The sequence below is a fragment of the Gossypium arboreum genome, chromosome 11 (assembly GCF_025698485.1).
Source record: "Gossypium arboreum isolate Shixiya-1 chromosome 11, ASM2569848v2, whole genome shotgun sequence".
Taxonomy (NCBI): Eukaryota; Viridiplantae; Streptophyta; class Magnoliopsida; order Malvales; family Malvaceae; genus Gossypium; species Gossypium arboreum.
Window position 1 is genome coordinate 122246895 of NC_069080.1, and position 67969 is coordinate 122314863.

Genomic DNA, 67969 nt, shown 5'->3' on the forward strand with positions numbered 1-67969 from the left:
ACTTCAAGCTAGGTTGTTTTATAGCATATAAACAGTCCTTTTTTTAATCGAATTGTTGTCCCACAAACAACTCTTCATCGCCGACTTCTTCGTCAAGTAGGTGAACCGGTATAATATTTGTATATTCTGGGAGCTCGCGTGCTAGAGCCGCATCAGGATCCACGTCAGTCATGAAAGACCTTAGATTATTTCTTATAACTATACTACGGCTCGTGTTCCAGCCGAATAGGGGTTTGCATTTTCACCCTCCATCGGCCCTTCCTCGTCTATGTCTTCAAGGATGTCATCCAAATCGGAGTCATTGAAATCATCGTTTAGATCATGGTGGGACTGATCATCATTATCAGACCCTTCATCACCATCTTCTATGGTGGCCAACACCTCTAGATGGATCACTAGACGAGGACACGAGTTTGGGATACTATATAAACATCCACCAGTGTTTGGATTTTCGAGAGTTGGCATTGGCCGTCCAAAACCCGACTGATCTTTCCAGGAGACGTTAAGATCAAAATCAATTCCAGAGCACTGGCTTGCTAGAATTACAACTTGAATCAGATCTGGTTCAGCTATCTCCGCGAACAACTCAATCGGGTTAGGATTTTCTATCTCAAATGGGCAATAAATTGCTATCATTGTCCCTAAATTATCATCATCTTCAAACTCTATTTCTGAGAACTTTAGCGAATCAGTTGAAACCAGAAATTTGTAAAACAGTCTCAACATTTGCTTTCCACAACGTCTTGCTATCTTTGTATTGATTTTTCGTTTTAAATCTGACAACGAAACACGTTTGTTGAATCTTATTCCTATTTTTTTTTACTTCAAAATACACAGCCTTTCTCAGTTGTATTTATCATTTCTCCATCGAAATGAACATAAACAAACAAAATTTGGGAATTCATCTTAAAAAAATTTTGCTTTCTTCTCGACAAAAAAAAACTAAAATTTTTAAAGCAAACAAAAAACAAACAAAAACTCAAATGGAAGATAAAATACATATATATATATATATATATATCTGATAAATAATTTTTGGTGCAGGCCTGTCAATGGCCAGCACCAAAATTTTTTTTTTTTAAATACTGAGTTTGGTGCCTGCCATTTACAAGCCAGCTCTAAAAAATTAAATACTGGTACTCTGGTGCCGGCCATTGACAAGCCTTCACCAAAATTTTTTTTTTAAAAACTCGTACTCTGGTGCCGACCATTGACAAGCCAGCACCAAAAAAAAAACTCGTACTCTGGTGTCAGCCATTGACAGGCCAGAACTAATTTTTTTTTTAAAATACTGGTATTTTTGTATACCAGTATGATACGATTTAAAAAAAAAAACTCTGGTGCTGGCCATTGACAGGCCAGAACAAAAAAAAATCAATTTTTTAAAGCCTGACACAATTATCAGGCAATCATGGGTCCAAAATACAAGTTGGTGCAGCATTGATAAGCCAAAACCCCATTCTACTATTTATTTTAGGTTATTCTGGATATTGTTTTTTAACCTGGGTTATTTTTATAAATATCAAAATTTTTTGGGTCAATTTAGTAAAATAGCCATTAGATGCTCATAACTGGAAAACTCTCAACCCTACATGGTTCCATTAGAAGACAAGCATGGAAAAAAAAACAGCATCGATCATATACCTCTAGTTGCCCCTGAAGAAACAGAGATCTCACACCCCCTGCACCTTGTTTTAGTGGTGTCACCAATATGTCTCGAGAACTTTCATAGCCTTTGTATGCATCTCAGTGTTATCATGAGATGGTAAATTCTCAATCTTATCTTGACCCTCTGCATTTCAACCATTTTTGCATAGAGATTCACTTCTCCAATAGTGTCCATATTTTAATCTGTTTCTCCTGCCACAAGAATGTTTTCAAGCCCTTTGAAGATAACTGTAACTATCTTTGGATCGGGGTAGCTGAGAAGATCACACAACGGCTTGATGCAACTTTGAGTTTCGAAGAACCTGAAATATGTGACATGCCCTGATGAGGTAGTTTTTCATTCATAATTTGCCAAGATGTGATTCCCTTACAAACTAATATAGGAATTTGTTTTCATACTTGATCTGATCATGAATCCCACCAGATGTAGCATTTTTCATGGCCCATGCAGCTTCTTTCTTAATATCATATTCAGCATTTTAAAGCAAATGAATCAAAGGAGCAATAATATTAGCTTCAATGACTGTAAAATGCATACCATTACACATCGTTTCATTGTACAAGTCAATGTAAACATTAACATTAGATTAGAAATTGATAAAATTACCAGGTGAAATATCAAGACCAAAAACAAACAACAAAAAAAAGATGCAAGTCCAACTGCTACCTATATCTGCTCCTTATTTTCTGCTATGATATTTGAGATTGTCTAATAAATTTTCTTCTTGATGCTATTTTCAAAAAAAAAAATTGTTTAAGGTTTAAAAGCCACGGCAATGCTTGATGATTTATGATACATTGTGTAGATAAAAGATCATTTTTAACAATCTTCACTCCACTTTAGGAACTAAGAGCGGCCGTAAATGTGGTTTTGGTGAGAAAACTAGTTATTCATAGAAGCAAAGAAAGATCCCTACTAGAGTAAGGTTATTAAAAAAGGGGGAAAAACTAAGTAATACTTGGGTTTGCATATCATCTCCTCTAACAATATTTCCAACTATTCGAAGAGCAGGAATTATCAACGAAGTTGATGGGTGTCTATGAAAGCCAGTGAATTTATTTTGGTCAGAAACGTTGGAAGTGCCTTACAATGCATAGTTTAATACATGATTCGACAAACAACTCACTATCTTAATCAGATTTCAAAGATAAATGAAAATGATTGTGCATTGTAAAGCAATAGTGTTGAACATGAAAAAACCTTGCTAATTTATGTCAAACAAACAACAGTTCCCCAAAAAAAGATGAAAAGAAAGTGGGGCCAAACCTAATCAAAAAGAGGCTGAGGCTTGTCCCCCAGCAAAAACTTTTTAGTGTCCATGTAGCAATCCTGAGCATAGAAAGTTTAGCATGCTCATTCAACTGGGCCAGCAAAGGAAGCAAACCACTATGGCCAAGGACAAGATCACGACATTTAGGAGAATCACCAGCAACATTTCCCAATGCAGAAACAACCTGAACTTCAAAAAAAAAAAAATACATAAGATTATAAAATATTCCATGTCAGCTTTTGCTAAGTAAAACTTAAATTTATGTGACATTCTAGCTCATGAACATTATGACTTGGGGAACCAAGTAACTTGACGAATATTGGAACAGCCTCGTTCTCAATTATCATCTTCGTGTTTTCAGATGTCCTAGAAGCAATATCTGTGACGGCACAAGTTGCCTCGTACTAAATAAATATTAAATTATTAAGAAATATATAAAAATAATTTTAAAAATAATTAATAAAAGGGTAAGTTACACCAATAGTCCCTAAATTTTATTCAAAATTACATTTCAGTCACTCAACTTTTAAAAGTTACATAATAGTCACTAACGTTATCAAATTATTACATTTTGTCACTCAACTATTAACTTCCATTAAAAATTAATTCAAAGAGTTAATAGCTAATTTTGTCCTTGAGCTATTGTTAAAAATCATTTTAATATTTTTAAATTTTCTTAACAATAATTGTAAAAAAAATCTTAGGCTCAAAATTATTACAAAATTTATAAAATAATTGAAAATCGTAATTTTTAAAAATATATTAAAAACTTAAATATGTATAAATATAAAAAATCTTAAAATTAAAATTAAAAATAAACTAACATTAATTGAAAATTTTTATTATGTAAAAGAATTTTGAAATTTTCAAACTAAATTCCATTTGTTTTCCACAGTTGATAAACACTTCCAAGCACATAAGCAACTTCATGTTGTTTTACCTAGAAATTGCTTTGCAAAATTTATTTTGTTTTATTTTTTATCTCAAAGCCCTGGTAAAATACATCCCAATGCAAGATTTGGATTTCAAAGATTGTTGTTGCTCGAGTTTTCAAGAAACAAAATCTAGGCTTATGACACCACATTCATTCTTAAAAATCGTAAAAACTTCTACCATCAATTGCCTATTTACAAGATTTTCCTGATAATTATGAAAAAAAGAAAGGAGAAAAAATTAAGAAAGAAGAGGGCAAGAAAAAAGAGCAAAATGTTCTATTATATTGTTAAGTTCTTTGGTAAATTTCAATTTTTTGAAATTTGAGATCTTTTCTTTTAGTTTATAATACAAAGTATTCTACTCTCTCTTTTTTTCTAAACCCATCATTTCTTTTCTGTAATTCCAGTTACTAGATTGATTGGATTTTTGAACAACTTTCAATTTTGGAATTTTAAATTTTTTAAATTTATAATACAAAGTGCTCTTTTTCTTTTCCAAACCCATCATTTCTTCCCTCAAATTTCAAGTCAAGATTTTACTTTCAGCTATAAATAAAACATTTATATTATTTTTAATGATTTGGGAAGAGCGAAACCAACGTTGATCTGCGTAAAAAAAGAAAAAAAAAAGATGATAATAAAGAGAGCGTAAAACAACAAAGCAAATGAAAAAACGAGTATGATCAAAATGAATGGTTATTTAATTTTTTTTCTGAAAGTTTAAAGTTAGATGTGGAAAAATTAGTTGCAAAATTCTTGATTTTTCTTGTTGCAATTGATTTTTATATGGATGTTTTATTTAATGTTACATTTCTTTTAATTTTTTTACAATTATTATTTTTAAGAAAATTTTAAAAATACCAAAATGATTTTTAACTATAGCTCGTGGACTAAATTAACTATTAACCTTTTTAGCTTTTGGTGCAATGTTAAATTATCAATCAAATGACAAAAATATAACAACTTAATTATGTTAGTGACTATTATGTAATTTTTGAAAGTTAAATGACCAAAATGTAATTTTAAACAAAGTTTAAGGACAATTGGTGCAGTTTACCCTTAATAAAACTTACATCATGCATGAGCCTGACTTATAGTTGTCTAGGTTTTTAAATATGAACAATCATTTGTCCTGATTCGTTTCAAATGAGTTCAAAACTAATCTTTTAAAAAATTAAAATTAAAATATTAATAATTATTTAACAATTCTAAAAATTAAAAATTTAAAGCAAATCAATATTTTATATATATTTAATTTTTAATAATTTATATATATATTCGAATATGTATTCAAATAACTTTTAAAAATAATGTTTTAAAAATAATAAATTAAAAATTATTAACCTATTATTATAAAAAATAATTAACCTACCTATTATTCTAAAAAGAATAATTAATCTATTAAAATTTATTTAATCATAATTATTAAAAATGACACTGGTACATAAATTACCGAATCTACATTCGATGCATGAATAACGTGGTCATGTGTATGTATGTATGTATATGCACACTCATAGGATCCAATTCTTTGCAGCAGCGTTAATTAGCCGCAACAATTATGTTTAAATAATTTTAATAGGTTACTCATTTTAATTTACTATTTTAAAACATTTCCTTTTAAAAGCAATTTGAATACATATTCAAATATACATATAAATTATTAATAAAAATTAAATATAAACATGTATTTTCAATTTTAATTTTTAATTTTTCATAATTTCTTAAATAAATTTAGTTTTGAAATTATTTAAAAATTTAGACAAACGGTTGTCGATTCAAATGAACCTAGATAACCATGTGTCCTGGTTTATTCTAGATGTAATTTTATTAATTATTTTTATATTTTATGAAAACAATTATTCATTAAAAATTTTAAAATTTGAAATTTTTTCTTAAACAATTATTCATTAAATTTAAATTTTTTTTATTATCATGGCATGTCATGTCAACATCCTTCCACATAACATGTCACGTGACATCTCTTGATAGTTATCATCTGTCATGTTAGCACCTTTAACGATTTTCGCTAATAAAAAATCTAGTTGATTATTTTTGTCATTAAAGATTTTAAGTTGCACGTTTTTTAAAATATTTAGTTCATTTTATTTTATTTTTTCTAAAGACTTTTTTTACCTTAAGTCTATTTTTAAGATAATATATTTATAATTCGTTTTATTTAAGTGAAAGGTTTTCTAAAAGATTTAAGCATTATTAATTCAAAAGATACAATTTAAAAGTAAAAGAAAAAATTCAATAAAAATAAAAAATTACAGACTAAAATAAGTCAATTCAAAATTATGGTAATTAAATTATGTGATAAGATTTTTAGTATTTAATAATATTTTTGTAGTAAATATTTTGAAATTTATGAAATTTAATAAATTTAATAATTAAGTTAAATTTTCAAAATCCAAAATTCAAAATTGAAAAATATAATTACTAAAAATAAAACTAAAGTAACAATTAATAACAAAACTTAATTATTTAATTGTTGGTGAATAATATAGTGGAAGTTGTGGGTTGTGTCTAGGTCCACTCAAAACGCAGATTCATTCACCCCAACCCAATAAAAACGCAGATTCATTCTCTCTATCACAATATCAAATTTAACACGCTATGTTGACTTTTGATATGCACCTTGCTTTCATGCACCGCAACGAATACAAAAAATCTAGGCCATTCCTTTTTTTTCTTTTTTTCTTTTTAACTTTGGAGAAAAATATTAATTCAAAAAATTAAATTTAAAAATATTTAAAATATCTGTAACAATTAATACATCTATTATATTATAGAGTAATTAAGTTGTCGATTGAATTATAACTCGACTGGCATGAATTTTGTTGTCAATATAGGATAATGTAGGTTTGAGTGCGTTTTTATTTATGAGTTAGAGAGGAATTATGAGCAGTTTTAAGTATTGTCTCAAAAAAAAAAACGAACATGATTAAAATAGAATAATTGAATTTGATTTCACTTGATTCAATATCATAAAAAAACAAATTAAGATTCTTTTTCTTTTATCTCTAATAATAATAATTAATTTTAAAAATAACTTTTCTAATTTTAATTTACTTTTATTTTACAATATAATTATTTTTCATAAGCACTGTTATTTTGAAAAAGACTATTTTAGCACTTACAAATAGAAGTGTTCATGGGTCAGGTCGGGTCGGGTTCAGACGGGGCCTAAGCATGATATTAACATATTTTATGCTTGCGCAAGCCCGGCCCAACCCGAAATATTGGCTTAAAATTTTGCTCTAACCCACCCATATTTGTTAAAAAACTAACTCAAGCCCATTTTAGGCCCGCCCGTATTATTTTCAATTTTTTTAAAAATATTTATATTATATTATATTATTTTAATATTTAATAATTTTATAAGTTCTTTATTTATTGAAATTTTTATATAATCATCTTAACATTATTTTAATCTTTGCATTAGAGTAATATTATATATTTAGTATAGGTTTATTTTTTAATGTGTTTTAAATTACATAATATACATTCAAGGTCCGAGCCCGACCCATATTTTTTGAACTTAATTTTTTGTACAATCCTATTTTTCAGACCTAATATTTTTACCCGAAACCTTCCCAATTTTCGAGCAAACCTTCGAATCTAGGCAAATAACCAACTCATGAACAGGTCTACTTACAAAGTCGTTATATGAATTTTAGTATATATATAATTACTAAAAAATTTTCAATAGTATATAATTATTAAATATTAAATAAAAATAATTATATTATAAAAAAAAAATTATATGGGTAGACTTAAATGAAATTGAGTTAATCATTTATTTGAGTTCTAATATGCAATGCCAAGTAGTTTCGCTTTCTCATTTCGAGAAGTGCATTGTTGGAACTGGGTTGGAACGTCAAGTAGCTCTAGATTTAGGAGTTTCGGCTATAGCTAATCACGAAGGAAAGATCATTTCTACCGATACTGACAAGATTATTTTATCGGGCAATGGAGATGCTCTAGGCATTCCATTAGTTATGCATTAACGTTCCAACAAAAATACTTATATGCATCAAACTGACCTGGTTTGATGGGGTAAATGCATTAAAAAGGGAGTCGAATTTAAATAATTATGTACTGGTTTAAATATGCTAAATGTCTCTATATTCTTTTGAAATTTAAAATTTATTCCTTATATTTTAATTTTAAGACATTGAGCACCTATACTTTTTATTTAAAAATCTTTATACATTCATCCAAATTCACAATTATAGAAAAGATAATATTTTTTCTAGTTCTTATGTTTACAGTTTATCCAATTAGGTCCTTTCTTTTTAAATGTACATAAAAATTATAAATTTTTAAATTTTCAATAAAAATCCTAAAATATTTAAAAATTATACTTTCAAAATTATGAAATATATATATATATTTTTAAAAGTTCAGTAAATTACAAAATAAAAAATAAAAATGTGTTATTTACTTTTTAATGGTAATAAGATTTCTCCAAAGTTTGACTTGTTACTTTAGTAGTTTTTTAACTTTAATTCAAAAATTATATTAAATCCCATTAAAATTGATTGAATAAAGGTCAAATTCTTCTATTAGACCTGTACTTTATGTAAGTTGTGGATTTAGTGCATGTACTTCAATTTGGTCATTTCAATCCCTGTACTTTTAGAATTTACAAATTTTAGTCTTAATCAAATGATAACTATTAAATTCATTAAGTCAAGTTATGTTTTTTTTCCTAAATCTTGATATGTAAAATATATTACCACATGTGTAATGCTATGTTTGTTGTTTTTTTTCACATATTACTCACAAAAAGCCAGTTAAAATTTAAAAAATAGCCACTAAGAATGATCCAATTGGTGAACATAAATTAAATCTATAACTTTATGCATAATATAGGGCTAATGACATAATTTAACCAAACAACTTTAACTATTACCATTGGGTTAGGACTAAAATTTTAAAATTCTAAAAGTACAAGTACTAAAAATGACCAAATTAAAGTACATGTACTAAATCCACAACTTATGCAAAGTTCAGAGTCCAATAGCAAAAATTAGCCTTAAATAAATAACTCAAAACTTTGAAGTGACCTCATTACCATTCAAGAAGTAAATAACATATATTTTTTGAATTTTATTGAAAACATAAAACTTCTAATTATTATGTACTTTAAAAGATTAAAAGACTAAATTGACAAAAATTATAAATGTTGAGAGCTAAAAAATTTTCTTAATTCAACTTGATGCCTAAATCAAATGGCATCATATAACCTAATAAATACTTGATGCATGTACTCTAAAAACATATGTACTTAATTTAGGAAAAAAACTCAAAGTACGAAATTGACGTTAAAGCTAAATCAAACCAAATTGGGATAAGAAAAACTTCAAGTGTCCAATTAAAAATTTTAAATATTAAATTGATTATTAAAATCAAACTCAAATACTAAAGAAATATATTAACCTTTTCTATAATTACAAAATAAAAGGACCAAAATTTTAAAATTAAAGAAAACAGAAATTTAATATTATAAAAATTAAATTAGAATTTCAAAATAAATAAAGTTGAATAACATATTTAAACCTAGACCCAAATTCAACCCTCACCTAACATCTCAAAATTTTCAATTGCAAATTGCAGTACACCCTAAATTCCTTTTCATAATGAAAAAAAAAAAAAGATATGGCTAGACGAAACCAACTGTCTCTTTTTATCTGACAACTCCACAGACTTCTCTACTGTATCCGATTTAATTAAATAAGTTATTTAAAAATTTTAATTTAATTATAAATAAAAAATTTAATAATTAATCGATTTAATTGATATCATCTATCAAATCTAATCCAATTCGTCAAGAACAATGATGAACGAATTTTAGTCACCGCTTTTCATGACTGGCAAAAAGGACAACCGACTTTCATCTTTTCTTTAATTTTTATCCATCCCATACAAGCAATCGGATTTAGATAATCACCACTTTTTAACCAAAAAAAATAAAAAAATCAAATATTAAAAGCCAAAATTGAATATATTCTTTGCATGTGCTTTCATTAAAAGGCAAAACGATAAGATACATTAAACAGAGTCCATTTTTTTTTAAAAAATGGTTCCCATTTAATTATTTGTTTTATTTTAAATATAAGTAAAACTAATAATAATAATAAATTAATATGAAGGGTTTTTATCCTAATATTATAAAAAATTTATACACAAAATAGATTGTCGGTCAGATTAATTATAAAATATTATAAATTTTGAGGTCGTGCCTACCTGACGAGCTCAATACAATTTTTTAATATTAAAATTCTTTTCATTTAAAAAAAATATTATTATATTTTTAAATATTTAAAATAATATATGGGTAAAAATATGAGTTTTATACAGGTGAGAAATACTCGAAACAGATCGAGCCTGTCAAGTAATCGCGCCTGATAGGTAAGCACAACTATCACGTCAGCTCCTCTACTCTCTTTTTTTCTTCTTTCCCGAATTGCCCTTGTATTGCACATTTTCATAAAATATTTGTTTTTTTAACAAAATTTCTAATATCTTGTATAATATGTCATGCATATTTTATTTTTATTAAAATATTTAAATTTATATTTAAATCTTCGCTAAAATTATAAAAATTGATATTTAAAATTTTTTATGAGGCCAGGCAAGAGGAGTTTTTTAAATAAAATTTTTAAATAAAAAAATTATATATCTAAATAAATTGTCAGCTAAATTACAAAAAATTTAGGCACATCAACATATTATATGGGTATTAAAAATCCTGTTAAAAAAGAACAAATATTTTACGAAAATGTGCAACACAAGGACAATTCAAGAAAGAAGAGAAAAAGAGAGCAAGGGGAGCTGACGTGGCAATTGCGCCTACCAGGCGCGACTAGTCCCACCTATCTAACAGGCACGACCTGTTTTTGGGTATTTCCTATTCGTATTAAACCCGTATTTTTACTTATATATTATTTTAAATATTTAAAATAATAATAATATAATAATAATTTTTTTAAACAAAAAAAATTAATATTAAAAAATTATATTACGCCTATAAAGTGAGCGCGACCCAAAATTTATACCATTTTAATAATTAATCTTGCTGACAATTCATTTTAATGTATAAAAAATAATTTCTTTTATAATATTTGGTAGAAAACCCACATATGAAACATTATCCAATATTACAGATTTACCACCTAGATATAAACAAATTGGTGCATGAGAAACAAGTGTCGGATGGTCCTTCAGCTTCCACGTCGACTTTTCAAGAACTCAATGCCAACTGTCAAACCCATTTTTCTAAAATCAAATTAATTTTTTTAAAAAAACATAAATTTATTATTTAACTATTAAAAGCTCAAGAGATTCCACATGATTCCCAAATTGGTTCCTAAAACTAAGCAACACTTGGTTTTTCTCCCATAATTATGAAAGAAATTAGCCCTAATTGTAGTTACTAATCATGGGATTAATCAAACACAAATTGAGTTTAGATGGTAAAGCTACCACGCATCATCAACACCGAGAGCTGTTCCTTTTAGCCGCACTGCCCTTTGATGGAGTGACGCGTGCTGTCTTCGTCACCGTTGGATCGGTGTTTATGTCGAAGCTGATGCCATCAACCATATCTGCAAACATCCTTTGCAAATCCTCAAAACTATCACCCTACACAAATTATCAATGGTCGGTCAATTGGATCATAATTACATATATAACCTTCTAAAAGTAATCAATCCAAGGGCCCACCTCGTCTTTCACATTATTCATCATGGACATCATCTCTTGCATAAAATCACAGAAGTCCTGTCTTGCAAATTTTCATAAAGTTCAGGGACTAAAATTGAAAACGGAACAGTAAAAAACGTTTTAAATAGGGAACTAATAAAGAAATGTTAAAATAATTGATATTCTAAAGCCAATCATTTCACGGAGCCCAAGGTAAAAGACCGACAGGTCCGACAACGTTTTATTGAAAAGAAAAAAAAAAAAAAGGAGGAGATATTTTTACGCACTTGGTCTTCTTCTTCCAAGGGATCGTAAAAGCCGGCGTCATACATTGATCGCTTGCTCTCGTCGGAGAGGACTGCGAAAATTTAACGGCCGATTACATGAATAAAAAGGTTTACATAATTCAAAGGCGATAAATGAGAGGGACTTATGTAGTGATATGAAATTGTTACCGGAATAAGCTTCCTGGATTTGCTGAAACCGACGTTTGGCTTCTCCGGCGATCCCTGGGTTTCTGGCGTATCTGTCTGGATGCCATTTCTTCCAAAAACGAAAACATTAAGAGAAGAGTTAAATTTGATTCCCGTATTCTAAATCAATGAAAGTATAAAATAAAAGAACAAGGAGGGGAAGAGTTCGATCACCATAGCGAGCTTTCGATAAGCAGTGCGGATATCAGAGAAAGAGGCATCCTTACGAATTCCAAGAACGGAGTAATAACAAGATCCGCCGTGGGATCCTCCTTCTCGATCCATCTAAGCCGTCCAAAATCCTCCCTCTCTCCCTGCCGCCACTCTTCAAGAACAAAAAGCTACAAAAATCTCATAGCTTTCTTCGACCTTTTAAACAAAAACCAACGGGTAAACGAAAATCAAATGTACATTTAAAAAAAGAGTCTAAAACACTAGTCTTTCTTATGCTGTTGATTTTTTTGGGGGCGTTTGGAGAGAGAGAAAATATCTAGGGTGAAATTTGTGAAAGGAGAGGAGATATAGAGAAAAGAAACTTCGAGAGATTTTGGCTGAAATAAAAGTCATCCATGTTGAGCTAGATATTTTCTAAGCGAGTTTTTTAAATACCACTGGATTTCTGTTCGAATTACGAGCTTTGCCATGGGATGCTCCTTTTTTCTTGCGAATCTACTTGCCGCTTTCTGGTTTGGTTTTTCAGTTTTGGATCCAATCCTTCTAAATTATTAACCTTTTCCTTTTCTTAAAGTTAAATATTTTCCATTATGTAAAAAATTATTTATTTTACTGTCACTTGTTAATTAATGGAAATTAATTTATTAATTTATAAAATTAATAAAATGTTAAAATATATATTAATTGATATTTTCATAATTAAATCTCTTTTCTCTTATATAAAATATAATATATGAATATTTATTTGGTACAAAATAACACATAAAATTAATTTTTATTCGATATACACATTTAAAAATACATCAATTTTTTCATGATAATTATGTATACAAAATCAAATTTTATTTATTATATTACATTAGATAAAAATTTGTTATAATTTTGATATTTTTATTTATTGTTTAAAAGAAATATAAATCTAATCAACATTTATCAAGATATGTAAGACTTCACGTCTCTCAAAATTATCATGATTTAAGCCATTGTTGTCCTTCATTTTATAGTTATTAAATAGTACAATCCAAAGAGAAGTTGACAATGCTTAAGTTTTTGTAATAATATTGATTGAGTCTTATCTCGATTAATATAAATATTATTGTCAATGTATAAGAACGTGAGTTCAAGTGTGGTGAAGCGCATTATTCTTGGCTATAAATAATTTTAAACATTATGTCAAAAGTAATAGATATAAAATTATTTTAAAAATAAATAAAATTTTGTGCTGACAAATCATTTGGGGCTATTAAGCAACTTAGGTTGATCAAAACCTAACAAAAGTGACAAATTATCCATCCAATAAGGGAAGATTTCTTCCATTACGATACAGTTTCTTAGGATTGGATTGAGTGCTTGAATTGCACGTCCATCTTATGGTAGAGAAACCTGTAATTGGTCGTCATCTTCAACCTCGTAGCCCAAGATTGGTTGAAACTTGGTGGTGAAATGACATTTAGAGTGCATCTTAAGATCCAATTGGCAAAAACATAGTTATTTATTCCCTTTTTGTGACTTGTCATCAGCCATGTCCAAGCTCCAACATCAGCACTCTGCTACTCGAACAAAGGTGTTCTGTTTTCATGAATTACATTTACATGGCATAACAAAAGAAGAAGATGCTATGTAAATTTAAGGTAATGTTCTTGGTTTTTGCCAATTGGATCGTGTTTTATTTGTAATATTGTTGACATGGAACACATAATTTTTCAATAAATTAGAATAATAACTTTTAACGATATAACGGTATTGTCATTATGGAACACATTATTTTTTTAACAATATCTAAAATAATTATTTAACGATATAATGATACACAGTTATATCTCAACTATAAAAATGATAATGTAAAATTCATTACCTTTTTAAAATGATCTAAAATGATATGAAACAAATTGTATTTTAACAATTTAAAATATAATATTATTAACACAATGTTTTTTTTATTTAATATGTGAAAATAACAATCGATATTACGTTTGTACTTTTTGTATAATTGTTTTTGTCCTCCATCTAGTACTAGAGAAGGAATTAAGGTATTAGTTTCTTTTATATAATGTATGTTTTTGTAATTTTTTCTCAAACCCAAGTCCGAAGAAAAAGTACTTAAGGATGCTTAAACTCATATCTTTTAATTGTTTTATGGTAATAATATTAATTGAATTAATGCTCAATCGATAAAGTATTAACTTTAAATATTGTTATTTTTAAGATAATGATTGTATAGATATTAAACACGAATTTATTTACGATTTTTTAGATTATATTATAATTTTTAGTCACTTATGTTTAAAAATGTTACGTTTTAGTTACTTATATTATCGTGTTGGAAAATTTTAATCATTGAGCCGTTAATTATGGATGCGACACATTAAATCGTAATTTCAAACAAAAATTTTAGGTTAATTTATACAATCGGTCTCCATATTTTTTCATTTTGAGCAATTTAATTTTTTTTCTTTTAATGTTTTTTATTTTTTAGTTTTCATTCTCTTCTGCTTCTCCCTCTATTTGCCTTCCTTCTCTATTTTAATTTAATTTTTCTATGCTTCATAACTAGCCTTTATACTTTTATTTTTTGAACAATTTAATTTTTTCGAGTGAGACAAACTCGTGGGCTAGTACTGAGTATTAACTCGATTAGCATAGGCATTGTTGCTAATGCAGGAGGATATGGGTACAAGTGCGCTGATGTGCGCTATCCTCCTATTTATTAGTTGGAAAATGGGGAAGAACTATAGGTAATTTTAAGTATTGTGTAAAAAAGAGTAGATATAATCAAAACTTATAATAATATTGTTAAAAATATAGAAGGAAAATAAAAACTATGTTGTGTATCCACTGTTGGTAGTAAAACCATTTCCATATAAAAAGATTAGAAAAGGTTTTGCTGTCATTTAACTTGACTACTACAAATCTAATGAATTAAGAAAGAAATTAAGTGTTTTAACTCAAAATGGAGCAAAAATGAAATGCTAATTTTGTCTTCTCACTAATTAATTACATTTAACTATTGTTTCCTTTTATATTTTTTGAGGAAATTAAGTATTGTTTCAGTCTCCACTGTTTTACTAAACTAAAACAATACCCGTGTTGTTTCATCTACAGAATTTGAGATGTGTTTGGCTACAAATTTGTGATTTTCGTATGTTAACATTTGGTTAAAGTATTTGGGATGTCCCTATATTATAGGATTTGGATCAATTTAGTTCTTATATTGTTAAAAGGAATCAAATAAGTCCTTAACGTTTCCATATAATAAATGTCTTGAATTTTTTCAATTGCAATTTAATTCCAAATAAAATATTTCATTTACGAAACCATAAAAAATTAAATATATTAACTTTGTTAAATAGTAAATGTTATCTCTATTCCAATTTGGCATTGTTTAATTCTTTTTAATAGTATAGAGACCAAATAATAATAAGGGACTAATTTGATTAAGTCCCTATAATAAAATGACATCTTAGATATATTCACCTTTTTCATTTCTATCAATAGGTGGATCTATGGCGAGATTTTTTTTCCTTGAAGTTCATTTTTAATTTGGTCTGATTTATTTATGTAGACTATATTGGTTGTGTCGAAACCTTTTTTTTTAAAAGGGTCGACTTTTATTTAAAAATGAAAATGGAAGTCGTCACCAATCCTTTTTATTTAGATATGATCGGATCACCTCATAATTTAATCATCTTAATAAGGGTTTAAATTTACTAAAACGATAATTTTTGGTCTACAAAATCCAGAAAACGGGTTCGGAGTCAGTTACGCATGAGGAAGGATTAGCACCCTCGATACGCTCAAAATTGATACCTAGTTAATTACTTAATGTCTTAATGTCGAAAATTGAAATTTTGAAAATACGATCTATTTTTATTAATGTTTGTTTTTTTTTTTTAAAAAAAACTTGAATTAAATTGAAACGAACATCAAAGGCCCACTCATCCCGAGATAACGAAAATGCCACATCCCGTAAGTTAGGATGCGACGTTCGAACATTCGAGAACAAGTTTGCCTTTCAATTTTTCCAAACTTCATGTATTTGAAATCTAAAAGGATATTTGGCTATTTAGGTTTAATAAGAAAATCGAAACCCCATAAGTTAAAGTACGATTTCTTGAACTCCCAAAACGTAAAATATTCCTTATTTTGAAAATTTTTCTTTTTTGAATGATAACGAGTACAATACTTAAACGATGTTCATTTATTTTATTTGGAATAAAACGGTCTATTATGGGTACAAAAAAACGCGACCTTTGAAGTGATGAAATGATAATATAGAACATCGAATAACGATTTATTAATATAATGTTACATTAATGAGTGATAATAATATGAAAATGTGAATAAATAGAATTATAGTACACATGATAGCAATCATCACACAATGTACATCATTTTTAACTCCAATGAATAATCAAAGAAAACGAAACAAAATAATATACAAAACAATTTAAAATAAATAATAGTTTAAAATGATTAATTTATAAAAGTAATTCAAAATAAATAAATAAAAGTTTCAAAAAATAATATATAAAAACTTAAAATAAATAATAATAAAACAGTTTAAAATGAACAATATATATAAAAAAACATATAAAACAATTTTTAAAAATAATATATAAAAATTTAAAAGATAATATATATAATAGTTTAAAAAATAATATATGAAAGAAACTTAAAAGAAATAATCATAAAAGAGCCCCCTTTTTTTTTAAAGAAAAATAAATAAATTAAATGGGCTAAAGATGAGATTGAAATTGAACTAAAATTCGGGGTTTAATTTGTAAATAAATAAAAAAGGTTGCTAGGGACCAAAATGAAACGTGCTTAAACTATAGAGGACCAATTTGGAAAATAACCCCCAAACTCTGGACACGTGTCTATTTTCATCGAGTCAGTGGGTCAAGGACTAATTTGAAGCGCGCAACAAATTTTGTAGTCCAATTTAAAAAATAAAAAATAAAAAAGGACTAAATCAAAACAACCCAAGAAGAGGATGGACTAGGGTCATAAATAACCCATTTAACAGAAACACGCGGACCCCCTAGAGCAGGTCGGGTCGCGCGCAGGTCACCTTAAACGGCGCCTTTTTGGCGCTAATGACCTTGGTGCAAAACGACACCGTTCTATACCTCCTATTTAAAACAAAATTTTTCATTTTTCTGTCATTTTTTTTAAATTTCAGAGAACCCCTTCCCCTTTCCTTTTCTCTGCTAGGGTTTCAAACCCATCCTCGCGCAGTCGCCGGTCTGCCGCTCCTCCGTCATGGACGGTGGTCGGAGCGGCCCCGTTTAACGTTTTTGAAGGCTACGCCTTTTCAGCCCAAAAAAACCAAGAGAAGAAGGCCCCTTTCACCCCTTTTTGGATTTGATTTCAACGACGGAGAGGAGAACTCTGACGGCGCGACCACAGGTTGGTTTAGGTAAGTTTTTCACTTCTTTCTCCTTGTATTTTCTCCTTTTTTATATTTAAAGTGGATTTTTTTAAAAAATAAAATAAAAAAGAAACAAGAAAGCCAAGATAAACAAGGTAAAGATCGAAATCAACCTTCAAAGCTTCTATTCTGCTTTTTTTGATTTACTAACGTGCGTAAAAAAATACAAAGAGAAGATTGTGGAATACAAGGTTGTTTACTTCCATTTTTTTTTTGTCATTTTGCTATTGATGCTTGCATGCTCCTCTCTGCTATTTCATTTAATTCTCTCGCAGGTGTCAGAGAAGCATCAGAGACATGGAGGAGCGGCACGCGAGGTGGCTGCTAACATGCGGCGCTGCTCAAAGGGAGACCTAGGGTTTTTTTCTTGGCTAAAAGTGTTTTGTTTGTTGGGCTAAGGTTAATTTGGGCCTAGGGTTAATTTGGGTTTAGGGTTTGGCTTGAAAATTGTTTTGTAACGGGTTGTTTAGATTTTTGGACTTCATATCTATTTTGATCTTGTCTTTGTTTTGGTTTTGATCTGGGCCCAAGCCAAAATGGTCTATTACAGGTTGCTTTTTTCTTTATCACCTAATTATAAAAATTTTCATTTTCATCATCAATGTTTTTAAATTTGGCACTTTGATCACTCTTTTGTTAAATTGGTAATGAAATGTTAACGTGACCTTTTTTATTGGCATAATAACAATTTTAGCGTTTAATATTTACACATTTTATTAATTTGATCTCAATTTTAAACTTATTTTAATTATATATATATGAAATTAAATATACTTTATAAAAATTTTCTCATGAATCATCTCATATTCTATCATCAACCAAACGGTTTGACGTAGCACATGTAATAGGCAAATTTTGGCCTGGGCCCCCAAAAAATAATAACCGAAGCCAAAGGATGCAATCGGTCGAAAACAAGTTAAAAAAGGGTCAAATTGAAAGACAATCATTAAATTGTGGCTAAATAAAAAAGATGGAGAAAGCTAAGAAATTATCGAAATTTGTTGACTTGGTAAAAGGCTAAAAATAAGAAGATATGATTTTTATTTTATTTTATTTTATTATTAAATTATTTAGGTCATTTTTAGTAAACCCCATGTATATAAATAATGGTATTTTATTCTTTGAAAGGGAAGCAATTATTTTTGGAAGACTTTTGGTATTCCTACTTCAATTTAGAATTAGATTATTCTCTTTTTTTTTATTTCCATTGGAATTGAATTATTTTCTTTTCTCTTTCAATTACGTGGGAATTTTGTCCATTTCATTTCAATTTCTTTGTTTTTTCTAAATTCGTCCGATTGCTTTTAGCTCTTCTATTTTTTTATTTGTTTTGCAATTAAGTTTTCATTATTCTTAATTTTGGCCCAAAAATTTGTTTTGACTACAATTTGGTCTTCCATGAAGCTGTGTATTTTGGAGGGTGGAGATTATTTCCTTTTTGGTCCCTCCTTGTTATTCACACGTTCAAATTGGTCCATTTTCTTTTATTTATTTCTGATCTGCCCCAGAATTTGACTTTAAGGTTCGATTTAATCCTTTTTTATTTTCGCTATTTTATTATAAAATTAACTAAGTTAATATAGTATTGCTATTATTTTTATGTTTCATTTATATTTATTTTGTTATTCTAATACTATTATTATTTATCTATTTATATTTCTACTATTATTATATTTCTATTTATATACTAATATTATTTTCATTATTACTTTTCTTATATATGTTTTTCACTCTTGTTATTAACATTCTATTTATTTATCTATTTTTTTACTTTTTTGTTATTATCTATTTTAACTTTTTATATAACACTCATTTTAAATTTTTATACATTATTCACTTTAATATTTTCATATATTATATATTTCAAACTATTTTTTACACATTATATATTTTGAATTGTTTATATATTACTTTTAAAGAGTTTTATATATTATTTTATCTTGAATGGATACTAATTTTTTTAAAATTATTTTATATACTTTAGGTCGCTTTTATAATCATCCTCATTTTAAAAAACCTCTCAAAATAAGGAAATATTTCGAGTTTAGAAATTCGAGAAATCGTGCCCTACCGTGCTAGTTTCGATTTTTCGTTCAACCGAATAACTAAATATCCTTTTGAAATTTCGTCCATGTTTTCTTAAATTAAAATGAGGCAATATTTTGTGTTTGGAAATTCGAAAAATCGTGCCCAATCGTGCTGTGTTTCGACTTACCGTTTGACCAGATAGCCAAATATCCTTTTGAAATTTCAAATGCATGAGTTTTGGAAATTATAAGATGATCTTGTATCGAGGGTTTGAAATGTTGTGTCCTATCGTGCTGGATATGATATTTTATTCATTCTAAGCGAGAGAATTTCAATATCCAATTCAAGTTATCCAAACGTTTTAAAGGAATTGTATTTTAAAATCTTTTTCAAATTTTCAACATTAGGACGTTAATTGATTAATACGGTACCAATTTTGGGCGTTGCGAGGGTGCTAATCCTTCCTCGCGCGTAACTGACTCCCGAATCTGTTTTCTAGTTTTTCGTAGACCAAAAATGTTGTTTTAATAAACCAAAATGCTTTATTAAAATGATCGATCACAAGGTGACTCGATCACACCTAAACAAAAAGGATTGGTGGTGACTCCATTTTCGTTTCAAAGTCGACCTCCGTTTTTCAAAATAAAAATAGTTTCGACAGCACATAGTATGGATAATGAGTAAACACTGCTATTTAAAAAAATGGAAACGAGGAATAGGTGTGACTAACTGCAATAATTGAGATTGTTTCATATTTGTGTAGTTGACAATTTATTGAACCTAAATTATAGGCTATGTTGATTATGTGGATTATATCTAGCTTGTTTAGGAAGATTATACCACTTGCGGAAACATATCTAGAAGATTTGATCAAATCAAATCACCCTTATTTAATACATTAAATCATAGATATTAGATTGGATTGAAACATTGCATTCTTAACTGTCAAGAGTCCATGTTTACCTTATTTACTATTATTCTATTATATTCAGCTTATCTTGATGTTGTTTTATAGGGATTGTAATAGATCTTCTTTATGTTAGCAAGTCTCGAAATATTATATATAATTGAGAGACTTGTATAAATTATTTTACAAGAGTTTGAGCACTTAATTTTTGTGGTGAGGAACTTTTTGTGTTTGTAATTTTACTTGCTGAAATCGCATTGGTCAATTTAATGGTGGGAGTATTAGTCTTTAACGTGCAAAAGTGAGGAAATTGTCACGTGTGTCTAATAGATTTAGGATCACTTGTTCTAAGTGTTGAAGATGGTGAATATTTCTCAGTGAGCTAGGCTCCATAACCGTAGGAAAACTGAATTGTGTAAATAAACCTTGTGTTGCATGTTTTGCTTCTTTTTATCGCAGAGCTTAAAGGATTGTCAACTCCTTTAGCCACTCCTTCCAATCACATGGCTTTACCTTAATAACTGCGTTGCACAAAATATCATTGTCTAAATAAATATAAAAAAGAAGAAGAAGAGAAAGACAAACTGCCAATAACCGCAATACTAAAATGTTCAAAAACTAACCAAAAATGTAGTTCTCTGATTAACAACTAATAATTATATCCTAGCCTGCCACAATGAACTATGATTAACCAATTAAGCATTGCCAAAGGCCCCTAGGATACCCTACCACATTAGTGGTGCATGAAAAAGGAGGTGTTAAACGACCAATCCTCTTCTCCCTCCTCATCTCAAAGCTTGATCTGTCAATTATCATCACAGATTCACATAGCTTTATTGATAAAGTCATCTAATAAAATTTCTCAATAAATATTGTGACACATTTACATTGTTACATCCCATATATATATATATATATATATGAATGATAGAACACAACTAGGAAAAAAAATTAGAATCACCACAATTTTTAAAGGAAACAGAGTAGGTTGAAAGTATAACCAGTATAGCTTTTAAAGAAAACAGAGTAAATTGAAGCTAAATGCTAAAACTAAAAGTACCATAGTTTTCAAAGAGAACAGAGCGAACTATTATTTATTTATAAGTTGTCGCTCAGTGGTGTCCAATAAATCTAAGTTGCCATAAAAACCATTACAAAAGTGATTGAAAACTAGATTGGAAAGGAAAACGAAAGAAATTTGTTGGGAGAGACATGGGAGAGTTGAAAGAGATGTTAATACAACTAGATTTTATTTTAGATGTTATAAAGAGATGATTGTTATATACTTATAATAATATTTGAGTTTTACATTATGTTTCATTTAAAAATCAAATTAAAATTATAATATATTAATATTAATTAGTAAGATTTAGATCGTATTTTAATAAAATTTAAGAGTACAATATCATTTATTAAAGACTATTTTTATATAAAATTTAAACATTTTATTGCTAAAATCAAATTAATCAACTTAGATTTTTCAGTCAAATTTTCAATTTTTTCATTTTTTAAAATTTATATACTTATAAAATAAAAGAAAAAGACCATTATAATTGATAAAGAATCAAATTGTAAGATTTATCATTATACAATAGGTGATCATGGGTTGGGTTGGACCATAACGAAATTTTAAGCCCATTTATTAAGCTCGACCTAAATAATGGGTCTAAAATTTTGCCTAAGCCTAGCCATATATATTAAAAAAGTATTATTTTATATAAAATAAATTTAAAAATATAATACATCAAATACACTAAAATAAATATTTTCAATCAACTAAAAAAATCTTTATACTTAAATAATACAACAAGAACAAACTTAAAAGCGATAACAACAAAATAATAATAATATAATTGTAAAATTGAAGCAAATAGTGGAAAAACAATAAAAAGCACTAGTATTTTTATTTTATTTTATAAATTCGGTTGAGTTAAAAAAAACTTTACATGAGGCTTAATTCATTTCTAGTAGACCTTATTTCTCTTACTTTATAGGTGAACTTTCGAACTCAATTAAATGAGTTAACGCATGATAAATCTAATCCCCAACAACAAAAAATAAATTAAATCAGAAAAATATAGCATAAAATCATAAACTAAATATATGAAGATTTTGTAATATTAACTTCCTATATACGCTTACTTTTTTTTTTTGGGGGATAACGCTTAACTCTTTCTTCTAGATAACATTACTCATATCACACAAACAAAACCTAGCTAGAAACAGTTGCTCTTATTGTTTTCTTCATATTTTAATTTATTCTCTAAGAGATCAACCATGTTCATGACTCTAATACTTGATAAGATTAGGGTTGGTAATTGTAATGGCAAAGGCAGAGGTTAAGAATATCTTGTTGATGATTTGGTTGAAGAGATACTAATGCAACACCCTGCGGAGCAGCTGTGGGGGCCTCGACGAGTATTCAAAAGAGATGGAATGCTCTGATCTCCTCTCCTCACTTTTTTCAATCACATCTCCAACAATCTCCTTCCACTTCCTTTGTTTTCTATAAACTACTTATTTGGTCTAAACATCAAGTAAAAGAAGTGGGTTTCTTTTTTCCTCTTGATGCTGATTCAGGTTCAAGTAAGCTTGCGATGAAAAGGGTTTTTAATGAATCTTTCATTGAACGTCGGAAACACCAAATCCAGGGTCAGCCTGCTCTTTTGGTTCATTCTTGCAATGGGTTGGTTTTGTTTGAATCCTGTGTATTGATTCACATGAATTCTACATTGGCAATCCTGTCACTGGAGAGTTAATAACCATGAAGAAATAGTACGGGAGATACAAATTTTGTGGATTCTTTTATCACTCGTCTACACAAGAGTAGAAACTGCTGCATTATCATAGGTCATGCTGCACACCCTTATTATTTGAATAAACCATATTCACCTTAGGCTCTAAGGAATCCGAATGGGTCGGCCTTGGAGTCCTTCCTCATCGTGTCCCAAACGATTCATCACCAGTAATATTACACAATAACACTCTTTATTGAATGGTTACTACTGGAAACAAATCATCCTGTGAGAATTCTATTATGTACCTATGATATTCTCCATGGACAGTGAAGAGTTTCGTACATTGCCTCATCCAAGTTACCCATGCCAAACAAGAGGAGGCGTTTATGGGTTCATGGAACGAACAAGATGACATCAAAAGATGAAGCTGTTAGAGATGGAAGGTGGGCTAACATGTTGGTGTTTGTGGCGACAAATGGGTCATCTACGGGTTTTTGAGGTCTCCGACCGTGACAATCACATTGGCATTTGTCTCCTTGAAAGAAGTTTTATCCTTCTCTTTTTATCTTAAATTCAAGTGGTATCGATTTATTTTAAAGATGATTAATTTTATAGATATTCTTTAAGAATAAATATTGTGAAATGTGATTATCTTTTTATTTAAAAATTACAGAGGAGTTATAAATAATTTTAAATATCATCATATATCAAAATTATTGATAACCCACATGCATAAGTGTATAAACATGCTTTTTTTTTCTTTTCCTTTTAAAACATCAATCATGTTTTCACTTAATGGTGATGGCAGATGTTTTAAATATTCAATTATGTCTCAACTTCAGAAGAATAGGGTTGGTAATGGTAATCGCAGAGGTTTTAAATATCTTCATGATGATTTGGTTGTTGAAATACCAAGACGGCTCCCTGCAGCCAGTTGTGGTGGAGGTGTCGACAGGTATGCAAGAGATGGAATGCTCTAATCTCCTCTCCTTACTTTGCTCCAGCACATCTCCAACAAGCATCTCCTTCCACTTTCTTTGTTTTCCATCGTCTAAATCGTGATCGGCTTAATCATAATGAAACAGAAAAACTGGATTTCTTTTTTACTCATGATGATGATGGTAAGGCATCGGTTTATATGAAAAGGGTCATTAATAGATCTTTAGTTCAACGTTGGGAGCATCAAATGAGGGATCAAGATGTTCGTCCCATCGCTTGTTGCAATGGGTTGATTTTGTTTAAATCTCCTGAGGTCTCATCTAAATTCTACATCGGCAATCCCGTAACCGGAGAATTAAGAACTATGAAGCATCGGTAGGAGAGAGACGGGTTATGTGGATTCTTTTATCACTCATCAACACAAGAGTACAGGCTGCTCCATTATTATACTACAGATAGCACAAGCAACCCCTTCCAATATGCTATACTCACCTTAGGCTCTACCAAATGGAGAGGCCTCCGTACCCTTCCTTATTGTCCCCGATACGGATCATCGCCGGTGATACTCAATAATAACACTCTTTATTGGATGACTGCCGAAATTCCCAACTCCACATGTGAGAATTCTATTGTGATGTTCTCCATGGACAGTGAAGAATTCCATACAATGTCTCATCCAAGTTACAAATGCAAAACAAGTCATTGCCATCAAAGGTTGAATCTGTTAGAGATGGAAGGTCAGCTAACATGTTGGCGTTTGTTGGGACAAATGGTCAATGTATGGGTTTATATCGGCGGCCATTGGACTTGGATCTACCATCTCGATTTTAATTGATGTTTTAAGAACTATAACTATATTTCTCGACTAGCTCATGCTCAAGATAATTGCAAAGTACAACTTGTGAGTATTCAGAACAAGGAATTGTTACTAGTTTGGCCTGGATTAGGGGTGTTTCACTACAATGTATTAACCAATGCAGTGACAAAGATTGAGCTAGAGGGAAACAAGGCATTTCATTGCATCCAAGGGCATCTATTGCTTACACGTTATACCAAAAGTGTGACATCCTTGAACAACTTTTATCCTATCCCAGCTTCTCCAAAATCCATGCCCAATAGATGCATTTTGAAGAATATTGGTTCTACCATCAGCAAACTTAGGAACAAACTAGCTATATAGCTTTGTTAGTTTAACATTTCTATATTTTATCATATGCTAAGGATTTTACTTTTTCTTCTCAGTTATTATATCTTTATTCATTAATAAATTGATTAGTTTGGATTATTGTTCTGATTAATTATATTTTACTCCTACCTGTAAAACAATTTTATTCAGTCTGTCATGATCCCCAGCTCCAACACGTAGTTTTCTCTTGTAATAAATTCAAATAGTCATGTTAGCTAGGGCTAAGCATCTCAAATGTGTAGGCTAGCCATTTGACCTTTAGTATCAATTATATATTAATAAAGAATAGGATTAGGTTACTAAATTTTAACTCACTTAGCATAAATACGAATTATTAAATATTATGAGAGTAGTGAACCATGCAGGATTATACCATATATAAACTTTTCAAATAATCCTTATATTAGGATTATGGCAAGACACTGATAACAGGTCATTAAAAGACTATATTAATGAATAGTTTTAGTTACATTTGAGATTTTTGGCTTTAGATTTTGAGGTTCTTATAATAATATTTGTGATTTTGACTGAATTCTTTTAATTAATTTATACATTTCCTCTTAACCACAATAAGGTTTTGTTTTTTTTTCAGCAAAAGGATAATTTATACATTTTTTTCATTTTTATTTTACACATTGTGTATTGAATTATATTTGTATGTAAAATGGAACATGTAAATATTGTGAGCTAAATTTTAAAATTTAAAACTAAAGGTTAATTTTGTATTGTTGCTAGGGTTGAAAAGTGTTTATAAAATTTAAACTTGTTTAGCAATTAATATAAATTATTTAAAATTTTAATTTAAACATATAAACTATATATATTAGAGAAAAATTAAGATTTCTTTTATTAATCTATAAGCTCATTGCTAAGTTAAAACTTAAAAAAATTATTTGAATACTATGGATTCATTTAGTTGTAAAATAAATATTACTTGATAATCAATTAAATTTTTAATTGGATGGGGAAAGAATAAATGGAGTTATTTTGACAATTTTATATTCAAAAGTCAAAACTTCCTTTTTAGCTTTTGAGATTGGTATTAAAAAGCTAGTTTGAAAAGCAATTTTGATTCTAAACTCATCATGTTTTTAATTGTTTATGATGTGAAATGTTTTTTACTTTAAAATTTAGTTTGAAATACATCGAAGAATATTGACATAATATGTAAACATTTAGAGTTAAATTTATTATTACGTCAATATCATCTTTTTGTTAGTTATTTAAAGTTGATAATCAAAAAAAAATTCGAATAAATTTCTTTTTGGTGAAAAGAGAGTAGTCTAGTTTCCTAGCACCAGACTTAAGAAAACTTATTGTTGAAAACAAGAAACACTTGGCAAGTCTTAAAGAAGCAAATGGTGTAACCCAGCAGGAGGAGCCTCAAAAGTTTGCATATTGAAATTATCTACCTGAGACTGCCCGGACATAAAATCAACAGCTTTGTTTGCTTCGCGAGGAACATGGCAGAAACGAATGTCCCATGGACGCCTGCAGAAATCAGTGATGCTTCGAATGATTGAGCGGTCACTAATAGCGGCATCATACTTGTTAATATCGTTAATAGCGGACAGGTTATCAGATTCCACGAGTACTTATCTACAACCTCTTTGCCACGCCAAAGTTAGCCAGTCAATAATGCCGCAAAGCTCAGTTTCATAGGCCGAGCAACAACCTATATTCCTGCAAAAACCAAATAACCAGTCTCCATTGCTGTCGCATAAAAGACCACATGCTGAAGCTCGAGTGGAATCTAATCTCACAGCGCCATCAGTATTAAGCTTCGTCCACCCAAGAGATGATGGCGACCAACAAACCTGAAAAGAGTGATTTGCAATCCTATGGCTTGCTGAGTTAAGAGAAATGGCCCAACTGGCACATTGGATCATTATATCACCTGAATGAAAATCCTGTTGCCTGAATATAACATCATGCGCTGCTTCCAAAGCTTTCAACACACAATGCTAAACATAGAAATCCAGTCATAATCAGAAAAAAAAAACATGAATATTAGTATTATGAACATTGAATAAAATCCACTCTTGAAGAGGCAGCTGAAAAAACAAATATTGTATATTAGACTGGACTAATCGCTTCCATATTTGACTCTTGAACCGGCAGTCTCTAATGACATGAATGCAATCCTTAACAAAATTCAATTTAATTTGAAAACTTAATAAAAATTCAAATTTTAAATTAAAAATTTGAGTTAAGATCAACTCGAATAAAAATTTATTTTTTTATTTAACTCAAATATAAATTACATAATTTGAGTTATTTGAAAATTCAAATAAGAAAAGTATGTTGTTTTGATAAATGTTTACCGATCAACCTTACTTATGTAGTGTAGTTAAATAATCTTGCACTTCGTATACTAGTTAAATAATCAGTTCATATAATCGCTACATTGAGTATAAATAATAAAATTTGTTAATTCAACTCGATTTGACTCGAAATTTTTTTGACTCGATTCAAAAAAATTTTAAATTGAGTTCAGTTGTTAAAATAAAATTCCTCAACTCGGCTAACTAAAATTTTTTTTACACAATTCGACTCAACTCAATTGAATGCTCACTCCTACCATCAACAACCTTCCTTCTATAGCACTCCTGGTTAGCGGTGTGCAAAATTCGGGTAAAAACGAAAAAATTCAATTAACCGACCGAATTCGGTTAATCGGTAGGTTAACCAAATTAATTCGGTAGGGGATCGGTTAATAATTTTTTGAGTTTTCGGTTAACGGTTAATTTGGTTCGAAACCGGTCGGTTAACCGAATTTTTTTTATTTAACCGAAAAAATTAATAAATAAAATTATAATATATAAATAGCCCACTATTCACTCAAACCCAATCCAACATAAACCCAAACACCCAATCTAATATATATTAACCCAAGTACCCAACCCAACCCAATTACCCAACCCAATCATAAAAATTACAAATAATTTAATAAATAGAAATAAAAATCTAAAACTAAAAATAAAATACAAAACATATAATTTTATACAAATAATTCGGTTAATTCGGTTAATTTGGGTATTCAGGTAATTCGGTTAATTCGATTAATTCGGTTAATTTTATACTTATTTTAACCAAAAATTAAAAAACATATAATTTTCGGTTAATTGGGTTAACCGACCGAATTAACCGAAAAATTTTCGGTTCGATTAATTTTTTGAAAAAAATTCAATTGAGTTAATGGTTAAAAATTTTAAAAGGTCGATTAATTTGATTAATGTTATTTCGGGTCAATTAACCGATTGAACACCCTACATGGTTTGTAAGTTTTCTCTCCTTGAAAAGAAGCCAAAGGAAATTCCTGACCCGTTGAGGTGCATGGATACACAAAATTGAAACCCAGTCCTTAGATTTGTCATCCCAAGGGCTCGAAGCTATATAGTAGTAGGCGCCAGCGACTGTTGCTTATTCATTCGTTCCCAACGCCACACACACTTATCAACCCCCACTAAACTGCTAGGAGGCTTTATACCTACCATGAAAATAATAAGTTGGTGGTACAAACAGCTAGCAAAACGAGATCAATCCCAATTACCCTTAGCATCCATCATATCTTGTACTAAAGCTCTTTCATCATGGTTATATCCTCGTTTACAATGTTTCCAGAGCGGCACTAGTTGAGGGTTCCAGGTATCAATCCAAAAGCAAATTCTACTGCCATCTCCAATAGACCATTCGACATTGTCAACAATCAAGTCCTAAACTTGGGATAGAGATTTCCACACAAACGAGCATAGACTACTCGTAGGCATAGCTCAGTAATATTATACTTAGCCCGCATCACTTTAACCATAAAGAGTCGTGATTGGAAATCAATTGAAACCAAACTCATTAAGAACGATTTATTCTGATCATGAAGTTTCCGAAGACCGAGCCCACCATTAGCAATAGGTTGGTAGCATCAGTTCCAGCTCATAAGCGCCATTTTATTCTCCTCAGCAGTTTACGCCTAGCAATTTTCTCAATCTGGTTGGAAATATTATCGGTAGCATAACTGATTGCATAAAGTAGTTTGGAATGGAAAGCATAAAAGACTTGACCAACGTCACCCTCCCGACCATAGATAAAGAACGAACATCCCAATCATTCAGCCATCTTCTCCGAAATAAAATCAAAAGTACTCAAAGTAACTCTTTTATGAAGAACTAGAAGGACCTAAGAATCAATGCATGAAATATTTACTAGGAAACTGTAACTTCAAATTGCTCATCAGACTTGAATCGAAACACAAACAAACAAACAAACAAAAAAATAGATATAAGCTCAGGCAACGAAATGAAGGACAATTCCAAACCAGCCTTTTATTATTACATTCCAAGCAAGATTAATGCATATCATCATGCATCTCATAACTTCCATGTCCATTTGATATCCCTATATGTTAGAGATGATATGTATTGCAAGTAAGCCAGGTTTCTTATTTATTATTATAACTGAGGATAGGGAATGAGACTGCTAAAAAATAAACTTTATAACAATAAAATAACAAATGCAAATGTAATTCTTTTCCTTCATCCGAATTTTGTACAATCACTTCCCCATAAAAAAGATGGAAATAGAGTTCTTCCCTCATTCTCTTTCCAGTTTTCTTTTTTCCTTAATAAAGCTAATTACTTAGATCAAAATTTTAAGCTACCCTGAACCTAACAAATTAGTTAGAAATGTGGACCAAGTAGGTAAATGGAGACAAAAAGATAAGAAGTAGGTAATCTCATTTTCTCTTAACTTTCTTGGAGGACTTGCCTTTGACGCCTAGATATCTCTCTATGTCCTCATCCTCATCATCTCCGCCCCTCCTTTTTTTTGTGCCTCCAATTTCTTTAAGTTTCTGCAGAGTTGGAAAAAAGAAAATGGTCATCCAAGAAAGAGTTCACAAAAACGTTTTGAAATTTAAAATAAACAGCAAAATCAAAATACTATAGAACAAGAAATACAAGCAAATGGATGAATCCATTACAAGTACGACATTCTACATGCGATTTAAGTAACTCTTCAGGATGAAATAAAATTAAGTATGGAACATTATCAAACATGGAATATAATATAAAACACATTTTAATTTAACAAGCACAAAGGTTAAACCAGTAACAACCAGAAGTGGCATAAACATGGCTCTTTCCATCCTGTTTATATTCAAATCAAATATGAAAATATAGACAGCTAAAAGAAACTTGGGTTACCATCTGTGATAGTCTCTTGGCTTCTGTGACACTTTCTAAGTATTGCAAGACTTCCTCTTCTTGAGCAGGATACTCAGGTAACTTTTTGCCTGGAATTCAGGGAAAAAACGAAAAAGGATATTCTGTTGGACAAGCTACTCATCAACTAACATCCTAGCAACAAGTTTAGCAACTGTGGCATACCAATAAGCTTTTCTATCTGAAGATACCACTCCAGGTCATACTGATTGACTAGTGAGATAGCAACACCAGATCTTCCAGCACGAGCTGTTCTACCCACTCGATGGATGTAATCCTGTTCCCATAAAAAATTAGCCAAAAAAGGCAGCAAAGAATACCAAAAAATTGTTGCGCACTTTATCCTTTTAAAACACAGATCATTTATAGGATAGCAGAATGCATGCTTTTTCAAGGTCTAGAATATGCAAAAACTAACCTTAGAGTTTGTAGGGATATCATAATTAATAACCATATCGACAGATGGAATGTCAAGTCCTCTACTAGCAACGTCAGTGCAGACAAGAACATTACACTCCCCAGACTTGAACTTATTCAAGGCTCCTAGCCTCTTTGCCTGTAAATAAAAATATGTTGGCAGAGTCCACAAGTTATGATTAAAAAACAGAACTGTTTTTTTTTTTTTTTTTATGTGGGTGGATGGGTTGCACTCTGCAATTGTAGAGCAAAAGCATAAACTATAAATTAGCATATCATTGAAGGAAAAAGATACCTGAGTCATTTGACCACTAATCGGAATGGCCCTTATATTAAGATTCCGAAGAATAAAAGCCAAAAGGCGAGTTGCATCACAAGTTCGAGTGAAAACCATAGATGTACAACCAGACATCTCAGTCAAAATATAAACAAGATAGCAATCCTGCAAGCACAGCAAAAAACATATATATAAAAATAAATGCATTTAGATATCTAGGAACAAAAAAGCAAGAATGTAGAGATCTTTTGTGCTTCATCCATTTATAGAACTAACAGAAAAGATTTATCACGAATTGATTACTATCTAGTTCCAGCTACAAAAAAATAAATTCCTTATTCAACAACAAAGCATGCAGAACGAAACACACATAACTACTAGCACTATTTGAGACTTCATCCTTTGAAGTCTGCCAAAGACTCCCCGGCCTAGCTTATATGATGACATGTTTTCTCAAACTGGGGTCTGGTGCTAATATTAATATTTAACATGTCAGTTTTCAGGAACTGAAGACAGCTGAATACAGCTATCAAGAGTCCAAAAAGGAAAAGGATGTGAAATTTAGTTGTTCAAGCTATGGCACACAGATGTAAAACTTTTAAGATATGAGAATTGAATCACACAAATCATGGGTCCTTTTGCTGCGGGATAAGTTTAGAAGGTTCAAGAAAGATTTCTTGTACACCCTGGGGTAACAAGCTGTGCTAGACCTATGACACATGCACTACCAACTCAAGTTATTATATATTATTTTTATATTACTTTAACAAACTCAACGAAATTTATGACTAAAATCAAGTGCATCTAGTAGAACATGGACTAAAAAGTTCACTCAATCTTTTACAGTAAGTTTATCTCTCTCAAAGATAGAATTTCAGCACAAAACCATTATGAAAATCATCACAAGTTTGATAATCCATATCATAGTTCAAATCTTTGAAAAAGAATTTTAATGCTAAGAAGATTATGCAACCTTGTACTTCGCAGGTATAAACCTGTATTGCTGCTTCAATGTGTCAACAGTAGAATATTTTGAGGCAGCTTCAATCTAAAAAGGAAAAGAACAAACCGAAAGTCTTTAGAATATTAAAGTTAGAGAGAGAGATCGCAGAAAATTTTTGCTTAAATAGCATCAACCTTCACAGGATTTCTCAGACATGCCCTTTGCAGCTTCTTAACCTATAAAATCAACATTGTAGTCAAACTTCCACTCCAAATGAAGATATCCATAATGTAAAGATAAGATCAAATTGTGAAAATACTGTTCCCTAATGGCAGACTAAATACAACAATGAGGGGAGAAAAACAACAACATCCATAACCACATGATCAAATTGTATAATGTATTAGATAATTTTTAGGTCCTAATAACAAATCATATGCATACAAGTACTATAGCAATAAAGAGCAGCCAATGCACTAATTCCTTCTTTTTGCAAAGATATTTACTAACAATAACCAAGATCAAACTAAGCCTTTGATTACAAGGTTCAGCTACAGAGATCTTAAAAGTCTCTTTTTTGTAGTTTTAATCCACTTCCAATGTGACACAGAAAATAGTATATGGACATGTTTCTTATAGAATACATAAAATATTTGTTTCCCAGTTATACGTTTTCTGGTCATGGTCGCAGAAAACAAACATGTGACCATCACGAGGAACAATGTTCAAGATAGTATATGGACATATTTCTTAAATAATACATAAAATGTTTGTTTTCCCCCACATACCTTTTTGGTCATGGTTGCAGAAAACAAATACGTGTACCTATCCCGAGGAATAACATTCAAAATATCGTCAAGTGCTTTCTCAAAATCCTCATTCAGCAACCTATCTGCCTCATCTAGGACCTATCAAATACATGCACATATTACTTCAACAATATATACATAACAAACAGTCAACAAGAAATCCAAGTTACAAGATAGGTAGCTTAATATTCATGGCAAGAAATATTGGCATTCATATGATGAAGGCGAAATTTAACAAAGTAAAATTTGGCAGTTCTTTATTTAACAGAACCAGTAAGACATATAATACAATAGATTTATTAAAGCTAAAAGACAAAGGGATGCCTTAAGAAAAAGGGTGGAAAAAGAATAACAAAACTTTCATAAAATAAGACTTGAGTCACTTTAAAAACAAAATCCTCTTTCAAACTAAAATGTCACCATTAATATTACATAAAAAAGGAATTTGAGGAAAAAAAAAAGCAGAAGAAGAAATTCTTACCAAATATTTTAGCATACGAAGAGAAAAACCTTTAGTATTGGTTAGGTGATCCACAAGGCGTCCAGGAGTTCCAACCTACAGGGCAAATTTCAATCATTCATAAAAAAGAGATTCAGATGTATTCTGAGTTCTGAGATATCTATTTCCGCATCAATTGTCTATGTGTGTCCTAAAAATTGATAGCAACATAAAAACCAATTGGATACTGACACTTTTCTCTTAGGGTTTTACCTTTAAGAAAGGTTACTATCATTAAGAAAATATCATATTATCTCTAAACAAAGTTTTTTCCGTCAAAGTGAACACCAAGACACATGTGGCCTAAATAAACTTACAGAAATACCAAAACCTAAGGTACATAACCCTTGCCCTAATTCTTTGAAAGTGTATCATAAAGAAACTAGATATCCTTGCTAACCTAGATGACATCAGTATCATACAAGGGAAATTCATTCATTTAGTGCAGTCAACCAATATATCAAGATTAAAGAAGAGGACTATGATGGCCATAGATCAAGCATTAAAGAAGAGGACTATGATGGCCATAGATCAAGCATAAGTATTCTAGATATCATGTTGCGTAATCTTTGTCACTACAACTTAGAGAAGGCATAAACAACTCAACACTCATATATTGCAATCAATTAATCCATCTAACTGTTATCTGCCGCTTTCTAACAGCAATCAAGTCTTAGACCACAGGTCAACCAACCTAGATCCTTTACCCAAAAGTTACTTAAAAGTTCTAGATAATATGTCAGGGGGAGAACAAATGAACTTACAATAACGTGTGGCCGCTTCCCAAGGGCAATTTGTTGTTGCATTATGTCCACCCCTCCAACAAGCTTTCAAAGATAAGAACCACAATTCAAGCAATCCAAATAAGTTCATTTATGACAAGAAAAAATTAAGACAATTTTTGAATGTAAGGCAAAACTAAAAACCAGTCAAATGAAATCTCAATCCTATTAGACAGCAAACAAAAATCATTTTAAAGAAACCATCTTGTTGACAATCGGATATAGTTTAACTGGAAACCTACCACAGCACATTTTAGGCTAATCCCAGATCCTAAAGCTTCAAACTGTTCAGCAATTTGGATTGCAAGCTCCCTGCAACAAAATAATAATAATGATTGAACCAAACAAAATTCAATAAGAAAAAAATACTTTTAAGAACGAAATTAAGTAACTTGTTTAATGTCGGACCGTGTTGGGCAAAGCACCAAAGCAAAAAACACAGGTGCGGATTTATATCCTTGTTTCGAATGGCTTTCCAAAAGTGCATGCAGTATGGGAAGAGCAAACGCCCCCGTTTTACCAGAACCCGTTTGGGCAAGCCCAATCAAATCCTTCCCTTCAATACGAAAGTACACACGAATTCTATTTAGAAAAAGAACAAAAGAATCCAATCAAACAAAAAAGTTAAAAGAAAAGGCGGGAAAACCTTCAAGAGCGTGTGGAATGGCTTCTACTTGGATTTTGGTAGGAGTTTTCCAACCTAAACTGTCGCAGGCTTCCACTAATTCGTCGCATAAACCTAAATCTTTGAACGACTTTATCTCTTCCTTCTCTTCCTCAGCCATGTTTGTTTCAAACAGCAATGCTGTATTTTAAAAAAATCTCCTCGACAAAGAAAACAGAGAGGGAGTATGAATACTGCAGGCACTCACTAATTCCAGAACTATAATTAACAGAATTTGTCCATTAGCCAACTAAACTTATTAACAGAAACACACTGCTAACTAAAACCCATCGCTCTTCACTCATTGAAGGACTCAAACAGTTGCAATAGGACCCAAGTTAACTGCAGGCCCCACGATCTTTATTACCATTTAAAATCTTTTTCAACTATCGTATTCTAATAAGTTCTTTATTAAATAAAAAAAAATCATTGTAAGTTTATAGAATGTCAAACTCAAATATTATTACTTCTATTTTGTAAATTTGTTTCTTCAAATAAATAATTACATCAAATAAATTTAATTTATAATAAAATATTTTTATTTTATTTTCAGATTCAATTGAAACTACAGGCATCATATATTTATCACGGCATACTTTGAAATAGATTTAAGCACAATGAACCAGAAGGTAAAAAATTTAAATTAGATATAGATTTAGAAGTAATCTATACCTGGAATTGGATAAGATTGACCGGCGGCACGGTGGGACGGCGACGGCTGAAGGCTGGAGTGGAGAAGGCGACGGCAATGGTGAACGTTGGCGACAGAGGAAGCAGCAGCTTGACCGGAACGACGACAATGTCTTGATGGAAGAACGAGCCGGAGACAGAGTAGCCGCCGGAGTGGAGACGGCTGTTCACGGTCAGCGGCTGGTGAGCTACCCCTAGAGATATGTTGTGAAAATAGGAATTGATTTGGGAACAAGGTTAAAGCTACAGTCGGCCCAACCCAACTAAAATTTTAATTTTAGGCCATTGTGTTAGGGTCAATTCCGACTAAAAAAATAGACTTAAAATTTTAACCAAATCTGACCTAAATAAAAATATTAAAACTTAGACCTGATCCAATTGATAATAATTTTTTAAAAATATAATACATCAAAAATAGTAAAAATATTTAAATAAATATTTTTCAGTAAATTGAAAATATATTTTAAAAGTATATATATACTTAAATAACACTAATAAATGTCCAATTTAATAAACAAATGTCTCTAAAATAGTAGTTATACAATAACAACAAAATAGTAGCAACATAATAGAGTAATGATAAAAAAAAGTGAAAAAAATAACAACAAAAAAAGTAAATAACAACATTCAGGTTATGCCCGAACTGAAAAAGCTTTATCCAAGACTCGGCCCGTTTTCTAAACGGGCTTTATTTTTTTGCCCAAGCTTATTTTTCGGGCCTATATTTTAACTCAAACCCTCTTATTTTTTAGACAAACCTTCTCGACTCGGCCCATGAGCAAGTCTAGTTAAAGGCAAAAGAGACAGGTTTTTTGGTTTATAATTTACAAGCATAAGGCAATAGCCAATAAGGCATAGATGAATACAAAGTAAATTTATTTAGCCGGGTCTAGGTCGAAAAATTGTTTCTCGAGGCTTGGTTTGTTTAGAAAACGGGCCTCATTTTTTGTTAAATTTTTTTTTTAATTTATATATCTTTTCACTTTTCGGATGAGCTTTCGGGCCAGACTGAGTGGCCCGTGCTATGATTAAGTCTACTCTAAACTTAATGTAAAAATGAAATTTCCATACATATATATATATATATATATATATATATATGATAATTTATTTTATAGATCATTCCCACCACATCATCCATAATCCCTTGTCAATTATTTAATATTTCAGAAAAAAAAAAGCATATCATTAAAACACATAATTTTTTATAATTTTTACCCAAAATCCTAAACCCGAACCTTGAACCTTGAGCTATTAATCTTGAATTTAAATCATGAACCTCGAACCCAAACCCAAACCCTAAACTCCGAATAAATAATTTCTTGAGTAATCAAAATGTTGTCAACAATCAACCTCCTTGCAATAAAACTAATTTGGTTAGGACCAATAATACAAGGCATAATGCCCTTAGGCCTATTGACAATGACTTTAGTAATGAGCTTATAAAGCACAATACATAAACTACTCTTAGTTTTGGGAATAGGCACAAGAAGTGTCTTATTGAACACAAGCTCCAAAAATTTGACACTGAACACTTCTTTGATCATCCTGCACACATAAATATCCAAAGTCTCCCAATTATGTTGGAAAAAATTGCACATGAAAATCTATCTATGCCTACTGCCTTAATAGGAGCTATGTCAAACAGTCTTTTTTATTATTATTATTTCAGCAATAGAAATACAACAATTCAAAAAATCCATACCGTTGTCATTTGTTTTCGAAAAGCAGTGACGCAACAAAAATCTACCCACCACATTACTCTCAACCTTGTATAAGTTTTGAAAAAATCGGATTGCCTCATTTTGTACAGCTTTCTCAATAAAGCACCACTTGTTCGAATCAAGTTTCAAAACCTCGTTATGATTCTACCATATAGGTATCTCTAAAAGATATTGTTCTAAATGGATTTAAGAATTTTTTTTATAATATTGGTCGATTGCATCATCATGTAAAGAGGTATAAGTCAAGGAAAAAAAATTTAGAGGTGGAATTAAGTTATATATTTTTACTTAGTAAAAACACAATTTTACTCGCGTACAGATTTTTTTAAATGTAGGTTGATTGCAGCATCATGTTCAACGGGGGTCAAAAAGAAAAATTTGCCAGACCAACTCACTCTTGTTTATACATTCATTCTCCGTCCCGATGCTACCTACAACGTCTTTATTGATATGTTGAGAAACAAACTAGTATCTTGTACCCCAATTGTAAGAGAATCAAGCATCCTGAGGCCAAAAAGGCAACCGGTCAAACCTAAACTCAATCGATGTCTTTTCGGTGTATTTTATTCTCATATGAATTTCGAGAACAATTTGCATCATGGACAGCCTGAATACATCCCTGATCAGTTCATTATCTTAACTTGGGTCTTTGCTGTTGTATTGCATGTCAGAGCACTCACACTTGGATGCAACTGTTTCAAATAATAATTATACTGATTCAATGTAAAGCTGAATTGTTCGGATAATTAACAGAGGGGAAGGCTGTTTATTGGGTGTTCTAATCAAAATGGGAATCTAAAGTCCCGTCCTAAAAAGGTGCCTTCAAAATTTTATTATATAGGAAAATTAATCGGGTTAAAATTCGAGTTAGACTTTGGGATGAATTATTATATATTTTATTATAATTATATAACAAATTCTGTAGACATGCTTTATATTTCATATAAAATAAGAAGTGATGTCCCAACGAGATAAAACTAGTCGTTACAATGAGTAATTGATGTCACAATGAAAAGAAAACCTTGGTCTTGACGACACATAAATCACATCACGATGTGACGACGTGTTTCTCAATTTTTTTGATTTTTTTCTCTCAATCCTTTGAGTTTTCCATTTAAACTTTAATTAACCTAAAATATTTTAGTCATAAAAGCTACGAATTTCAAGTTTTAGTATACAGGTTGAGAGAATTCTGTGTTTTCAAGTTTGAAGAGTTTTTTTTTCAGGGTTTCGAGTTTTTTTTTATTTGATTCTCCCCATCTTTATACTTCTTTTATATTAGTAGAATTTCTTTTTCCTTGTAATTTTTTATTTTCTTTAAGAAATTTTTTCACGTACGATCTTTTTATCATTATTTTTTTTGTTTGTTGCAAACACGGGTTTATTCCCAATAATGTATAATAGGACTCTTTTTAATTCAAATATGAAAAGCACATTCGGAGATGGAAGAAAAATACATAAAACTTTATACAACAAAGTAATGAAGCAGACAAAGATATGAGAAAAGAAAACCAAGAACAGAAACATACCCACTAAAGTGAAATTTGTACGTAAATAAAGCAAAGTATGACTATGTAAACCGAAATTCCAATCATTTGGTTCCACTTGCAGAAGACGAACATCTGGGCTTCTTAACAATCAAAACAGGGCACTTCACGTTTTGTGCACAGTGATTGCTTACACTCCCCAAGAATGCCCTGTCATTAATCCACAATTATTTGTTCAAATATTGCTCCAAATATAATTAAAAACTGTTTAGCACTAAACACGAATTTCAATCACATTTTTTGCTGTTTTAAATTGAGCTGTAATAGAATATAAAGTGTGAAAAAGCAAACAATTTTTCACATAAGGGAATCCTTTTTGCCTATCTGTTGAATTCTTCTTTGTACTATATTAATTTAGTTCAATTTTCGTTGATTGGTATGAAATATTTAAAAAAAAAAACCCAAAACACGAAATTAAGACCAAATCATAACAAATTAAAGTATATAGACCAAAAATTGAGAGAGATTAGTCACCTCTTAATCAGGCCATAGCCATGGCTTCCCATAACAAGCACATCAGCATTGATCTTGTCGGCAACCTGGCAAATCACGTCCCTTGGATCACCGCTCTCTATTATCACCTCTACTTTAACCTAATTACCCAAAACGTTCAATTTTGGTCCTCCAAATAAGCAAGGGGTACTTTTACAAATACCACAATTACTCAGTAACTCACCTCAGGATCACCTTGCTCTCTGCACATCCTTTTGGCCTTCTCGATGACACAATCCGCCACATCGTTGCTGTACTTGTCCATGGTGGCCAAAATATCAGAAGAAAACAAATACCCTGAAACCAAAAACCACAACGGATTTGAAAAAACTACTCATTATTGCTACTGAAAACCCACATAAAAAGAAAGAAAGAAAGAAAGAACTACCCGTGCCATCTAGGGAAGTGTATACGGCTCGTGGAGGTTTAGCGTAAAGGAGGACAAGGGTATCTTTCGAAGTGTGAGAAATCACGTTCTTGAGGCACCATGAGAGAGCGTTCGTGCTCTCCTCACCTTCGTCGACGGCCACCAGGATTTTGCGATCCTTAGATACAACGTCATCCTCGGCCATTGAATCTATGAGTTTGGATTGGAACAGTTATAAAAGAAAAATAACCTTGAAAAATTGAAGATGGAATTTTGAGTGTGTAATGAGGATTGGAGTGTGTTTTATAGAGGGGAGTGTTTTCGGGTTTGCGTAGGGAAAAACTGTGGGTTTTAGGCTTCGGGGTCGTCCGGTTGCTGGTTTTGAAAGACAGAAGGACGGTTTTTGGCTTGGATTGACTGTAATGTTGTACGTGTCCACACCAAAATCTATCTTGTCTCTTTATTTTTATTTTTATTATCTAATTTGCATTGATTGTGAATGTATTTTCAAAACTGATCGCATTTTGTTTATTTTATTAAAGAAATAGTAAATTAATTTTTATATATTAAATTAAAAATAAATTTAATTTTTATTAAATTTTTTATCAATTTTATTATTAAATATTAATCTTTGTATGTTAAAATAAAATATACATGGCTCATTATGTGTAATTCTCTATTTATTTAGCCAACAAAATTAATTTTAATAGTTAAAATAGATAAAATTTTACTAAAAAAATAATTTTTAATTTTTAGATAATTAATTTACTTATTTTTTAAATAAATGAATAAAATATAATGTTAGTACCATAATCCATTTACCCATATTTGAATAATTAATTAATGGTTTAGATATAATCAAAGTATTTTACTTTTAAGAGTAAGAGTTGAAGTAGATAATTACAAGTTGATATTCTTAATTGATTTAAGCTTCAATAAGATATTTTTATATAATAATATTTTAATTTTAATATATATTTTAAAAATATAATTAAATGTTATCTTATTAATTTTGCTTAAATAATTTAAAAGTTTTATTGTTAGATTATGGCATAGCAAGGGGATTAGGAATAGTATTTTTAGGTGTAAGCATTCGATTAAATTAAGTTGCAACAAGTAAGAAGTTTTAAGTTAGTTGAAATGACAAATTTTATTTTATCATTCTAGCTTAATTTAAATTTTTAAACCGAGTCAAGTGAAATGAGATTTAAGTTGAATAAATTTATTCGAGTTAAATTAAAAATTTGAACCAGCTATATAAAAATCTTGTTGTCAATATAACTAAATTCCAAGTTAAAGAATATAAATACCATATATTTTAAAAACTCTTTTAAAAGAAAAAAGAGATAATTAGTATGATAAATTTGATTTGATAATTTACTTATTTATGACCTCAAATGTATCATCTTAGAAATTTTTAAATATATATAATTTAGCGTTTTTATTTATTTTTTAATAATTTTTAATTTATATATTTATAAGATTTTGGAATCAAAATATTTTGTAATTTTTTAGAGGACCAATTTACATATTTTTGAAACTGTCAAGAACTCAAGGGATATTTACATCAATTTGTTATTCGAGTTGGTGTCAATATATGACTTACCTTATAAAAAGAATAATTATTTTAGTCATATTTCAACTAAGTTAGGTGTCGTGAATTTGTAACACTAAACTCAATTAGCACTTTAAGTAAAATATAGATTTAATATTAATTTTTATATTTGGCCAAGAACCAATAGATGATGAGGAAATGATCTAACAAATATAGAATGCTAGAATAATTAGATAAAATTACATAGGATGCTTATTTTTCTTGTTAATTTTATTAGCAATCGTATTGTCGATTAACTTTCTAAACTAACATATTACATACAATGATTTAATTTTAAGTTGTCATCTATTTAGAGATTTTTTTCAAATATTATTAATATTTTTACAAATAATATTTTTAAAAATATCTGATATTTACAAAAATTATAATTATTATCATAATAATTACTTTTTATTTAAATATTTTGCAATGTACAAATACACCTTAAATATATCTTAATTTGTTATTAAATAACTTTATTAATTATTCGATGTAAGCGATTGAGTTTTAACTCGATTAGCATAGATATTATTATCAATATTGGAGGACACAAGTTCGAGTGCATTAAAAGATATTATCCTCTTATTTATAAATTAGAAATGTATTATAAATAATTTTAAATATTATATAAAATATATCCCATCAGAACATGAGATTGTTAAAATCTAAATCCAAGAGAATAATTAGGTTAAGGTAAAGTCTATCCATTATATTGATTAGACGTGAAAAAAAGTAGGATCCATGAATTATTCAGCCATGAGAATAAAGCATGAACGATGACTATGCCTATTGCAACCACATTCTACTATTTTCTAAAGTGCATTTAGCTTTTTTTTTTTTTTTCATTGTTTAAATATTTAATATTAGAACGATTCTATCCTTCATCAACATAAATTATGAAATGATGATACCCTCCATAAAGCCACAGTGCATAAAATAATCAATGATAATCCCAAATTAAATTATAAATTTTATGATAATAAAAATAATTTTTTAAGGATTAAAATATAATTTTATTTTATTAATTTTAAATTTTAAAAATTTTAAAAAATTAAAATAAAATTTTTTCATTTTAGGGGACAGTGCTGCCAACCCCATATTCCCCCCGATCAAGGATCATATTTATCATTGATTCAGATTTTCCCTTTTTGAAAACAAAGGTGATACTTTTTCTTGAAAATGGAAAATGACTTAAATATATAAATATTATTTTTAGTCCATTTTTATACTTTGAGTGATTCGGATGAACGGTAGCCTAAAGCATTTAAAAAAAAAAATTATAGTTCATCCTTTACACCACAAGATTATGGAATATTAGTTGAATTCTTATTTTGAACTGCATTGCTTATACGAGAAGAAAAATAAGTAGGGTTCTTGATTTATGTGAGGCATTTTGCCAGAAATTGTTAATGATGTTGGGACACTCTATGTAATATTAAGAAACAACTATGAGAATTGTTTACTAGATTTTCCAAGGGTCGGGTTAGGCCAGATTCTAACAAAATTTATGGTATAGTTGATAGATTTTGGTCCGACCAAGCCTAAAAAATAAGTATATTTTGTCCAAACCTCTAGCCTGAATAAAAATGTTAACTTGGGTCTGGTTAGCCTGCCCATATTATTTTTTAAAATTTTTTATATAAAAAATTAAAAATATAATACATCAAAACATTAAAATAAATGTTTCCCAATAAATTTAAAAAATCTTTATACTTGAATAGCACTAAAATAAGTGCAATTTGACAAGTAACAAAATTAACAATAAAACAAGAATTATATAATATTAAAAAATAACAATTAAAAAATAGCAATATAATAGTGAAATGATAGTAAAACAGTGGAAAAAAAAGTAAAATAGCAATTTTTTTTTTTTTTGCAAATTCTGGTTGGGTCAAAAAGGTTTTACTCGAAATGAGTCTTGTTTTTTTTTTTGCCGAAGTCTATTTTTTGGGCCTATATTTTTACCTAAATTCTTTCACTTCTCGGATGAACCTTCGGTCAGATCAAGTGACTTGACCCATGGGCAAAAATGTTGTTTATACAATTTGATGAATATATCTATTTAGATAAAAAAAGATATTCGTTACCAAGAATACAACCATCAATTACAACCTATTAATCTTAAGATTGTTCATGCCTACTTTATATGAACTCTCTCGAGCTACTTTTTGTGCATCCTCAAGTGATGTCATCAATGGTGGAGGATGTTAGTCCATAAATAAATGATAAGGAATAGTTTGTGATATATTTATTCTTTGAATTTGGTCGTGCTTCCTTTAAAATAATTCTTAATTTTGGTAAGCATTTGCATCTTAGAATTGATATTCGTGAGCTAAGTCACCAAATGAGCTATTACACAAGCTACCTATATGCAATCGGATGCCTACTTGTCATGAAACTGCACCGGAAAAAGGATTCAAGATGTTGCTCTTCAAAATGTTTAACCAGATTATGAGACATGCTGACATAGATGATGTTCGTTTGGAATTACCTTTTCCCATTAAGAACTCATTAGATAGAAGATCACCAAAACCGATGATTATCACGTAGAACAGAAGTTGTGTTCTGTGCCAACAATGACACAATTTTTTGACTACGTATTTGTATTATCATCTCTGATGTATAATGTAGCAAACTATGTCCTAAGGGTTATGATTTATTCCTCAACTTATATTATTTAGCTCACTGTGATAGCATTACCCCCCCCCCCAAAAAAAAAAAAAAAAAAAGCTTACAGTGATGGTATATATCTGTTGTAATAATCAAAGTTCAGTTCTTGACATTCAAGTATGAAAGTACATTCAAAGATGGAAGAAAAATATAGAACTTTATACAACTAAGAGAAATTATGAATGTGTCCCAAAATTCCAATCATTTGGTTCCAGTTGCAGAGGAGGAAGATTTGGGCTTTTTCACAATCAAAACAGGGCACTTCACATTCTGTGCACAGTGATTGCTTACACTCCCCAAGAATGCCCTGTCACGCAAAAATTATTCAACCCATATATTAAAACCTGTTTAGGCCTAATCACTAATCCCTATCACATTCATTCTTGCCGTAAATTTGAGCTGTAATAGAAAATAAAGTATGAAAAGCAAACCATTTTTCACATACAAAAGGGAACATTATGATTATACTATCTTTTCAACCTAATCAATGATCATACTCAGGGCCTAGTTATTAAAAAGAAGAAGAAAAGAAAACTGAGTAAAATTATGGTTTTTGTCTATATAGTTTTGACATGATTTAATAGTTCTAGTAACTATAATTTGACTAAAACTGAGAGGACTCACCTCTTAATCAAGCCATAGCCATGGCTTCCCATAACAAGCACATCAGCATGGATCTTGTCAGCAGCCTGGCAAATCACGTCCCTTGGATCACCACTCTCTATTATCACCTCTACTTTAACCTAATTAACCCCAAAAATAATCACACAATTTTGATCCTCCAAATAAACAAAAGCAAGAATTACTCGGTAACTCACCTCTTTATCACCTTGCTCCCTGCATATCTTCTTGGCCTTCTCGATTATAGAAGACGCCAGATCGTTTCTGCATTTGTCAACGGAGGCCATCATATCAGGAGAAAACAAATACCCTGCAACCAAATCCAAAACAATTAAAAAAAAAAAACCATGTCTTCAATTTTCTACATTAAAAAAAAAAAAACAAGTGTACCGTCTGGCGAAGTGTTTACGGTTCGTGGAGGTTTAGCGTAAATGAGGATAATGGTATCATTTGAAGTTTGAGAAACCAGGTTGTGGAGAGACCATGAAAGAGCGTACAAGCTTTCCAAGCCGTCATCGACGGCCACCAGGATTTTGCGTTCCTTAGCATCAGCCATGAATCTAGGTGTTTGGGATTCGAACAGTTTAGAAATTGAAGTTGAAATTATGATAGTAAGGTGTGCAGAGAGTGTGTAATGGATTTTATAGAAGGAAGTGTTTGGGTTTTTGGGAGAGAAGAGAAAACCTGTGGATTTTGGAATTCTGGGTCGTTTGGTTGCTGGTTTTGCAAGACAGGAGTACAGTGTTTGGCTTGGTTTGACTTAAATGCACATCCAGATATGTATATCTATTGTTGTCGTCTCCGCCCTTTTTTTCTTAAATATGCATTGATTTTGGATTTTCTCATCTAGTTATGTTGAGGCAACACGTGATGGTACACGTAATCCAATGGATAATTTTCATTTTAGTTTACTTAATTTAATATCGAATTTTATTTAAGTCGTAAATTTTAAGTCGTGAAATTATATTATTAAATTTTAGCATTAGTAAATTATGTCTTTTATCCTAAAGAGAATAAATTAATTCTCATAAGAAAGGTTAAATTAATTCTCATAAGAAAGGTTGAATTAAATAGGTAAATAATTTAACCGATTGAGTTTTAACTCGATTGATATTAATATTAATGTCAATGCAGAAGGACATGAGATCAAATGCTCAAGTGCCCATTTATAAGTTGGGGAAGTGATATATGCAAATTTAGGCATTATGTTAAAAAATATATGTAAATAACTTAAAATGAAATTTCAAAATTATATCTGCTCTTTATAAATTCTTATTATATCTGCTCTTTTTTATACAACGCATAGAATTACTCATAATCTCTCCTCAATACTTAAATAAGAAGATAATGTGCTTCAGTGCACTCGAACTTATAACCTATTGTACTAGCAACGATACTGATATCAATCGAGTTAAAACTTAATTAACTTCTAATAATAGTTTTTAAATTAAATGGATTTAAATTAGAGATATAATTTATTAATGATAAAAATTTATGATATAATTTAATGAAATTACTTTTTATTTAAAGTTTTACTCAAATATATGTCTAATTAATTAAGATGTAGAATTCAATCAGTACAAAACACAAATTAAAGAATTGGAAAAAACTAAATCAATTTAAAAAGAATCCAACAGAACTCGCATATGACGTACACACATAACGAGACTAAAACCTACAAATTGTTACAGCTTATGATAAAATTCAAACATAAGTACTCAAGAAACCAAAACCTTTGCTATAACCAACAAACCAATATTTCATTAACTAATTTAAAAAAATTAACATATTATAACTAACATAAAATTGATATTAAATTCAATGACTTTATTTATTTATTTATTTCCTTTCATATGAGTGTAGCATTACGATTTTTAATTTTTATTTTTTCATATCATATATAGAATTATTCATAACCTCCCCCAACTCTGAAATAAGAGGATAATGCGCTTCAGCACACTCGAATTCATGTCCTCCTGTATTGATAACAATGTCGATGCCAATTGAGGTAAGACTTAATCGACAATGACTTTAAATGTAAATTCCTTATTAAATATAAAATGTTACAAATGAGATTGTATTTGTATGGTAAGTCATAGTAGATATTTGAATTTCCATTGGAAAGAAAAATTACAATACAGCAAAGATTCATTTGGAGGAAATTCCAACAATCCTTGTTATTGGTTCTTTTTGCTATCAAATCAGCCACCAAATTACCTCTTTTTGAAAACATGAGAAAATCCCATATCCTAAAGGAGGAAAGTTAGAGGTGAATGTCATCAATGATAGCCTTAATATCAACATTGAATCCTTTCAAAGCATTGATAATATCAACTGTCTGATTCGATAACTATAAATTGTCATCCATGACTTTTAATCAATTAAGAAACCAAGCCTCGAAGCTTGGGCTTCAGCTACTGATGCATTAAGCCATTGCCTCTCGACAACCTCATCATCGCATTTATGGCACACACCGGAGAAAGATCGTCGTTTTCTTTGGATGCAATGGCGTTTGTAGACATTCTCGAAATAAACGTTTTGACTCGTGGGATTTCGCTGATTCCATATTGATTTCCGTACATCGCTTCGATTTCTAGCTTAGCCTCATGTTCCCATCTTAAATCCACTACATGGATCATCAATCAGCAGCCTGTAGCAGAATATTTTGGCACATCTGAAAAAGTATATTCAACTTTACATCTATGAATGTTTGAGTTCAATGTTCAATTAATTGTTGAAATATGGATTTCAATTGATCTCATCTAATCTTTTTTTATTTTTTTTAGACAATATGTCACTCAACAATTGATTACATTGATACTTTGAAACGATTGCACTAGAAAACCAATTATTAAAGCAACATTTTCAAGCATCATGATAGCTTCCATGTACGAAAAATAGAATGTAAACGTTTCCAACCTTCATCTTTTTACCAAAACAGCAATTAAATCCAAAACAATCAAAATCGTAGATGCCACGTATAAAATGACATCCTTAAGCGTTCATCAGTATGAGGATCAAGCTTTGCAAAATGTAAATTGTGTCGAATCCAAAGGACTTGATCTATTGATTGTTGAAAAGCAAAAATAATATAATTAAATTTCAAAAGCCATATCATTTCTGCAAATATTTAAAAATAGAAAGAATTGAGTTGAAAATTTCATCATATTCACAATGTAGTTGACAATGTGTTCTATTATTTTCTCTTGAAAAATTAAAAAAAAAAAAAGAAAAAGAAAAAGAGAGAGAGTTCAAGGATGCAAGAGCTTGAAAGGGTCGGAGAGTTTTGAAAAAAATAAGGTGTGAAGAAAGGAGTAACAAACAAGCTTTTACAAGATAAAAGTCATCAACCATGAGAGTCAACTTTCACTGTATTAAATACACTTGGTTGGCTAACAACCAAATAACTATCTTCTAACTATAAGCGCGAGACCCATGGATGTTGAGATACTCTACAAGTACTTCTACAAAACTTTCCTCGTGATATGTATAACATGAATTAATATAATGATTTGACATCACTTTGAACTTGATATTCATAGGTGTCGAGATACTCTTAAATAAAATTCAACAAAATAATTATTCTCTAAACTTAATTTAATAAATAATAAATTAAATAATTAAATAATTAAATAATTAAATAAAATGAAATTTTCATATATATATATATATATATAGGTAGATCAAATTTCCTAGGAGTAATTTTGAGATTTATTTCAAAATTTAATTTGTTAGTATATAGTTTCTTTATCAATCAGCTATTCGTCCATTAAGGGAAAACAGGCCAATTTTACACTGTGATCCAAAATCTAAAAAAAATCCATTAATTCCATAAATCGAACTGCCCAGATTTAGCCCATCGGTGGTCGTGGCCAACTACCCCCGATCCAAAGCACCTGATCGGTGCGAGCTCGGCTCAACTTACCCAGTCAAAACTCACCAACTCGTGCTCTCTTTTATACCCCCATCCATTATCGCACACTCTCTCTTCTATGAGACACAACCCATTTTGATTCTTTTTTTCTTTTTTTTTTTTTTTTGTTAATAAGAATTCAAAAGTTTCTTTTACTGAAGGAATTAAATCATGTTTATCTTCGATTGGTTCTATGGGATCCTTGCTTCCCTTGGGTTATGGCAAAAAGAGGCCAAGATCTTGTTTTTAGGGCTTGATAATGCCGGCAAAACCACGCTGCTTCATATGCTCAAAGATGAGGTATTTATTTTTTCATAAATGAATGATGGTAAAATCATATTAAGAATTAGATTTGTGTTAATATTGTTGGTTTTAATCTATTAAAGTTCTAATATTTCTGATCTAAATTGATTCAGAATGCTAATAAACGTTATATTTGAAGGTAATTAAGGCTATGAAGCTTGTTCTCTCTTTTACAATTTGATGGGATTTGGTTGAGATTAGTCGTTTTAGCTGGAAGGGGTTTTTAATTGTTATTGATATATATATATATGAAAGATAGGGTAAGAAATGTGAGGGGATGGTTGATTGCTATCTTCAATAATAAGGTGATTGGAATCTCGTCTTTAATGGAATGTTGGTAATGGGATTTGGCAGAGATTAGTTCAGCATCAGCCAACACAGTATCCCACATCGGAGGAATTGAGTATTGGGAAAATCAAGTTCAAGGCATTTGATTTGGGAGGCCATCAGATTGCTCGAAGAGTTTGGAAAGATTACTACGCCAAGGTACATTTCCTCGAATTCTTCATTTTTATTGAAGTATCCATGTCCAACGCATATGCCCCACGCACGAACATGATGGTATGACCTCCAAGGACCTTTAAATACTTACAAAAATCTAACCATACCCTGACCGATACATGCTCGTTTCTGAAACTCACTTAGTCAGAGTAACATAGCATTTCTTTTACTTGAAAATCCCTGTGATTATGTACAGTTTTCAGACAAAAATTATGATCTTCTCTGTTGGTCTGTGGAGAATTGATTCCATTATTATATGAACGATATCTTTTATGAATTGAACATTTGGTGTCAAGTATAAAAAATCAAATTGGGATTGTAAAAGTTAGTTGTATTAGTCATCTAGTTACATATTTCATTTGAGAGTCTGACAGATTGCTAGAGTTTCTTGTTACAGTCAAATTTCTTGAAAGTGCCTCTATAATCCCAGATAATAGTTCTTGTGATTATCTGATTCATGAGGGGCAAAGAATAAGGATGGGAAGTTCGCTGATAGCGCCTTTATTTTTGGAGAAGGTGTCTTGATAGTACCTCACCACACACTATATACTTACATTCCACTCTTTTTTCATGATTACATTGTCGGAAGAAATCATTAACTATTTGTCATGTACTCAGACTTATTCTTCTTTCCTTGGCTTGTTTGGTGTCTGGTCTGGGGTCTATTACACAGAAAGGTCCTGCAAGTTTTCGGAGGCTCTACTATACGAAACATTCAATATTTTTCATTTTCTGCAGTGCATACCAAAACTGATAGGAAATTTGTTTGTAGGTGGATGCGGTCGTGTACCTAGTGGATGCTTACGACAAGGAGAGGTTTGCCGAGTCAAAAAGGGAGCTGGATGCTCTTCTCTCAGATGAAGCTTTGGCTAATGTGCCATTCCTCATCTTGGGCAACAAGATTGATATACCATATGCTGCTTCAGAAGATGAGTTGCGTTATCACCTTGGGCTCACCAATTTCACCACAGGCAAGGGTAAGGTCAATTTGGGAGAGTCAAACGTTCGTCCCCTCGAGGTATTCATGTGTAGCATTGTTCGTAAAATGGGTTATGGAGATGGTTTCAAGTGGGTTTCTCAGTACATTAAGTAGGTTAGCTATAGGAGTTATTTTTATACTAAATTGAATTGGATCAAACACTTTGAGAAATTGTTGTTACATGTGTTTCAACCCCCCTGTTACCCTACCCTTTTCCCTCATCTCTTGCCCTTTTCTTTTTCTTTCCTTCCATTTTTGTTTGAATCGGTAAACTTCGTTCTTTACCAGACAATGAATGAGACATACAAGTAATGATGATTTATTCTGAATGATGATTTGGGACCTAATGTTAATTTAGAGTGTCTTGGTTTAGTCATCTCCTAATTGTCTACTGTTGCCTTATCAAACTAACAGTATATTTATTGTTGTGATTCAAGTAAACTTATTTAACAGACAGGGCTTGCACCCTTTAAGTTCTGCTATTGGACTCACATTATCCGTCCAAGCATGTATCTGCTTAATGGCTGTAAAGCTTTTTTATGTTTTTGAAGTTTATAAGATGATTGAACTGTCTGGTTCAACCTGTAGAACTGAGGATTTAAGGTGCAGCCGATTTGACTTCTAGTTGGATTTTTTCTTGGATTATATTTTCCAGCTATTTTTCTTGTTAGATTTTGAGACTGAAACAATCATGTTTCAAATAGCAATCATCAATGTTCTTTCGCACGGTTTAACCAATTGATGTCAAGAAAAGTGAACTTCAAATGAAGTGCAGGTAAGCAAATTGTTAACTTGGGTGGTTTGATTGGTTTTTTATACTTTTTCAACTTAACTGATCATCCTTTTACTATAGTTGAATTGACTAGTGCTGAGAGAAAAAATTGATGAAACCAAAAATCGGTTTTAACCTGATTGGATGGTTTATGGAATACAAGTTTAAAATGAAATCAAAGTGAGTTTTGTTTTTATTTAATACATAATTAATTTTAATTTTTATGATATAAAATTAAATATTTTATATCTAAAATAATAAAAATATTAAAATAATTTAAAACTTCTTGAAAATTATTATTTTTAAAAATATTTATGAAAAGATTAAAATTTTGTCAAGTAATATTCAAAAGTCATGAAACAAAATTTATTTATCAAAATAAGCTTAAAAATTAGAACAAGAAATTAATATGAAAAAATTAAAAGTTAAATCGAATTAAGATGAACGGTTTAAAAATCTAAAAACTTAACAGAATCGAATTGATATCACCCTAGAATTGGTCAATCTTCATGGGCTTGATCAACCTAATTGAATTAACTTAACATCAATTAATTTGTTAATTTATTATTATTTTATATTTATAATAATTAATAAAAAATGTTAAAAATATTAATATTAAATTGTCACAGTCACAATGTAAGTGAAAGAAAATATTTTATGTTTTTTTAAAAAAAATTATTTAGTAATGAATATAGGTGTAATGGTAATAAATTTATACTTTAATATCATTGAACACGTGTTTATGTTTTATTTTTGAATTTGAATTGTTCTATTTTTTGAACGTGACTTCCATTCAAAAACAGTAAAAGATACCGGAAACACATGGGCAAAGCCCAAGTCCAAAACATAAGGCATCGAAGTGCAACATGACCCATAAAGCAGCCCAAAAACAACAAAAGAAAAGCCCAAATACGAAGAAACCCTAATGGTTGCCCCAAAAGCAGCCGATGGATTATATTTTATTTGATATCAAAATGGTTGAAACCTGCAGGCAAGACAATAGGGAAAAGAGAAAACAAATCTGTTAGATCAGAGGGAAGCAACTGCAGCGTTGTAGGCCGCGCGTTGATGCTACGTGGGATGAGAAGACAACCTAACCTCTTCAGCCACCATGCGCTCAACTTGGAAAGGAACCTCTTCGACCTAGAAACGGTCCGTTTGCCAACGAAACCCCGGCACCGCTAGCTGGTGGGTAACTTGTTTCTGCTCCCTGTAGTAGTGATAGATTGTAGCCACCGCAAAAGATGTAAGTAATCTCATCTTCCCTTCAATTATTAGGGCACGGATCTCTGATCGGTCGTCAAGTGGGTTACTGAGCTTGCGAATCACATGTAGAGAGTCCCCTTCAAACACTAGCTGAGAGAGACCAGAGTCACGAGCAAAGTCCACCGCCGAAAAGAAAGCCAACGTTTTTGCTGCAAAAACCGACGAGACATGACAGTGGAGCCTAGTGTAAGCGCCAAGTACTTTACTTTGAGCGTCTCGCACCACCACCCCCGAGCAAGAAGAGTGAGTCCCCCCTCTGTAAGCAGCGTCAAAATTGGCCTTGACCAGAGGCGCAGCTGCAAGCAGGCAACCAAGGAGCAGGACGCAAGATCACAGGGGTCGCCTCTGGCACCTACAACACAGACAGTCCACCCAGGTAGAAGCGAATGAAATAGACCAGCTCAGTAGGTGTAGAACCGAACCCCTCGTGATAATGCCAATTTCGCGCCCACCAAATCGCCCATATCGCGGTAAGGATGAGAACTAAACCATCACCATTAGTTGCATGACAGAGATATCCCAACCAACTTACAATGTCTATAGCATTGTAGGTACCAGGCCAGGAGATGAGCAACCGGTTCCAAACCGAAACTGTAAAAGGGCAATCCCGGAGTACGTGAATAGTAGTATTAGGTACACTTAGGCATCTAGGACAAAATTGCATAGTAGATATGTAACGGTTGTAAAGGTTGTGTAATGTGGGAACATAATTTCAAATAAATCGCCAGGGCTCGAACCTTCCACAACTTTGTAAAGTAATCTTGGGAACGTAGTGGGTTGTTTCATCAGCCAACGGAGCAACCGATATCTATTGCAAACATGAGATCACTTTCCCAAACCACAATGTCATCACTGGTCAAACGTGAGAGAGAGATGCTAAGGATACGGGTAGCCTCATCAACCGAAAACAGATCGCGGACTAAGGAATGATTCCATTGGGCCGATTCGTGTATCATCAAGTCACTTACCCAAATGATATGGATTGAAGCGGAGGAAGCGAAAGAAGGATCGAATTTGAGTTGTTTGACTCAAAAAGTAAAGATTTAGATTTGATCTGAAAAGAAAAAATAAATAAATTTAGTATTAAAGAAGTCAAAAACAATGAAAGAAGAAATTTGAGAACAAAGAAAAATAAATAAATAAATAGATAGAATTTAAAAGTAGAAGATAGACTAAATAAACGGATGGATATGATGGATAGAAGGATAAATGTTTAATTGAACCTTTTGAGATATAAATCTCAAAAAACTCAATTAATGACTCTAATCAACCTTCCAAGAAATAATGAAAACAATAAGAGCTGATAAATATAATATTAGGTTTATATATAATAAAAATTAAGCGTAAAACTTGAACCAAATATGATTTTAACTTGAATTAAAAGCTTGAAATTCGTAATTATTGTCATAATCTCATCTAGAAATTTTGCTCACGTAGTCTTCATTAAAACGATCATAACTTGAGCTCTTGAATTCGAAATCGAGTGATTCAAAATGCATTTTGAAGATAAGAAATAGATCTTCAAACGCTATGAGATATCTAAGACCATAAATGCCTCAATCCCATCTAAAAATTTGTCTCAAGTTAACTAATTTTTTCATTTTAAAAACTGGCAGCTTGGTTGAATTGATTTTAATAAATTTCACCCCATCTGTACATGTATCATTTCCACTTTCCTTGAAAAGATTTGTCCTTAAATCTTGTCTTTGATCAAATCTTGGTTTGATTTGTTTGGCAATTGACATTGTTATTAGGTCTTAAGGTAAGAGAGCCCATCATATCTATGGGTCTGAAATTGGTCATTTGGATTTGTATCACTAAGTAACAAATGTGGTAATAACAGTGTTTTCGATACGACATAGGCCATTTCCTAGGAGCCAATTGTCATCCCAAACGGATATGGATTGCCTATTACCCACACGTCAACCAAGGCCTTTTTCCAATAGATCTCAAGAGCACCAAATACTACGTTAGGTATAGGAAGGCCGAGACCCTAAATCTGCTCGTAAAAAATCAACAGCAAAGGAAGTAACACGTTTTAAAAACCTGAATCATTAGACAATTCGGAGCAGTTAATAAACGCCAACCCTACTTTGTGAGAAGGGAAATATTAAATGAAGCCAAATCACAAAAACCAATACCCCAATCACACTTTAAGGCACACAATAAAGACCAAGAGCACCAATGAATTCCCTAACGACTCCCCGATTTCTACCACCACAACTTACTTATAATACCTTCAAGTACTTGGCAAAGAGAGGAAGGAAACAAAAAACACTACATTGTAAACATATGAATTGCTTGTAAAATAGAACGAATACAAGTAGCGTAAGTTCCAATACCCCCCGACCACCCTGAGACAAGTAGCGTAAGTTACAATACCCCCCGACCGCCTTGAGACAAGTAGCGTAAGTTCCAATTATCAACACAATGATGAAAACAATCCTTAAAATGCTGGAAGGTCTTTCGCTTACTCCTGCCAACCATTGGGGAAAGGCCCAAATACTTATCCAAATAATGGACAATGCGCACACATAAAACCAAGCATATACTAGAACAATCAAAATGTCCCACATTTGAACTAAAAGAAATAGCTAACTTGTCAAAATTCACCACTTATCCAGTGCATCGCCCATATTCCTGCAAAATAAATTGAATTGTGGCAGCACTCGTTGTAGATGTTGCGCCAAAAACCATACAATCGTCTACAAAAAGAAGATGGGTAAGACAAGAACCACTATGGTCGACACGTATTGATGGCTGTAGATTCCACCAATATAAACCTACACCTAATTTTCAAATTAAAGCAGTATAGGGAGTAGGGTTGATCCCACAGAGACTGGGTTTACTGAAAATTATTTATCTCTCGACCAAGTTTATGTCTGGGCAGTTGTCGTGCCCGCGGTGTCTGAGGGGGAATAAAATATGAAACCTAAAATAAACACAAAAAAAACGTAAAAAGTAAAAGATGAAAAAAAAAAGTAATCTGAAGAAAAATAAATTAAACTTAGCTCAGCCTTAAGCACGGGTTTTTTCGTCTTTGACCCGATCCTCGAAATTAGGTGAACTCCTCTTTTCCAATAAGCTAGTTATAGCTACCAACGACGCCTTAGACACCAACTCTTCCTTGTGTAAATTAGTTATGGAACGTCCTATAACTAACACTTGCCGATCGAACAACATACGAAGCGTTCGTGATTTAGAACTCCGGCAGCTTTGCGTTCTAAAAGAGCCTAGCTCGAACCAATGCCCTCAAACATTCAGGACATTTAAATCCGGTTACTACTTCCCTTGACAGAACCAAACAGCAATCCCCACTTGGCACGCCAATGTGTTCACGGAAAACCAATTAGACAATCGATCTTTTCAGAATTCCAACTGTTTGTCTAGCCACACTAACTCAAACGACGTCCTTTTTGACTTAGTATTGACTTGACTTTGTGAGTTGACGAAGTCATACTCTTAATCCGGAGAAATAATAAGTATCAAAAATTGGGAGTTAAACAGCTCGAGTTCGTAACTCACGGGTTTTTGACGGGGTTAACACCGGCTTAAAGCTGAAAGTGGTTTAGTGTGGCATGAATTTAATCATGCTTGAAGGTTGCGGATTGTGTTTTGGCTTGGTGTGAAGGATGATGGAATTTTGGAAAGGAAAGGGGACTTGGAAGGCAATTGAACAAATTTTTGGAAAAGCAAACAATTGGATTTGAAATTGGTAGAATGTTGACGCCAACTTGAAAAGAAAAAGAGAAATCCTACTCCAAATTGAAGTAGAGAAAGACAAAGAAAACAATTCAACTCCAAATAGAAATAGGAAAAGAAATATTTGATTGATTATTTTCAAATAACAAAAGGCCTCTATTTATATACATGGGGTTTACTAAAAATAGACTAAATTAATTAATATAAAATCTAAAATAATAATAAAATTAAAATAAACTTAAAATAGGATTTTCTATTTTTGGCTTTTTACAAAGTCAAATTATTTATGTGTCATTGGCTTCTTCCATTTTTTTTGATTTGGCCCCATTTCCATGATTTTCTTCCAATTTGGCCCTTTTCAACTTGCTTTTGATCAATTGCATCTCTAACAAGAATTAAATCATAAAAATACTAATTTAGCAAGGGCTAATTCAGAAATAAACCAAATTAAACACAAAAAATTATGCAAAATAATCATGTTATCAAATCCCCCTACTTATCTCATGCTTGTCCTCGAGCATATTGTTCTTTCAAACATTAGAATTAATTCTACAATTTATTAAAAATCGAGCCTCTTTTCTGCATCCATACTCAACGTAAACAACACAGGCATAAATAATTAAATAAATGCTCAGAACATATAGTTTAATCAATAAGACAAGTGTCATAAAATTTGAAATGTACGAACTAGATAATTTCATTAAATTGAGTTTGAATCCAGTAAATTGCTGTAATATCCTGATTTTGGGCCTAGTCGGAATAGTGGTTTCGTGACCACAAAATCCGATATAGAAATAATTATTTTATGATTATTTTAAGGTCTATGATATGATTGCATGATTGTGTGAAAATTTCGTGAAGAAATTTTATGCATAAAGTGCTTAATTTGAAATTTGGGACTAAATTGAATAAATTGCAAAACTTGTGTTCTAGAAGTATTTTGCATAAAATTGAATTAGATTATTAATTAGAGGTCCTTAAAGAGTAATTTTACCAATTTCTAAGTCTATGGACAAAAAAATTGGACATGGATGGAATTTTTGGAAAGTTTAGTAGTAAGGGCATTTTGGTCATTTAGGGGTAAAATGAATTAAAATACAAAATTAAAAGCCAATTTTGCTCATCTTCAACCCCATGGCCGAATATAGCAAGGAGAAACCATGGCTAGGGTTTTTCAAGCTTCCAAGCTCGATTGTAAGTTCATATGTAAATGTTGGTAACATAGTTATTATTTTAAATGTTTTAATGTTTTTTAAATGATATGATAATTATTATGAAATATTATACTTGTGATAATTGTTTGATAATATGTCAAATTATGTGATATACTTGGAAAATGTGAAATACTACCGAGTATCGGTATCGGCATTCCGTAGAAGATGGTTGAGACACATGATTGGGAAAAAGGTCCCGTTGAACCTTAGGAATGGATTAGGATACAAGTGACATGTCACTGGGATATTTGGGCATCCGAACTCGTTGAGTTGAGTCCGAGTTCACTTATGGATGCGAGCGTCCGAACTCGTTGAGTTGAGTCCGAGTTCGTGAGATGTAACTAGGCATCCGAACTCGTTGAGTTGAGTCCGAGTTCACTTATGGATGCGAACGCCTGAGCTCGTTGAGTTGAGTCCGAGTTCACTTATGGGCGGGTTACATGGTAGCTTGGCTACATATGTGGCACTTATGTGCAAACTTTCCATGTATCCGAATTATATTCGATGTGTTCAACGGGTAAAGTTCTACTCAAATGGAGGAATACTCAAGATGAAAGGGACGTATTGGTAAGTGTTGTGAAATGGATACTTTGAACAGGTATGTACTTAACCCTCGGGTTGAAAACTCAATATAACAACAATATGGTAAGATGATAAATGAAAAGGTGATATGAATGTCTTGGTGATGATTATGCAAATGATGTTTTATGTTTGCTTATATGGTTATGTTACTTGCTATTTGCATGTGAGCTTACTAAGCATTTATGCTTACTCCCTCCTTTTCATTCCTTGTAGTGTTGACAAGCCAGCTCGGAAATCGGAAATGGTCGGAGGCACGCTCACACTATCCGTATACCATCTTGGCATAATGGCTTGTATATTTTGAGTATGGCATGTATAGCATTATAATCATTTTGTATATATGGTCTTATGATATGGTTATTGAGTGGTATGGAAATAGAAATTCTTGGTAATGATTAGCCATGATCATATTTGGTATTATGTATGTCAAATTGCTAGCTAATCCATGGAAACCATGAAATAGGTAAAATTTACCATAAAATAGATTCAGACAGCAGCAGTGACGTGAGTTTAAAAAAATCACTAAAAATAGTATAAATGGAATTAAATAATGAATAAGTTATGGAATCGAAGCTTGATGAGTCTATTTTCATATGGAATAAGCGAAACAGGTATATGAGCTATATTTTATGAGATGTTTAAATTTTTGTGAAACAGGGCCAGAGCGATTTCTGGATCCCCTGTTCTGACTTTGGAAATTCACCATAAATTTTACAAAGATAATTAGAAATCACACTTTATATGTACAGATTCCTTATTGAGTCTAGTTTTATTAGAGACAAACGGCATAGTCATTGAAGCTCTGTACAGGAGATATCTGATTCGTAATACACAGAGGTCAGAGTAGTTGAACCCTGAAACAGGGAGACTTTAACTAATAAACTGTACTAATTGGCCCAACCAAAAATTCTAGAAAAAAATTAGTAGATATATATGTGAGTCTAGTTTCAGGAAAAATTTACAGAATTGGATTTTGAGTTTCGTAACTCGAGATATGATTTTTAAAGCGACTGTGATGTAGTTAGCCAGCTTGTCTGGAAATTTTAAAATGAATTGTATGAGCTGTTTAATTAATGAATTAAGTCCGTTAACACCTCGTGTTCGACTTTGGCAACGGTATCGGGTATGGGGTGTTACAATTGCAATGCATTATTAATTAACTATACATTTAGAAAAATAAATTAGACACGGTCAAACCTTTTTACGCGAACTAGGATGACATCCCAAGCACCCTATCTCGGTTACTCAATTCAAACAGTCTTTATTATTGGGCTCTGTTAGTGGAATGTTATTAAGTTATCGACTTGTCACTTAAACCTTTTTACGCGAGACGAGATGACAACCCAAGCACCTCACCCCGGTTACTCAATCTGGTCACATTTTCGAAACTTTCACTCATAACTTGAGCCTTTTTTCATTTTTCATTTTTTCATGCACAAGCAAATATATTTTTTCAAACAATCAATTCATGAAAATCTAGCTACATATATCAACCTTAAAATACAAGTGTCGATTAATCTATATACAATTTTCCAAGTTGACTAAGTATGAGATTAAAGGCTCAATGTCAAATAAACTGTTGAATGAATTCAACGCAAGATTGAACATATACAGAAGAGAAACATACAGCAAAAACCAATCAACCATCCATGCATACTTACTATATTCATCAATCCCCCTACTTATCTTATGCTTGTCCTCAAGCATGTGTCATATTATAACAGCTCAAATAAAACAACAGCTCAAATAAATAAAATGAAAAGTTTAGAGTACTCCCCATGTGTGTCTTCAATGATTTTGTCGATGGGGGGAAACGACGGTGAAGTAAGCCGATATGGTAGAGGAAAGAAGAGTGGAATGGAGTTTTGGTGTAGGGATGTTTGGCGTTGGCGAAGAAAGGAGGAGCTACGACGATTGTGAGGTGGGGTGCTGTGACGGCGGGGAAAATGGCAACGGCGGCGGTGGATTTTTTTGTAGGGGAGAGGGTTTATTTGATGACGATGAAAGTAGAAGAGGGATGTGGGGGTTTGGGTGTTTTTCTTTTTCTCTTTTTTTTTTCTTATTTTCCTATGGATTTTCTGTTGGGCCTAGGTGGGTATTGGGTTAGTTGGATTATTTTTGTTGGGTTGGTATTTGAGTGGGTGTTGGAGATTTAAATGGATGAGTATTGGGTTTTGGTGTTTATGAAGGTTAAGTAATTTGGGTGTTTTTATTTATCAATTATCCTACTTTGAAAAATTTATGATCTCCATTATGTTCCTGAAAACATCAAATTATTTGATTTAAATAAAAATTTATTTATTTACACCCTAAATTTACTAAAACTTAAAATTAAATAAATGAAAAGAAATTTGGGTTGCCTCCCAAAAAGCGCTTTTGTTTAACGTTGTTAGTTCGACGACCTGTTATTCAAATTTTGGGCTCATTGAGAACAATCTCCTCAACTGTGTTTGAAAATTCTCGAAAAAGGGTTTTAGTCGTTGACCATTCACCTCAAAGCACTTTCGTGTTTCTTTGCTTTGAATTTCCATTGCACTATTCGAAAATAAATTAGTAATAATAAATGATCCTATCCATTTGGATCGAAGCTTACCAGCGAAGATTTTTAAGGTGGAGTCGTATAGGAGAACTTTTTGTCCTATTGAAAACTACTTCCTAGTGATGAACTTGTCATGAAACACCTTCGTCTTTTCTTTATAAACTTAAGCATTTTCATATGCATCGTTTCTGATTTCCTTGAGTTCCTGGATGTCTAATTTCTGAGATTTTCTTATAGACTCCATTTCCATATTACACTGCTTAACTGCCCAAAAAGCCTTATGCTCTAACTCGACCGGAAGATGGCACAGTTTACTGAAAACGAGTCGGTAAGGTGACTTGCCTATTGGTCCCTTGAAAGCTGTCCTATAAGCCCAAAGTGTGTCATTCAGTCTTAAACTCCAATCCTTCCTGTTAGGTTTAACTGTCTTTTCCAGAATAGACTTGATCTCTCGATTTGACACTTCGGCTTTCCCGTTTGTTTGTGGATGGTAAGCAGTGGCAATTCGTTGAGTCACTCCATATTTCTCCATAAGTACACTTACGAGCTTATTGTAAAAATGAGTTCCTCTGTCATTGATTAATGCTCGTGGAGTGCCATACCTGGAAAAAATAGAACTTTTAAGAAAGTCAACTACGGTCTTAGCATTATCATTGCGAGTGGCCTTCGCCTCTATCCACTTAGAGACATAATCAATAACTAAGAGTATATAAAAATTACCGAAAGAAGAAACGAAGGGACCCATAAAGTCGATGCCCCACACATCGAAAATTTCACAAATATGAATAGGAGTAAGAGGCATCTCATTTGATGACTAAGGTTGCCAACTCTTTGGCTTTTTTCACAAGTTTTACAGAATAAAAAGGCATCACGAAATATGTTTGGCCAAAATAATCCACATTCGAGAATATTGTGTGCGGTGCGTTTAGGTCTAAAGTGCCATCCGCATGCATAAGAATGACAAAAAGTTAAGATAGACTATACCTCTATTTCTGCTACACACCGTCGTATTACCTGATCCGAGCAACACTTTCAAAGGTAAGGATCTTCCCAAATGTAATATCGCGCATCCTTTTTTCTTTTATCTTTTTTAGACCTTGGTAATTCTGAAGGAACAGTACCTATAACGAGGTAATTTACTATGTCTGCATACCAAGGATGAACTGCATTTGCTGAAAATAGGTTTTCATCTGGGAAGTTGTCCTTCAATGGTATGTCATCTACTGGAATCCGTAATCGACACAGATGGTCAGCTACTAGGTTTTTGCATCCTTTTTTATCCCGGATTTCAAAATCGAACTCTTGTATGAGTAGAATCCATCTGATCAGTCGGGGTTTTGCCTCATTCTTCCCTATTAAATATTTTAAAGCTGCATGATCAGAAAAGATAATTACCTTAGTTCCCAATAGGTAAGATCTAAATTTATCTAAAGCAAACACAACAGCTAATAATTCTTTCTTGGTGGTTGTGTAATTGCTTTGGGCAGCATCCAAAATCTTCGAAGCATAGTAGATAACATGAGGCTCTTTCCCTATTCTTTGGCCAAGAACAACTCTCACACTTTGGTCACTTGCATCACACATGATTTCGAAAGCATCCAAAGTCTTCGAAGCATAGTGATAACATGAGGCTCTTTCTCTATTCTTTAGCCAAGAACAGCTCCGACACTTTGGTCACTCGCATCACACATGATTTCGAACGGAAAGTTCTAATTTGGTGGCTGCACTATGGGAGCGGAGACCAATTTCTGCTTCAACACATCAAATGCGTCTTTACAAGTCTAGTCAAATTCAAATTTTTTATCCTTTTTTAACAGACTGCAAAGCGGTCGCACGATTCGAGAAATCTTTCATGAATCGTCTGTAAAATCCTGCATGGCCAAGAAACGAACGAACTTCCCTCACTGATGAGGGGTAAGGTAACGAGTTAATAATATTCATTTTTGCCTTATCGACCTCGATTCCTTTCGAGGAAACTATATGACCCAAAATTAATCCTTTGTCAACCATGAAATGATATTTCTTATAATTTAAAACAAGATTAAATTCTAGGCATCTTTGAAATATCTTAGCAAGATTATTGAGACATTCGTTAAAAAAGTTACCGTATACCGTGAAGTCATCCATAAAAAATTCGATGATTTTCTCGACGTAATCGGAGAATATGCTCACCATGCATATTTGGAAGGTGGCCGGAGCATTGCAGAGTCCAAACGACATTCGGCTATACGCAAACGTTCCGAAGGGACACGTGAAAGTCATTTTGTCTTGATCCTCCGGAGCCTCTAGAATCTGAAAAAATCCTGAGTACCTATCGAGACAACAATAATGGGTCTTTTCGGCTAATTGCTCGAGCATTTGATCGATGAAGGATAGTGGAAAATGGTCTTTCCGGGTAGCAGCATTCAACTTCCTGTAATTGATGCAAACCCTCCATCCATTCTGGACTCGTGTTGGGACTAGCTCTCCTAATGGGTTTTTCACCACTGTCACGCCAGTTTTCTTGGGTACGACATGAACCGGGCTAACCCAATCACTATCGAAAATTGGGTATATCATTCCAGCATCTAACAGTTTCTGGATCTTCTTCTTTACTACCTCCATCATGGGTGGATTAAGGCGCATTTGAGCATTTCTCTTTGGTTTCGTGTTGTCTTCGATGGAAATTTTGTGCATACAAGTGGCTGGACTTAGCCCTTTTATGTCAGCTATCGTCCAACCAATAGCTTTTTTATAATCTCTCAGAACTCGAACTAGACTTTCCTCCTCGTCTTTGGTTAACTTGTTTGACACTATCACCGGTAAGGTTTCTTTCTCTCCCAAAAAGACGTACTTAAGGTGGTCCGGTAATGCTTTAAGTTCCAAGGTCAGTGGCTGCAAAACTGAAGGTAACATTTTAGTTTAGGAAGGTAATATTTCAAATTGGTTACCTCGGTTTGTCAACGAAGGTTGCGTTTCCAAGTGATTGACAATTTCTTGCAACGGATCTTTAATGACTGCTAATTTCTCGAGATGATGTAAAACATCCATGTCAATCTTTCTGTACAGGACAGTTTCAAATTCATCAAAGTCATGATATTCGGAATAAGATTAAGTTAAACAATCTAAAATATCAATGCTAGAAATATTTAATAGTGAGTTAAGATGACCCATGGCCTCGTAGACATTGAATTTCACGATTTCGCCATCAAACTCCATGGTTAGCGTCTCACTTCGAACATCTATTTTTACGCTTGCGGTACTTAGGAACGGCATTCCAAGTAAAATGTTAGATGAATTAGTTGAATTATCATCTTTCATATTAATAATGTAGAAATCTGCAGGGAAAACTAATTCGTTAACTTTAACAAGGATGTCTTCAAGCAGCCCTTCGGGATAGACGACTGACCTGTCCGCCAACTGAATTATTACTCCTGTCTCTTTTAAAGGACTTGCGTTAATCAAATTATAAATAGAATAAAGCATAATATTAATGGAAGCCCCTAAATCACACATGGCTTTCTTAATACCTACATTACCTATCTCACAGGAAATAGCAAACATAACTTGGTCCTTGTATTTGGGCAGAACTTTCTTTTGCAGTACTGTGGAGACATTTTCTCCTACATTTACTCTTTCGTTACCTATTAACCTCCTCTTTCTAGTACACAATTCCTTGAGGAATTTTGCATAACGAGGGATTTGTTTGATAGCGTCGAGTAAAGGGATATTTACCTCCACCTTTCTGAATGTCTCGAGGATTTCTTTTTCCTCCTCTTTCTTATCCATTGCAAGCCTCATTGGAAAAGGAGATGGCATCACAACTAGTCTTTGAATTTCTGATTCTGGCCTGGCTGTTGGATCAGAGATCTGCTTTTCCCATTCCCTGTCTTGCCCATGACTTTTGGCTGGAACTATTTCTAGAACCTTTCCGCTACGAAGAGTTATTGCACCGGCATTCTGCCGAGGGTTCGGCTCTGTCTGGAAAGGTAATTTACCTTGAGACTCCAAGTGATTAACTACCATCGAGAGTTTACTAACTTGATTAGTTAACTTTTGTATTGATGCGTCCGTCCTTTGTTGATATATTGCAACATCGGCGGTAAGTCTTTCCACAACAACTTCTAGAGATGTGCTCGGCTTGTATTGTGGTTGTGGTGGTTGCAGAGGTCTCGGTTGGTATGATGGATTATATCGGGGATTAGCTCCGTAGTTCAGATTGGGATGATCCTTCACCCGGGATTGTAGGCATTGGAGAAATGATCATAGTGTCTTTGTAGAGGTCCCAGAAAACCTCCGACAGTATCAACATGTGCCGTTGAATTATCGTTAAGGATTGGGCACAAATCCGTCGGGTGTTCAGACGTAGTACAAATTCCACATAGTTGGGTTAGACTCTTCTTTTCTGTAAGCAAAGATTGAACAACATTCGTAAGCTTATCCAATTTATCTTTTAAAGATGAAATATTTACCCTATTAACCCGTCTTGTCGGTTTTAAATTCGGCCGATACTGTTGAGAATTTACCGCCATGGTAGATATTAGTTTTCTTGCCCTTTAAGAGGTCATATTGACAAACGCCCCTCCACTAGCAGCGTCAATCATCTTCATTTCTATAGGGAGCAAACCTTCATAGAAATATTGAAGAAGTGATTGTTCGGTCAACCCATGTTGAGGACAACTTGCACACAGTTTTTTGTACCGCACCCAATAGTCGTAGAGCGATTCACTCTCTATTCGGCGAATTCCCACTATATCCCTCCTAAGCTCAGCTACTCATGACACTGGGAAGAATCTGTCAAGAAATACACGAGATAAGTCATCCCACGTTGTGATAGAACTGGGGGGTGAGTAAAATAACCATTCTTTTGCTGTATCAACTAAAGAAAAAGGAAAGGCCCGAAGTTTGATTTCATCTTTGGGTACTCCCTAGGGTTTCATGCTTGAGCAGACCATGTGGAATTCTCTCAAGTGAGTGCATGAATTTTCGTTCTTCAAGCCTCTTAAAGTGGGCAAAAGGTGAATCAAGCCCGACTTCAATTCGAAAGGAGTTCCTCCGGTTAAATAGTTGATGCATAACGGTGTTTGCTCGTTGGGAGCAGCGACTAGTTGATGAATGGTTCAGTTTCCATCCTTTCTGGTTCACTGAGGTTGCTTTTTGTTTCAAAGAGTGGTTCAGTCTCAGGTTCAACCTCTTCGACTCGTTTCCCACGTCGAATTGCCTCTGCACTAATTACTTCGCTCAACTTTTCAGTCTCAGATTCTAGGATCCCTTATCCGAGCTCAACTCCTGCTTTACTTGCACGTTTAAGAGCTTCTGTCTTTTTTCGTCGTGCTTACACCGATTTCTAAATCTCTGGGTCGTATTCGAGATCTTTAGATGAAGATCTGGTCATGAAGACGATTTAAACAATTGTAAGTGTTGCCAGTCCCCAGCAACGGCGCCAAAACTGATGGCTGTTGATTCCACCAATATAAACCTACACCTAATTTGCAAATTAAAGTAGTATAAGGAGTAGGGTTGATCTCACAGAGACTGGGTTTACTGAAAATTATTTATCTCTCGACCAGATTTATGTCTAGGCAGTTGTCGTGCCCGCGACGTTTGGGGGGAATAAAATATGAAACCTGAAATAAACACAAAAAAAAACGTAAAAAGTAAAAGATGAAAAAAAAAACGAAGTAATCTGAAGAAAAATCAATTAAACTTAGCTCAGCCTTAAGCACGAGTTTTTTCATCTTTGACCCGATCTTAGAAATTAAGTGAACTCCTCTTTTCCAATAAGCTAGTTATAGCTATCAAGAACTCCTCGGACACCAAGTCTTCCTTGTGTAAATTAGTTATAGAATGTCCTATAACTAACCCTTATCGATTGAACAACCTACGAAACGTTCGTGATTTAGAACTCCAGCAGCTTTGTGTTTTAGAAGAGCCTAGCTCGAACTAATGCCCTTAAACGTTCAGGACATTTAAATCCGGTTACTACTTATCTTGACGGAACCAAATAGCAATCCCCACTTGGCACAGCAATATGTTCACGAAAAACCAATTAGACAATCGATCCTTTCGAAATTCCAACTGTACGTCTAGCCACACTAACTCAAACGACGTCTTTTTTTACTTAGTATTGACTTGACTTTGTGAGTTGACGAAGTCATACTCTTAATCCAGAGAAATAATAAATATCAAAAATTAGGAGTTAAACAGCTCGGGTTCGTAACTCACGGGTTTTTGACGGGGTTAACACCGGCTTAAAGCTGAAAGGGGTTTAATGTGGCATGAATTTAATCATGTTGAAGGTTGTGGATTGTGTTTTGGCTTGGTGTGAAGGATGATGGAATTTTGGAAAGGAAAGGGGACTTGGAAGGCAATTGAACCAATTTTTGGAAAAGCAAACAATTGGATTTGAAATTGGCAGAATGTTGACGCCAACTTGAAAAGAAAAAGAAAAATCCTACTCCAAATTGAAGTGGAGAAAGACGAAGAAAACAATTCAACTCCAAATAGAAATAGAAAAAGAAATATTTGATTGATTATTTTCAAATAATAAAAGGCCCCTATTTATATACATGGGGTTTACTAAAAATAGACTAAATTAATTAATATAAAATCTAAAATAATAATAAAATTAAAAATAAATAAACTTAAAATATGATTTTCTATTTTTGGCTTTTTACAAAGTCAAATTATTTATGTGTCATTGGCTTCTTCCATTTTTTTTATTTGGCCCCATTTTCATGATTTTCTTCCAATTTGGCCCTTTTCAGCTTGCTTTTGATCAATTGCATCTCTGACAAGAATTAAATCATAAAAATACTAATTTAGCAGGGACTAATTCAGAAATAAACTGAATTAAACACAAGAAATTATGCAAAATAATCATGTTATCACGTACACCCCCAAAAGTATCATCCCTCTAGGCCAAACTAAACAGGGCAAAGATACTTTCCCTGCATAAAAAAAAAAGGAAAGGGATCAAGGGGTCCCCTTAGTGGAGTCCTTGTATTGGCTGGAAAAGAGCCCCCAACCTTCATTGAGAACCACTGAATAGGAAACTGTATGGATGCAACTCATAATCAAATAAATCCAATTTGAACCAAATTCCATTCGCAACATTATAGCCTCCAAAAAAATCTCACTCAACCCGATCATAGGCTTTGCTCATATCGAGCTTGAGTGCGAAAGGGCTGGCACCCCCATGTCACTTGTGTTGAAACACCTCATAAGCAATAAGTAAATTGTTAGTGATAAACGACCACGAACAAACACGATTTGAGCCTCATCAATATAGACATGCAAAGCCCTCTTAAACCTGTTCATTAGAACTATAGAGATAATCTTATAGAGGATTGTATGGAGACTAAGTGGAAGTGTGACATATACATCGGGTTGCGTACCTTGGGAATAAGAACGAGATTCATGGAGTTGATATCAGATATAGGAA

General features: G+C 31.9%; 5 protein-coding genes, 3 long non-coding RNA genes, 1 other non-coding gene and 1 pseudogene across 14 annotated transcripts; 4 read left to right on the forward strand and 6 right to left on the reverse strand.

Annotated features, from left to right (window-relative positions):
* Positions 1 to 1703: 1703 nt before the first annotated feature.
* LOC108471801 (importin subunit alpha-1b-like) lies at positions 1704 to 4956 on the reverse strand (annotated as a pseudogene).
* A 6220-nt stretch (positions 4957 to 11176) lies between these two features.
* LOC108470934 (uncharacterized) lies at positions 11177 to 12645 on the reverse strand. Its single transcript, XM_017772464.2, has 5 exons — positions 12235 to 12645; positions 12043 to 12130; positions 11875 to 11945; positions 11609 to 11665; positions 11177 to 11527 (listed from the first exon to the last, which is right to left on the reverse strand). Exons 1-5 carry the CDS (start codon positions 12343 to 12345, stop codon positions 11378 to 11380), a joined length of 477 nt encoding a protein of 158 aa, XP_017627953.1. The 5' UTR covers positions 12346 to 12645; the 3' UTR covers positions 11177 to 11377.
* Positions 12646 to 17241: 4596 nt separating this feature from the next.
* LOC108473105 (uncharacterized) lies at positions 17242 to 18267 on the forward strand. Its single transcript, XR_001869649.2, has 2 exons — positions 17242 to 17653; positions 17941 to 18267. It is a non-coding gene; the product is annotated as an uncharacterized LOC108473105 (long non-coding RNA).
* An 11667-nt stretch (positions 18268 to 29934) lies between these two features.
* Positions 29935 to 36052, reverse strand: LOC108470504 (DEAD-box ATP-dependent RNA helicase 10-like). Of its 5 annotated transcripts, none has more exons than XM_017771846.2 (14): positions 35743 to 36052; positions 35053 to 35211; positions 34815 to 34962; positions 34649 to 34718; positions 34389 to 34451; positions 33607 to 33681; positions 33105 to 33224; positions 32511 to 32552; positions 32347 to 32421; positions 31392 to 31538; positions 31098 to 31235; positions 30845 to 30956; positions 30662 to 30750; positions 29935 to 30309 (listed from the first exon to the last, which is right to left on the reverse strand). In XM_017771846.2, exons 2-14 carry the CDS (start codon positions 35189 to 35191, stop codon positions 30193 to 30195), a joined length of 1335 nt encoding a protein of 444 aa, XP_017627335.1. In that variant the 5' UTR covers positions 35192 to 35211; positions 35743 to 36052; the 3' UTR covers positions 29935 to 30192. The 5 variants fall into 5 exon arrangements, with proteins under 5 accessions (XP_017627335.1, XP_017627333.1, XP_017627334.1 ...); XM_017771844.2 differs by having other exon boundaries at positions 35053 to 35228; XM_017771845.2 differs by having other exon boundaries at positions 35053 to 35289.
* A 2812-nt stretch (positions 36053 to 38864) lies between these two features.
* On the reverse strand, positions 38865 to 40341 carry LOC108472530 (universal stress protein A-like protein). Its single transcript, XM_017774068.2, has 4 exons — positions 39912 to 40341; positions 39708 to 39820; positions 39506 to 39624; positions 38865 to 39181 (listed from the first exon to the last, which is right to left on the reverse strand). Exons 1-4 carry the CDS (start codon positions 40093 to 40095, stop codon positions 39076 to 39078), a joined length of 522 nt encoding a protein of 173 aa, XP_017629557.1. The 5' UTR covers positions 40096 to 40341; the 3' UTR covers positions 38865 to 39075.
* Positions 40342 to 44237: 3896 nt separating this feature from the next.
* LOC108474057 (universal stress protein A-like protein) lies at positions 44238 to 45571 on the reverse strand. The gene is made up of 4 exons (XM_017775943.2): positions 45166 to 45571; positions 44973 to 45085; positions 44779 to 44897; positions 44238 to 44461 (listed from the first exon to the last, which is right to left on the reverse strand). The coding sequence occupies exons 1-4, from the start codon at positions 45329 to 45331 to the stop codon at positions 44356 to 44358; spliced, it is 504 nt and encodes a 167-aa protein (XP_017631432.1). The 5' UTR covers positions 45332 to 45571; the 3' UTR covers positions 44238 to 44355.
* A 2953-nt stretch (positions 45572 to 48524) lies between these two features.
* On the forward strand, positions 48525 to 50803 carry LOC108474056 (GTP-binding protein SAR1B). The gene is made up of 3 exons (XM_017775942.2): positions 48525 to 48988; positions 49346 to 49477; positions 50265 to 50803. The coding sequence occupies exons 1-3, from the start codon at positions 48860 to 48862 to the stop codon at positions 50583 to 50585; spliced, it is 582 nt and encodes a 193-aa protein (XP_017631431.1). The 5' UTR covers positions 48525 to 48859; the 3' UTR covers positions 50586 to 50803.
* Positions 49916 to 50037, forward strand: LOC128284597 (small nucleolar RNA snoR83). Its single transcript, XR_008275022.1, has one exon. It is a non-coding gene; the product is annotated as a small nucleolar RNA snoR83 (small nucleolar RNA).
* A 1179-nt stretch (positions 50804 to 51982) lies between the features above and the next one.
* Positions 51983 to 52467, reverse strand: LOC128284364 (uncharacterized). The gene is made up of 2 exons (XR_008274793.1): positions 52342 to 52467; positions 51983 to 52228 (listed from the first exon to the last, which is right to left on the reverse strand). It is a non-coding gene; the product is annotated as an uncharacterized LOC128284364 (long non-coding RNA).
* Positions 52148 to 53255, forward strand: LOC108471052 (uncharacterized). Of its 2 annotated transcripts, XR_001869445.2 has the most exons (3): positions 52148 to 52489; positions 52579 to 52979; positions 53061 to 53255. It is a non-coding gene; the product is annotated as an uncharacterized LOC108471052 (long non-coding RNA). The 2 variants fall into 2 exon arrangements; XR_008274792.1 differs by having other exon boundaries at positions 52579 to 53255.
* Positions 53256 to 67969: the final 14714 nt, after the last annotated feature.

Coding starts and splice junctions, on each gene's coding strand:
- LOC108470504 (XM_017771846.2), bottom strand. CDS start 35,191: ATGGCTGAGGAAGAGAAGGAAGAGATAAAGTCGTTCAAAGATTTAGGT. Junction 32,422..32,510: donor GTCTGAGAAATCCTGTGAAG/GTTGATGCTATT, acceptor TTTCCTTTTTAG/ATTGAAGCTGCCTCAAAATA. Junction 30,751..30,844: donor TCAGATAGAAAAGCTTATTG/GTATGCCACAGT, acceptor CCTGAATTCCAG/GCAAAAAGTTACCTGAGTAT.
- LOC108474057 (XM_017775943.2), bottom strand. CDS start 45,331: ATGGCTGATGCTAAGGAACGCAAAATCCTGGTGGCCGTCGATGACGGC. Junction 44,898..44,972: donor GGGAGCAAGGTGATAAAGAG/GTGAGTTACCGA, acceptor GGGGTTAATTAG/GTTAAAGTAGAGGTGATAAT. Junction 44,462..44,778: donor GGCTATGGCTTGATTAAGAG/GTGAGTCCTCTC, acceptor TTTGCGTGACAG/GGCATTCTTGGGGAGTGTAA.
- LOC108470934 (XM_017772464.2), bottom strand. CDS start 12,345: ATGGATCGAGAAGGAGGATCCCACGGCGGATCTTGTTATTACTCCGTT. Junction 11,946..12,042: donor AATCCAGGAAGCTTATTCCG/GTAACAATTTCA, acceptor AAATTTTCGCAG/TCCTCTCCGACGAGAGCAAG. Junction 11,666..11,874: donor CCTTGGAAGAAGAAGACCAA/GTGCGTAAAAAT, acceptor TTTGCAAGACAG/GACTTCTGTGATTTTATGCA.
- LOC108472530 (XM_017774068.2), bottom strand. CDS start 40,095: ATGGCCGAGGATGACGTTGTATCTAAGGATCGCAAAATCCTGGTGGCC. Junction 39,821..39,911: donor CACTTCCCTAGATGGCACGG/GTAGTTCTTTCT, acceptor TTTTGGTTTCAG/GGTATTTGTTTTCTTCTGAT. Junction 39,182..39,505: donor GGCTATGGCCTGATTAAGAG/GTGACTAATCTC, acceptor GATTAATGACAG/GGCATTCTTGGGGAGTGTAA.
- LOC108474056 (XM_017775942.2), top strand. CDS start 48,860: ATGTTTATCTTCGATTGGTTCTATGGGATCCTTGCTTCCCTTGGGTTA. Junction 48,989..49,345: donor TTCATATGCTCAAAGATGAG/GTATTTATTTTT, acceptor GGGATTTGGCAG/AGATTAGTTCAGCATCAGCC. Junction 49,478..50,264: donor GGAAAGATTACTACGCCAAG/GTACATTTCCTC, acceptor ATTTGTTTGTAG/GTGGATGCGGTCGTGTACCT.